General features: G+C 37.8%; 2 protein-coding genes and 1 non-coding gene across 3 annotated transcripts; 1 reads left to right on the top strand and 2 right to left on the bottom strand.

Annotated features, from left to right (window-relative positions):
- The first annotated feature begins 42,135 nt into the window (after window positions 1–42,135).
- LOC104105376 (aquaporin SIP1-2-like) lies at window positions 42,136–46,608 on the top strand. The gene is made up of 3 exons (XM_009613658.4): window positions 42,136–42,771; window positions 43,909–44,181; window positions 46,245–46,608. Exons 1-3 carry the CDS (start codon window positions 42,478–42,480, stop codon window positions 46,404–46,406), a joined length of 729 nt encoding a protein of 242 aa, XP_009611953.1. The 5' UTR covers window positions 42,136–42,477; the 3' UTR covers window positions 46,407–46,608.
- A 747-nt stretch (window positions 46,609–47,355) lies between these two features.
- LOC104105375 (uncharacterized) lies at window positions 47,356–49,750 on the bottom strand. Its single transcript, XM_009613656.4, has 2 exons — window positions 48,144–49,750; window positions 47,356–47,972 (listed from the first exon to the last, which is right to left on the bottom strand). Exons 1-2 carry the CDS (start codon window positions 49,607–49,609, stop codon window positions 47,894–47,896), a joined length of 1,545 nt encoding a protein of 514 aa, XP_009611951.1. The 5' UTR covers window positions 49,610–49,750; the 3' UTR covers window positions 47,356–47,893.
- A 22,114-nt stretch (window positions 49,751–71,864) lies between these two features.
- LOC117279240 (small nucleolar RNA R71) lies at window positions 71,865–71,971 on the bottom strand. Its single transcript, XR_004509647.1, has one exon. It is a non-coding gene; the product is annotated as a small nucleolar RNA R71 (small nucleolar RNA).
- Between the last annotated feature and the right edge of the window lie 118 nt (window positions 71,972–72,089).

The following is a 72,089-nucleotide window of genomic DNA, read 5'->3' as shown; positions in this document are numbered from 1 at the left end:
TTATACACCTAAAATATGGAATTTCAAAGTAAATTTTTGGGCTTTTGGCAAAATATTTCTAAAGAGAAAAATTGAGATTTGAACATCGATTCAGACTCAGATTTGGATGAAACTTATATAGCTGGACTCGTATTCGAATCGGTTGTCGGAATTTGTGAGTTTTGTCAGATTTCGAGATACGGGCCTGGGTTGACTTTGAGTATTTGATTAAAGATTCAACCTTTATCGCTTGGGTTTGATTCCTATGACATTATTTTGATGTTATTGAGTTATTTTTTTGCTAGATTTAAGTCGTTCGGAGGTCGATTCGCACGATAAAGCATTTTTAGAGTATTGATTTGGCTTGTATGAGGTAAGTATCTTGCCTAACCTTGTGTGGGGAATACCCCTTAGGATTTGGCCATAATTGCGCATTTATGTTATGTGAAAAGCAACGTGTACACGAGGTGACGAGCATGTACACGGGTGCTATGTGTGATTTGTGACCAGAATAGACCTTAGGCTATAAATATGCTTTAATTTGAGGATGATTTGTATATGAACCATGATTAATCACTTTGTGGCAATAAGAACATGACCACTACACTTGTTTTTAGTCGTACAATGCTTTATTTGTTAAATACCTATCCGCATTTTACTATTTTTCATGTCCTTGTGCATTTTATTGATAAATTATGAACTCATACACATGATAAAAACTGTGGCATTATTGTTTATGATTTTGTGGCACATGTGGACATGTTGAGCAGATTATTTGGATATTGGCACGAGGTCTTTATCGTGCGAGCACGAGGTCTTTGTCGTGCAAGTGTGATTATATTATGGAACGAGGTACTTGTCGTGCGAGTGTGATTGATATTGGTACGAGGTCTTTGCCGTGCGGGTGTGATTATATTGTGAAACGAGGTCTTTGTCGTACGAGTGTGATTGATATTGGCTCGAGGTATTTGCTATGCGAGCACAAGGTTTTTGTCGTGCGAGTGTGATTGATATTGGCATGAGGTCTTTGCCGTGCGAGTGTGATTGATATTCGCACGAGGTCTTTGCCGTACGAGTGTGATTGGTATTGTAGCGCTGGGTCTTTATTGTGCGAGTGTGACTGATAATGTGGGTACGCTGTGCCATATGTGTGTATTTTTATTTAATGACTTGTTGTTAAAGCTGAGCCGTTTCTTGTATTTAATTGTTATCACTTGTTCCAATGAGGTTAATGTTATTGTTTTGTTATACTTTCTATTACTAGTCTTTGATTTATTAAATAAGTTATTTGACTAGTGAGTATCACATGGCTTGAACCTCGTCACTACTTCACTAAGGTTACTCCTGATACAAAACTATCTCATAGTTTGATAAAAAATCAAAGTATGTTTGTAAAAGTTATTTATAATTTGTCGGTATAATTTAATTTAGTCTAAATTGAAATATTTATTTGTTTATACTGAAGTTTTCGATTTGGTGTATAGCTATTTTCACTAATTATTGGTTATTTTTAGTATTTATAAATATTTTTATTCTATTTTTATTTAAATATCTTAGAGTTAATAATTTTTTGTTAAATTGAATTTCTTGAAGTAAAACTTGATAAATTAAATAGATAAACTGCTAAAATAGAAATAGATACATCTTTTCTACCTTTTAGACTTTAAGATTACTTCGTTTTGAGATTGTATTAAAAAGAAAAAAGGGGATCAAACCCGCTTGTCATTGTAACGATCCGACCGGTCGTTTCGAGTATTACAACCCCATCTTCCCATGTACTGCTCAAATTATGTTTTACAGTTGTTATTTGACTTGCCGGGGTAATTGGTTCGTGTCCAGTGAAATTTTGGAATAATTTAGAACATTTAGTTCCAAGGTTTAGAACTTAAGTTGAAAAGGTTGACCGGATGTTGACTTATGTGTAACGACCCCGGAAAATTTTTGCTAAGGAAATTAAGGTTTTGTGGTGCCGAGGTAGATTAATTAGTACAAAGGTGCTCAGACTTTTTGGGTTGAAGAATGCACTTAAGTGTTGAAATTTTTTTTGATAGAAGAAGGACATTTTGCTGTCTATTTTGCGACCGCATAAACGTTATGCGGACCGTGGATTTACCACAGAACGAAGCGGAAACTCGAGCAAATTTTGGGCCATTATGCGACCGCAGAAGTATTTTGCGGTCCATTATGCGACCACAGAATCAGTATGCAGACCGCAGAATGGTCGCATACTCGGGAAGAATGTGCCCAGTTCTTAGGGTCCATTTCGCGGGTCGCATATGCATTATGCGGTCGCATATGCGACCACAGATCCTGTCCCAAAGCTTCATTTTCTGGTTTTTATAACCTGACCCTATTTTGATAAATAGCCTTTGAGGCTCATTTTGAAGGCAAAAATCTGATATTTTAGAGAGAAGTGAGAGTGTTCTATAGAGAGGAAGAAGCTCAAATACTTTATTCATCAATATCTTGTTCAAGCTTTGAAATCCAACAAGAAATATCACAAGATCTTCACCCAAGAGATAAGGTTCTAACCCTAGTCTTCAATTTCGAGTTTAGGTAAAGATGAGTGATTGAGAGTATGATTCTTGGGTGTGAGAGTATTATTTATACATACACGTACCAATAAGGTTTGTGGAAAGATTGTTGAGTTCAAATGGGTAAAGATTGGGTTGAAAATGGTAGAAATCTTCAAAGACTTTAATTGAGGATTTGAGGGTCGAGTTGATGTCGGAATTTGGTGAAATTTATATGGTTGGACTCGTGGTTGGATGTGCGTTCATATTTTATAACTTTTGTCGGATTCCGAGACGTGGGCCCCAAGGGTAATTTTTGAGTGCAATTTCGGATTTTGTTGGAAAATTTGTATTTTCATATGGTATTAACTCCTATAATTCGTATTGACTGAATCGAATTATTTGTGACTAGATTCGAAGCGTTTGGAGACCGATTCACGAGGCAAAGGCATATCAGAATAAAGAATTTCATGGTTTGAGGTAAGTAACACTTATATATTTTGTCCTAAGGGTATGGAACCCCAGACTATGTGTTATGTGATCGGTTTTGAGTTGACACACATGCTAGGTGACCCGCGTATGGGCGTGCACCATAGAAATTATGACTTGGTCAAATTCCATGAAACTGTGTAGTTGAAAAATCTGTTGTTATCTGTACATTCTCCATGTAGTAGAGAAATTGAACCACAAATCATGTTTAGATTATGTGTTGGCACTGTAGGGACCCATAGGGGTCGTGTACATATTAAATTATCTGCTAAATTATTGTTTTGTTCTTAATCACAGTTTACTTATTAATTTTATCTCAATCTCTATTGTTCATTATTGATGCATCATATCATTGCTGTTTGGGCTGATTTTCATGATTATTAAGAGCCTGAGAGACTGGAGAGATTTATGACCGAGTGAGATATTATTTTATAGCACGTGAGTTGTCCGTGCAACACATGAGTTGTCCATGCAGATCCATATATCATACTATAGCACGTGAGTTGTCCGTGCGGATCCAGTTATTATACTATAGCATGTGAGTTGTCCGTACAACATGTGAGTTGTCCGTGCAGATCCAGATATCGATACTATAGCACATGAGTTGTCCGTATAGTACGTGAGTTGTCCGTGCGAATTATAGCGCTTGGGTTGAAGGAGCCCCTCCGGAGTCTGTACACACCCCCAGTAAGCGCATGTACCTACTGAGTAAGAGTGCTGAGTGCTGAGCTAGTGAAAGGGCTGAGTGACTGTGGTCCTGAGAGGATGCATTTGATTTCATTATTGTTGCACTTTAGCTGTAATATGTCACTGTTTTGAAAATTTCTGAGAGACATTATCTTATGTTTCAGTTGAATATGACATGAAATTACTGTTTTGGCCTTAAATGTTGAACTTGAAAGTATGCCTACCTTATTATGTTGGAAATTACTATAATCGGACTCAGCTATGAAGCTCGTCACTACTTTCAGTTCTTTATTTAGTATTGTTACTTGCTGAGTTGGTTGTACTCATACTACACCCTGCACTTCGTGTGCAGATCCAGGTGTTCCCGGACACAGTAGGTATTGATTTCTTCGCACAGTTGATTATCCGGAGATTCCGAGGTAGCTGTCGGTGTTTCGCAGATCTTGTCTCTCCTTTCTTATCTGCTTGATTACTGTATTTGGTCTCAGGCTATTATAGACCGTGTTTTCCAAACTTGTGATGTATAGATACTCATGTACTCTGTGACACCCCTATAGTTGAGAATTCCGCATTATATTTTGGGATTTCTATCCCGGTTATGAGAATTTTTACTACTAAAACTGATTTAAATTTATTTTTGTTAAAAGTGTTGGAAATACTACCGAGAAAATCGGCTTGCCTAGTACCACGTTAGGCGCCATCACGACAGGTTAAGATTCTGAGTCGTGACCGTCATACACGACACCACTTATACTATTAACTACTGTCATTTTTTTTTAGCTTCAATTGAACCCGCTTGTGCAAACTGTTGCCAAGGCTAGTAATTTAGGCACCTCATTTTGCAAAGAAGATTATGCATGTCAAATTTGAAACTGGGAACCGCATTTTGTGACATAATGAGACTGATTTTCGTGCTTTTATGCCAATTTTACATAATGCCAGAAATTCTAGATATTAGAAAGTACAAAATTTCCCAGCAAATGGTGAGTAGAATTATTAAAAATTACAAAAAAAGATCCAAGCATGAAGATTGAAGTTAAAGGAAACTCGATTACTGATCAATCAATGTGGTGCTTTAACTTTAGGTGGCAAAAATATTCCAATATATCAGCTTGGAAGAGCTTGAAACAACTGAAAGACAAGGTCCATTTTTCAGCTGAAGCATGACATAAAAACATTCTTCTAAATGTATCTTTCCTTGTTAGTAGATCATGAGTTTGTCTTGAAAGCTGAAACGAGGTTCCTATGGATAACAATATATTAAAACTTGGACACTAGTTTCTAAGAGTTGTTGCTATTTTGAACCCAGAAATGGGATCTATAGATCATACGTTTTCTGTACTTTCTTAATGCGTGGTCCAAGGTCTAGTATAGTATATGTAGCAGGCACATTCATGTCTTTTCGAGGTACTGCAATTAAAAAAACATAGCAAAAAGGTCTCCCCTCTCGGTCGATCCACATTCTGCCTCTTATCTCTTTCTTCTGCAAGTTCTCTGGTGTCAAATGAAAAAGGAATTCGAACGGTCTAGTCACATAACTTTTCATGACATGATGCATTATACGAACAAGAGCTTTTACTTTTCAGATCGACAAGTACACCTTCCTTAAAAGGAAACACCAAATTAGCCAAAGATACCGAGAATTAAGATATGTTAATAAAAATAATTTTGATGAATTGGTTCTACAACCTCAATTAACCTGGTCTTCCTTACACTTTTGTTTACCCGAAAAATGGATAGAGTTAAATTTGTATATGGTTCTAAGGATACGTGATATAACTTGGTACAAATCGTAGAGTGAAATAGAAATATATGTGTTCTTGACAAATAGAATGAAATATAAGGCAGACAAAAAAGGAAATATTAATAAATAAGGCAAAGCAAATGAGCCCAAAAAATGTTAATCTCTCTCAAGCTGTCTTTGTTACAATACCCGCTCATGCTTACAAGGATTCCCCTCTTTATAGTAGAGGGATCCTACTTTATCTATAATAATAAAAATATATAGTGGAGAACTCATGATGAATTGTCTTTTCCTCGATTCCCGCCAAGATTCTCTCCCCTAGTGCGATTGCAACGGCTCTTGTCTGTGAGCTCGATACTGGCTCGGAACCCTGTCGGTATTGGATCGAGCCCTCGGCCTTGGTTCGAGCTCGATTCTGACTTGGAGTCTCGATATTCGGGGTGAATGTTGGTCGATTTATGCATCTTCGAAAATCTTCGCTTTGACTCGTAGTTCGATTTGGATATGAGCTCGATATTGATACTGATCTTGTCATTGATCGGTCTTAGAGCTCGAAGCTTGACGTCCTTACTTCGGACCTCGACCTGTCGTCATGCAGATACCCTTTGATCGAAATATTATCATCTCGACCAGTCCGTACGACTGACTTAATCGGTTTTGACCGTACACAACTTTATTTGTCGGCAGATATGAAATTAAAGATGAAAAAAAACTGTAGGTGAAATTGTGAAGATTAATGGATCATGCATGTGGTATTTGTAATGCAATCTAATTGGCTATAATAAACACTTACAAGAAAAATACATATTTGTGATGGAATATGTATGCCTGGCAAAATTGTACAAAATTATGATGTGTTTGTGACAGTACGATGACAGAATTTATCAATGTGGTCAAAACTATTTTCTTTTGAGAATTTTTGACGATTTTATTTTCCGTCACAAATTCTTTCTGATGCCCTTGATATTATATTTAGCGAAAGTTGTTTTAACTATCAACATAATTTGGTCATCCCTTGCCTATAACGTGCTCTTGCCCGACCCTGTAATAATTGTTCGTGGCCAAATATGACAAGTTGACGTACACATTAATATACAACATAAGTGCTTTTATAAAGTCGTCTCATCACCTTTGAATTCCATTTGGTTTATAATGTTAGGCAATTATAATAAAGTTATGTTTTTAATATAAAGTCATATTCTTCATTACAATATTTAACACTTTTTTTTAATATTTATATCATGTCCTAAGCATATCTAATAATGGAGAAGAATGTTATAAAATAAAGACCGTAAAATAAAGACAAGTATAGAGAGAAACTGATATATTATTCTGATTTCAAACTTGTGTACATAATGAACTGAATTTTCCTCTATTTATAGAAGAAAGGAAGCTGCTGTGTAAGCTGCTACTGCAAGCTGCTTGTAAGCTGCTACTGCAAGCTGCTTGTAAGCTGCTGTGTAAGCTGCTGCTGCAAGCTGCTGTGTAAGCTGCTTGTAAGCTGTTGCTCTAAATTGTTGTGCCAGATATAGATAATCTTCTATCATGGGTAATATTTATCCATAACGGAGTACCGAAAGGATAAGCTTTTTCAGGAGGCTTATTTCCAATAGAGTACTAAATAGATAAATGTATTTATGGCGGAGTCTCATATGGATAAACTTCTTCAGGAAGCTTATTTACAACGGAGTACTAAATGAACATCCATAATATAATATATTCATAACACTCCCCCTTGGATGTTCATTAAAAGATAATGTGCCTCGTTAAAACCTTACTAGGAAAAACCCCGTGGAAAAAATCCTAGTGAAGGAAAAAGAGTACACATATTTAGTAATACGCATTGCTAACTGCCTCATTAAAAACCTTATAAGAAAAACCCTGTGGGAAAAAACCTTAATAAGGAAAAAAGAGTACATCGCGTATTTTACTCCCCCTGATAAAAACCTTGTTTCAAATATTTAAGTCTCCGCATTCAAATCTTATATACCATCTTCTCAAAAGTTAAAGTTGGTAAAGATTTGGTGAATAAATCTGCCGGATTGTCACTTGAACGGATTTGTTGCACATCAATGTCACCATTTTTCTGAAGATCGTGTGTGTAGAATAATTTTGGTGAAATGTGCTTCGTTCTATATCCTTTTATAAATCCTCCCTTCAATTGGGCTATGCATGCAGCATTGTCTTCGTATAAAATTGTGGGTTTTTTCTCACATTTCAAACCACATTTTTCTCGAATAAAATGAATTATTGATCTCAACCATACGCTTTCCCTACTTGCTTCATGAATAGCTATTATTTTAGCATGATTTGAAGAAGTAGCAACAATAGATTATTTTGTGGAACGTCATGATATGATAGTACCTCCACATGTAAACACGTACCCGGTTTGAGATCTAGCTTTATGGGGATCAGATAAATAACCTGCATCTGCATAACCAACAAGATCTGCACTATCTTTGTTAGCATAAAACAAACCCATATCAAGAGTTCCCTTTAAATATCGTAATATATGCTTAATTCCGTTCCAATATCTCCGTGTAGGAGAAGAGCTATATCTTGCTAGTAAATTAACAGAAAATGCTATGTCAGGCCTTGTAGCATTAGCAAGATACATAAGTGCACCAATTGCACTGAGATAGGGTGTTTCAGGACCCAGGAGTTCCTCATCCTCTTCTGGAGGTCGGGACGGGTCCTTATTCACTTCAAGTGATCGAACAACCATTGGTGTACTCAATGGGTGCGCTTTGTCCATGTAAAAGCGTTTTAAGACCCTTTCTGTATAGGCAGATTGATGGATAAAGATCCCGTCTGCTAAATGTTCAATTTGCAGACCAAGACAAAATTTTGTCTTCCCAAGATCTTTCATCTCAAATTCTTTCTTAAGATATTCAATTGCCTTTTGGAGCTCTTCTGAAGTTCCAACAAGATTTATGTCATCAACATAAACAGCAAGTATAACAAATTCTGAAGCCATTTTCTTTATAAAAATACATGGACAAATAACATCATTTATGTAACCCTCTTTCAGCAAATATTCACTGAGGCGATTATACCACATGCGCCCAGATTGCTTTAAACCGTACAAAGATCTTTGTAATCTGATTGAGTACATTTCCCGAGATTTTGAATATGCTTCAGGCATTTTAAATCCTTCAGGGATTTTCATGTAAATTTCATTATCAAGTGACCCGTACAGATAAGCTGTAACTACATCCATCATATGTATTTCAAGCCTTTCACGTAAGGCTAAACTGATGAGATATTGAAATGTTATGGCATCCATAACGGGTGAATATGTTTCTTCATAATCGACTCCAGGTCGTTGTGAGAATCCTTGTGCGACAAGGCGAGCCTTGTATCTTTCAACTTCATTTTGCTCATTCTTTTTTCGCACAAAAACCCATTTATGACCAACTGGTTTTATACCAGCAGGTGTTTGGACTACTGGTCCAAAGACCTCTCTTTAGCAAGTGCGTTCAATTCTGATTGAATTGCCCCTTGCCATTTTGGCCAATCAGATCTTTGTTGATATTCTTCAACAGATCAGGGTTCAAAATCCTCACTATCTTGCATAATGTTAAGTGCAACATTATATGCAAAAATATTATCCACCACTATTTCAGATCGATTTAAATTAATCCCATCACCAGTAGAACTTATTAAAAGTTCTTTGCTCACTTGAGTCTCGGGTTTATTGATTTCTTCAGGAATCTCATAACTAATCAGATCTTGGGTCTCTTCAGGAGATCCCTTCATAATATCATTTTGATCATTTGTCGATTTTCTTTTTCTAGGATTTCGATCCTTAGAACCCATAGGCCTACCACGCTTCAGGCGTGCTTTAGGTTCACTAGCTCTCATGCTAATAGATGGTCCTGCTGGGACATCAATTCGGATAAGCACATTCTCTGCAAGGATATGTGACTTAGTTATCCTTTTCAAATCAGTAAATGCGTCTGGCATTTGATTTGCTATATTCTGTAAATGGATGATCTTCTGGGCCTCCTGATTACATATAGGGGTACGTGGATCAAAGTGAGATAATGATGAAACTTTCCACACAATTTCTCTTTTGATTTCCTTTTTCTCTCCCCCTAATTGTGGGAAATTTGTTTTATCAAATCGACAATCTGCAAATCAAGCAGTAAATAAATCTCCCGTCAATGGTTCAAGATAGCGAATAATAGAGGGTGATTCAAACCCAATATATATTCCTAACCTTCTTTGGGGCCCATCTTACTGCGCTGTGGTGGTGCTACTGGCACATATACAGCACATCCAAAAATTCTTAGATGGGCAATATTTGGTTCATGACCAAAAACTAATTGTGACGGAGAATATTTATTATAATGTGTTGGTCTGAGACGGATAAGTGATGTTGCGTGCAAGATAGCATGGCCCCAAACAGTAGTGGGCAATTTTGTTTTCATAAGTAGTGGTCTTGCTATCAATTGCAGTCGTTTAATGAATGACTCTGCAAGGCCATTTTGAGTATGAACATAAGCTACAGGATGTTCAACTTTTATCCCAATCGATAGGCAGTAATCATCAAAAGCTTGAGATGAGAATTCTCCAGCATTATCAAGGCGAATAGCTTTTATAGGATAATCTGGGAATTGTGCCCTTAATCGAATTATTTGGGCTAATAACTTTGTAAACGCCAGATTGCAAGATGATAATAAGCACACATGAGACCATCTTGAAGATGCATCTATTAGGACCATAAAATATCTAAACGACCCACTTGGTGGGTAAATAAGTTCACATATATCCCCATATATACGTTCTAAAAAGGTAGGGGACTCAATGCCAACCTTCATTGGTGATGGTCTAGTGATCATTTTGCCTTGATAACAAGCATCACAAGAAAATTCATTATTTGTAAGAATCTTCAGGTTCTTTAATGGATGCCCACTCGAATTTTCAGTAATTCGTCTCATCATTATTGATCCAGGATGGCCCAAACGGCCATGCCAAAGCACAAAAGTATTTGAATCAGTAAACTTCTGGTTTACGATAAAGTGTGCTTCAACTGTACTAATCTTTGAATAATATAAGCCAGAAGATAAAGTTGGTAACTTTTCTACAATGCATTTCTGGCCAGAAATATTCTTTGTAATACAAAGATATTCCACATTCATTTCATCTATTGTCTCAACATGATACCCATTTCGGCGGATATCTATAAAACTCAACAAGTTTCTTCGGGACTTGGAGGAGTACAATGCATTGTCGATAATAAGTTTTGTTCCCTTAGACAGAAATACAATGGCTCTTCCGGAGCCTTCAATCAAACTTATATTACCAGAAATTGTAGAAACATTTGCTTTTTCCTTATGCAAATAAGAAAAGTATTTCTGATCTTTGAATATGGCATGAATTATTCCACTATCAACTACACAAATATCTTCATGATTGGTCTTTGATCCAAACATAATTTGAGGATTATCCATATTCTTCAAAATGACATAAACAAAATAAATATGATAGTAAACATTATAACTTTTATTTATGTACGACAATTACATAACCATACTATCTACTACAAATAACAAAAATTAAAATATTTACATCTCTACAGATTCACTACCGATCACATGACTTGTTTCTCCTTCTGGGAGTGCAAAATAATTAGCTACATCCAAATGCATGAAGTCTAAATTATCTTCAGAAATAAAATTTTCTTCAGCATTTTTCTCTGTCTTTTTCATGGAGGCTTGATATAGCTCAACCAAGTGCTTTGGCGTACGGCATGTACGTGACCGGTGCCCTTTTCCTCCACATCTATAGCATGCATTTTTTGGCTTTGCTGCTTGCACCGCTTCATGCTTTTGTTCTTCCTTTTCCATTGCTGGTGGTGAGGAGGGTTCTTTGGTGCATTATTATTACCACGATTAGAGTTTCCTCCCCGACCACGTCCATGACCACGACTGAGGCCACGTCCTCTTCCACGTTTAGCTTGGTGGAAGTTCGTCTCATTCACTTCAAGGAATGGACAAGAACCAGTAGGTTGGCTTTCATGGTTTTTTATTAATAGCCCATTATGTTGCTCAGCCACAAGAAGATGTGAGATAAGTTCAAAATACATTTTGAATCCCATCTCTCGATATTGCTGCTGCAGGAGCATATTCGAGGCATGAAAAGTGGTGAAAGTTTTCTCCAACATATCATGATCAGTAATATTATCACCACATAGTTTCAATTGGGAAATAATTCTGAACATAGCAGAATTATACTCACTGATAGATTTAAAATCTTGTAGCCTTAGATGAGTCCAATCATAACGTGCCTGTGGAAGAACGACCATCTTCAGGTGGTCATATCTATCTTTCAAATTACTCCACAGTATGACTGGATCTTTAACAGTAAGATATTCCATTTTCAGGCCCTCATCAAGGTGATGACGTAGGAATATCATTGCTTTGGCACGGTCTTGGTTTGATGCCTGATTTTTATCTTTGATGGTGTCTGCTAGACCCATCGCATCAAGATGAATTTCGGCATCAAGCACCCAAGACATGTAGCTTTTTCCCGATATATCCAGGGCTACAAACTCAAGTTTAGAAAGATTTGACATTATTTAGAAAAAGAAAGTTTGTACCTCTGATACTTTCAAAGTATTTTCTCGAGATGGCAGAGTCTCGTGCTGATAACGTGTTATAAAATAAAGACTGTAAAATAAAAACAAGTATAGAGAGAAACTGATATATTATTCTGACTTCAAACTTGTGTACATAATGAACTGAATTCTCCTCTATTTATAGAAGAAAGGAAGCTGCTGTGTAAGCTGCTACTGCAAGTTGCTTGTAAGCTGCTTGTAAGCTGTTGCTCTAAATTATTGTGTCAGATATAGATAATCTTCTATCATGGGTAATATTTATCCATAACGGAGTACCGAAAGGATAAGCTTCTTCAGGAGGCTTATTTCCAATAGAGTACTAAATAGATAAATGTATTTATGGCGGAGTCTCATATGGATAAACTTCTTCAGGAAGCTTATTTACAACGGAGTACTAAATGAACATCCATAATATAATATATTCATAACAAAGAAGAATAATAAAGCAAGAGGGATATGTATATTCTATAAAGGTGTGCTACACATAAGATGCGTTTAAACAATTCACAAATACATTAGACTGTATTTTCTTGAACTTAAGTGATACCCTAAAAATATTCGATTTTTAAGCAGAGAAATAATATTTTGGAGCTTTTATCCTTCTCATTTTTCTTTTGCATTTGCATGTATTAGGTGAAAGAATAAATGAAAGGTTGAATAAAGTAAAAGAGAAAAAGGAAATATTGGTAAAACGACACATGAAGAAAAAGCTTATAACAAGTGTGTTTACTCGAAAAACGGATAAAGTTGAATTTATGCGTACTTCTAAAGATACATGGTATAATTTGATACAAATGCGAGAAAATTAGATTAACGAAAAAATGAGCAATAAAAAGTTAGATACAATCTTCACAAATTGAGCAAACCTTGAGCCTTATGGGATTGATTTCTCTTTAGCCAATAATAATGAATTCGGAGAGACAAAGAGAAAGGAATGAAAGCTAACAGTATATTGCTTATGAGTCTATTACCATGGCTATCAATAACTTAGTCTCTTCTATTTATAGGGGGAATATCCCCTTTTTGGCATTATTCTATAGAAAAGCATGGGCCTTTCTCATCGTTGACCACCCTTTCCACTAATACCGTGATTTATGCTATAATAATCAGTTAGTGGCAAGAGTTATGGACCCTTGTTAGCCGAGCTGGCGAAGATTTCTCCGAGGCCATTAAGAACGGGACTGGTTACGCCCTCGACAAACTCGAAGGTAGGTCTGATGGTCTTGATGTCTAGCTTCGATAACACTTTTGATTCCGATCTCGGTCGATCATGTCGGATATCTGAACTTCCATATCGAGACCGGTTTCACTCGTGACTTCGATTTCCATTCAATCATCATTCCAGGAGCTCGGTCAAGCCTCGAGCTCGGTTTTACCTGTATACAGATAGTCCCCTCGTATTTTGGAGAGTAAATGACAGGAAACGATATGAGACCTCAATCTTTACTTTTACTCTTATCTTCTAATCCTTCGTCTTCTTCAAAGCTTGTATTTTCTGATCTTCGCGTTTCTTCGCCTGCGAGCTTGAGTGAATCTGAAAGTGAAAAAAAGACCTCGAGGGCGGAGATGCTGCTCCGAAGATGAAGGTGCCCAGGCCCCTTAGGCTTTTAAACAAGTTTTTATTTCTGTTGGGGCCGTTTCGGCCTTTGTAAAGAACTTTCATCGGTCCATGCCGCTCTTGTAAAAAGATTTTGATGAATATATAAAAAAATTTCCCTTCCATGGCTTCTGAATCTGTTGTCTTTTTATTGATTTATACAAAAGCCAAAGCGCCTTAGCATAAAATTATGCAGTTGTATTCGAAGGTCCAAGGTTGAGATGCTAATGATTGATAGTAAGTACTGTCCTCGACCGCTTCTGATCGGTAATCCTTGAGTGAATGTTCGAACTCGAATTAAGGTAGCCTTTAGGCTTGGTACGTAGTCCCAGATTCGGGGTAATAATTCGATCTTGAATCGAGACGGCCCTTGGGCTTGATAGATAGTCCCCGAGTGAGAATGGTTGCTCGAACTCGAGTTAGGGTAGCCCTTAGGCTTTATGGTCGAGTGAGGATTTGATCGGACTCGAAATAAGGTAGCCCTTGGGCTTTTGCAGTCAAGTGAGAATGATTTCTCGAACTCGAAGTAAAAGTATCCCTTAGGCTTAATGGTCGAGTGGATGTTTGCTCAAACTCGAGATACAAAATAGTGTTTGCTCGAACTCGAATTAACGTAGCCTTTAGGCTTTATGGTCGAGTGAGTGTTTGCTCGAACTCGAATTAATGTAGCCCTTAGGCTTTGTAATCGAGTGAGAATGATTTCTCAAACTCGAAATAATGGTATCCCTTGGGCTCGATAGATAGTCCCCGAGTGAGAATGGTTGCTCAAACTCGAGTTAGGGTAGCCCTTAGGCTTTATGGTCGAGTGAAGATTTGCTCGAACTCGAAATAAGGTAGCCCTTGGGCTTTAGGAGTCTAGTGAGAATGATTTCTCGAACTCGAAGTAAAAGTAGCCCTTAGGCTTAATGGTCGAGTGAGTGCTTGCTCGAACTCGAGATAAAAAATAGCCCTTAGGCTTTATGGTCGAGTAAGTATTTGCTTGAACTCGAATTAATGTATCCCTTAGGCTTTGTGGTCGAGTTAGAATGGTTGCTTGAACTCGAATTAATGTAGCCCTTAGGCTTTGTAGTCGAGTGAGAATGATTTCTCGAACTCGAAGTAATGGCATCCCATAGGCTCAATAGATAGTCCCCGAGTGAGAATGGTTGCTCGAACTCGAGTTAGGGTAGCCCTTAGGCTTTATGGTCGAGTGTGGATTTGCTCGAACTAGAAATAAGGTAGCCCTTGGGCTTTAGTAGTTGAGTGAGAATGATTTCTCGAACTCGAAGTAAAAGTAGCCTTTAGGCTTAATGGTCGAGTGAGTGTTTGCTCGAACTCGAATTAATGTAGCCCTTAGGCTTTGTAGTCGAGTGAGAATGATTTATCGAACTCGAAGTAATGGCAACCCTTGGGCTCGATAGATAGTCCCCGAGTGAGAATGGTTGCTCGAACTCAAGTTAGGGTAGCCCTTAAGCTTTATGGTCGAGTGAGGATTTTCTCGAACTCGAAATAAGGTAGCCCTTGGGCTTTAGCAGTCAAGTGAGAACGATTTCTCAAACTTGAAGTAAAAGTAGCCCTTAGGCTTAATGGTCGAGTGCTTGCTTGCTCGAACTCAAGATAAAAAATAACCTTTAGTCTTTATGGTCGAGTGAGTGTTTGCTCGAACTCGAATTAATGTAGCACTTAGGCTTTGTGGTCGAGTGAGTGTTTGCTCGAACTCGAATTAATGTAGTCCTTAGGATTTGTAGTCGAGTGAGAATGATTTCTCAATTGTCATGAAGCCATCGAGCTTCGTTCGTTTAGTCCTTGAGTGAAAGCTTGAATGGACCAATTGCCCGTGACCGGTGGTAGATCCACTCATTCCATTTGGAAACGAGATACGAACTCTCTTAGCATCTCGCTATTTTTTGCCATTACCTTGAAAAGGTCTGACTTCCTAGTTTCGACCTTTATGGCTCTGACATGTGCTTTTACGAAAGAATCTGCAAGCATAGCAAAAGAATCAATATAGTTAGGCAGTAAATTATGATACCATATCATTGCGCCCTTTGATAGGGTTTCCCCGAACTTCTTTAATAATACAGATTTGATCTCGTCGTCTTCTAGATCGTTCCCTTTAATGGCATATGCGTAAGAGGTGACATGTTCGTTGGGGTCGATCGTTCCATTATATTTAGGAGTTTCGGGCATGAGAAACTTCTTGGGGATCGGTTTCGGAGCTGCGTTCGGGGGGAAGGGCTTTTGTACGAATTTTTTGAAATCCAAGCCTTTCAATATTGGTGGTGCCTCCGGGATCTGATCAACCCTGGAGTTATACATTTCCACTTTTTGTCGTTTGCTTCGATCCTCCTTTCTCCTGACTCTATTCATTTTGTCAGTTCCTCGAGTATCTTAGCAATTTCGGGATTAGTCCCTGATTCTTGCTCATTTGGCCTTACTACAGCTGGTCTCTTTTTGTGGGTGACTTCTCGGGGTGGACTGGGCTCCGACCTACCTGTTGAGTTTGCAATATTTCGAAAATCATACGCAAGCTAATTCTATTTTCCTCAATGTTTTGGATATTTCGAGCTGCAGATCGAGTTCCACCATGAATGCTATTTTCACGGTCGGAATGTTGGTTTACCTCGATGGCCACATGTGAATTAACATCTATTGGCTCTTCGATTCGAGTTCCAATGGGACCGACGAGTGGCCTTTCAATCCCGGGCGTCAAGTTCTTGTTCTCATCTTGAAGGCCAACTTCGTTGTCGATAGGTAGGGCCATTAATTGATAATTCATAGTTTTCAGTCTGAAATCAAAAACACTTCCAAGAGCAAGCGTAAAATAGTATGTTTCACATAGATTCGTACCAAATAACCATTATTATCCTTAGCCCCATGGTGGGCGCCAAACTGTTTACCCAAAAAATAGATAGAGTTAAATTTATACGTAGTTCTAAAGATACATGGTATAATTTGATACAAAGGCGAGAAAATTAGATTAACGTAGAAATAAGCAATAAAAAGATAGATACAATCTTCGCAAATTGAGCAAACCTTGAGCCTTATGGGATTGATTTCTCTTTAGCCAATAATAATGAATTTGGAGAGACAAAGAGAAATGAATGAAAGCTAACAATATATTGCTTATGAGTCTGTTACCATGGCTATCAATAACTTAGTCTCTTCTATTTATAGGGAAAATATCCTCCTTTTGGCATTATTCTATAGAAAATCATGGGCCTTTCTGACCGTTGGCCATCTTTTCCACTAATACCGTAATTTATGCTATAATAATTAGTTAGTGGCAAAAGTTATGGACCCTTGTCGGCCGAGCCGGCGAAGCTTTCTCCGAGGCCATTAAGAATGGGACTGGTTACGCCCTCGACAAACTCGAAGGCAGGTCTGATGGTCTTGATGACTGGCTTCGATAGCACTTTTGATTCCGATATCGGTCGATCATGTCAGATATCTAAACTTCGATATCGAGATCGGTTTCACTCGTGACTTCGATTTCCATTCAATCGTCGTTCCAGGAGCTCAGTCAAGCCTCGAGCTTGGTTTTACCTGTAAACAAAGCGTTATATATTCGCACATGTTAATATTGGTACAATATAATAATCATATGATAATGGAGCATTCAGAACGAAAGTTGTGGTATCAATCTTGTCATGTACTTCCATATCTTTCTATTTATTTATGTAATCGTGGTGTTCATGCTATATTATTTTAGGTTACACCTATACATACAAATAGGGTGAATTTTATTTTATCCCATTTTTGCATATTTAAAAACCTGATTCTTTAACGTATTTCATACACAAATCAAAAGTGAAGAACGAAAATTTAAGAGCACAATCGATTTTACGTGGAAAACCTCTTTGCTCAAGGGAGTAAACATCATGACCTACCACGTTAAGATTTGCCTCATAACTTCAACTAACTTCAAAGAGTAGTTTTATGTTATAATTGTTAGGGATATAGTAGATATGCCCTAGATTCAATCTCATATTTGATGATTGAACATATTTTTATGTACGTTATTTGATATATATATATATATATATATATATATATATATATATATATATATATATATATATATATATATATATATATATATATATATATATATATATATATATGGCATCTGATAAGGTCCTTGATTAAATTTTGAGACTTATCATCGTGATGGAGATCATGATAATGAGAGTGAGGTTTCTTTTAATTTAATCTAAATTTATTCCTGATAATAGGATTAATTATTAATTTGGATATTAGTAATCCGGTTAGATCAATATTTATGTGATCGTCTTTATTGGATAAAGATTAGTTGATCTCATTAACTAAATCACATAGATAGATGATGCATATAGAGATATGATCATTGAGCCGACTCATTGGATAATTTCTAATGGTTAGAATTACCATAAACTGTCAATAGGATATTCTCTTGAAGAATGTGAGGTAAGCGTTTCCTTTGACCTGCGATCGTCATAGTAATTGACAAGTTATTTATTGTGCTTTGATACTAGACACCTATGGCCCTAGGACGATAGTTGAAAGGATCTGTCAAGATGGGATCTGTCAACTCTTGGTAATGAGTTTAAGCTCCATGTTGTCATGAATTATAAACGACCAAATTAAGACCTTGGCTAGGACAATTGAATGAAAGAAGAAAAGAGTTTCTTAGGTCATTCAGTGGTCGATTATATTTGACATGAACACATAGTTGATCGCCTATTAGGATTTGACAGTTGTATCATATCCTAGGGTAACCAAGAGCTATAAGGACAGAAGGAATTACTACATTATTCTTCTATGGGTTCTTGAGAGTAAATTGTATACTTCATGCTATCCGATCGTTAAGGAGTGTTGCTAGATGCCACCCTTAATTAGTATATTGTTGTGATCAATTTACTACCGGTTTAATATTGAACCTATGGGGTCGCACACTAACGAGTGTTCTGATCTTTGCTAAAGGATTGATTACTTTATTATTTGATTATTAAAGAATTTAATTAGTCAAATAGATTTAGTTAGTCCAACTGAAATATTATTATATTCTTTGCTAGTACAAATGATATAATTAATATTGTGGACAAATTGAAGTTTTCTATTTGGAATAGAAAATTAAATTATATCTCTTGGTTGAAATATATATGTGATATATATTTGGTACACGTAATTAATATTTATATATAAAGGTTATATATTTAATACTAATTTATTCTTACAATCCAATTTTGAATTGGACATGAAATTCCATAAAGGATTTCCTACGATTTCATTATACATGGAAATTAAAAGTCCATAAAAAGGACGTCTAACAACTCAAACGTGTTTTTCTTGTTTTCAATAGGAAAATTCCAATGTTTGGAATTGGACTTCATGGAAAGTACATGATTCTCGGCAGTCACGTTACCCATTGAGAATGGGATTGCGAATTTTCATACAAAATTCCATAAAGTTATTTGTAATTTTTTTTTATCCTAAGTAAATTATTACCTCAATCAAATAGTAAAATGATTTATAGATAATGCTATAAAGGGATGATGGAGAAAATTTACCGGATCAATTCTTGAGAAGAAAAATACTTTATGAAAGTGAGAGTGCAATACAAAGTCAAGAGAGAAATTAATATTATAAGAAAGATGTTTCTTGTTCTACAACCTTTGAGTTGAGATTTTTGAGAAAAATTTTAACACAATATTTTTATTCAATTTGTTCACGGGTTTCATTGATCAAAGAGTTGATAGCAAGGATCAGTTTCGGTGTGGATACACATAGAGTCTTCGCACTATCGAAATTTTTTTTGAAACGAGATCTCTTCACCAGGTACGTCTTAGATCCGATGTTAGACATGTAAATGAATTTTAAACACGAAAAGTTCTGCCTAGGATTGTTGTTGTCTTTCGCTGCGTGTTACGAATATCTATATGCAATCCTACAATAACTCAGTACTTAAAGGGACTAAATTTAGAAAGTTAAATAAATTTTCAGAATTGTTTACTTACTATTACACTTCTCAACAAGCAAAATAGATTACATTTAAAGAAAAATAAATCTGTCACGACCCGAAATTCCCATCTTCGGACCGTGATGATGCCTAACATTTCACTTGCTAGACAAGCCAACGTTAGAATAATATTATTCATTTTTAAAATAATTTTAAATTTATTAATAACAAGGAAACAAATGAGGAAGCAAAGTTTGAAATATAGTGAAATAATTCATCAAATAACGGTGTCTAAATACCATTCCAGAATTGGTGTCACAAGTGCACGAGCTTCTAGAATAAATATAAATAAAAGTCTGAATAATATAAAGCTGTCTGAAAATAATCACACAGCTAAAGTACAATAGACGGGGACTTCAGAACTGCGGACGCCATGCAGTTATACCTCAAGTCTCCTCTGATAGCTGAAATCCGAGCAAGTCTATGGTACGTCGCTGGGACCAACTCCAAAATCTGCACAAGAAGTGCAGAGTGTAGTATCAGTACAACCTACCCCATGTACCGGTAAGTGCTGAGCCTAACCTCGACGAAGTAGTGACGAGGCTAATGCGGTTCACTTACATTAACTTGTACGCAATATTAGTAACAACAACAATAATAGGAATAAATCAGGTAATTCATTTATAATAATTGAAGGCAACTCAGCAGTCATAACCAATTATCATTTCCATTATTTCTGTTGCAGCGTGCAACCCGCTCTCAACATATATCTACATTCAGTTCTGTTGCGGCGTGCAACCCGATCCTCCAATATTAACTTTTTAACAAGTTTGTTGCGGCGTGCAACCCGATCCTCCAATATTGACTTTTAATAAGTCTGTTGCGGCGTGCAACCCGATCCTCCAATATATTCATTATAATCAATCATGTTGCGGCGTGCAACCCGCTCCTCCAACATTTTTATTTATCAATTCTTATAGAAGAAATTTTTCCCAATAAATGTAACAATTAATATAAAATTACGAGACAACAAGCATACAATAATTATGGTTTAATTATGAAGAAAACAATGACAAATAGCAAATTATTATGGAAATCAGGGAGCAAATAGGCAGTTTAATATTTATTATGCTAAATATCAAATAACAATTAAGGCACATAATTCAAATAGCATGTAACAATTAATGCAGGAATTCAAGAATTTATATTTGCAAAGAATAAGAGAAAAATAATTATTATAATAATTAATTTATGATTAAAAATAATTTATGATTTTTCAAGTAAGCAGGCAAACAATTAATTTGACGACGTATAAACACTCGTCACCTCGCCTATACGTCGTTTACATGCAATTCACATAACAAACAATTTAAGGGTTTTATTCCCTCAAGTCAAGGTTAACCCCGACACTTACCTCGCCTTGCAAATTCCAATCAATTATTCAACCACAATTTTTCCTTTTAAATTTGCCTCCGAAAGCTTCAAATCTATTCACAAACAATTCAATATATTCAATACTAATCATAGGAATTAATTCCATATGAATTTATAATTTTTCCGGATAAAAATCCAAAATTCATTAAAATATTCGGCAGTGGGACCCACGTCTCAAATCCCGAAAAAACTTACGAAGTCCGAACATTCGTTCCGATACGAGTTCAACCATACCAAATTTGTCCAATTCCGATATCAAATGGACCTTCAAATAAAAAAAATTCATTTTTTGGAAACTTTTACAAAAATTCCAATTTCTTCCATCTAAATCCGAAATAAATGATGAATATAGACATGGATTTGTGAAATATAATCACTTTATGATAAAGAACACTTACCCAGTTCAAAGTCGTGAAAATTTCCCTTGAAATCGCCCAAATTCGAGACTTAAAACTCAAAAATGAGTAAAAATGGCTAAGACCCGATTTTATGTATTCTGCCCAGTATTTTCGCATTTGCGGGCTATGTTATCGCACCTGCGGTCTCGCATTTGCGAGACAAAGCTCGCATTTGCGAAGTGGGGCTGCCAGGCGAGGTTCCGCACCTGCGGACGAAATGTCGCACCTGCGACGTTCGCTTCTGCGCAAAAGGGCCGCACCTGCGAAGACCGCATCTCCGATAGAAGTCTCGCTTCTGCGAGCTCGCACCTGCGGTCAAAATTCCGCATGTGCGATTACACTAGAACTCAAAATTTTAGATTTTACTTAAGTCCAATTCTTGTTCCGATTTAAATCCGCTTTACTCTCGGGGTACTCGGGACCCCGCTTGAATATACCAACAAGTCCCATAACATAATACGAACTGACTCGGGGTCTAAAATCACGTCAAACAACACTGAAATTATAATTCACACCCCGATTCGAACTTTCAGTTTTAAACTTTTAATTTGCAAATCTCGTGCCAAAACATATTAAATGAATCCGGAATGACTTCAAATTTGGCATACAAGTCATAAATGACATAATATAGCAGTTCAAATTTCCAGATTTGGATTCCGGCTCCGATATCAAAAAGTCAACCCCGTGGTCAAACTTGGAACATTTAGCCTTTAAATTGCTAGTTCCGTTAAATGGCCATAACTTGAGCTAGGGACCTCTAAATTAAATTCCGGGCATACGCCCAAGTCCCAAATTACAATACAGAGTTATTGGAACTGTCAAAACACTGATCCGTGTCCGTTTGCTAAAAATGTTGACTAAGGTCAACTCACTTGAATTTTAAAGCTCTATTTCCCATTTTAATCCATTTTTCACATAAAAATTTTCCGGAAAATTTTTCGGACTGCGCACGCAAGTCGAGGAATGATAAATGGTGCTTTTCGAGGTCTTAGAATACAGAATTACTTATTAAATTTAAAGATGATATTTTGGGTCATCACATTCTCCACCTCTAAAATAAACGTTCGTCCTCGAACGAAGTTAGAAAAAGTACCTGAGTTGAGAAAATATGTGGATATTTACTTCGCATGTCTGACTCGGACTCCCAGGTAGATGCCTCTACCGGCTGACCTCTCCATTGCACCCGAACTGAAGGATAACTCTTTGACCTCAACTGTCGGACCTGCGGGGTTAGAATAGCCACCGGCTCCTCCTCGTAAGTCAAATCTTTGTCCAATTGGACTGAGTTAAAATCTAACACATGGGACGGATCACCATGATATTTTCGGAGCATAGACACATGGAACACCGGATGAACCGCTGATAAACTAGGTGGTAATGCAAGCCTGTAAGCTACTTCACCCACCCTTTCAAGAATTTCAAAGGGTCCGATATACCTAGGGCTCAACTTGCCCTTCTTTCCGAACCTCATTACACCTTTCATAGGTGAAATCCAGAGCAATATTCGTTCTCCAACCATGAATGAAATATCACGAACTTTACGGTAGGCATAACTCTTTTGCCTAGACTGAGCTGTGCGAAGTCGATCCTGAATAATCTTGACCTTATCCAAGGCATCCTGTACCAAATCGGTACCCAACAACCGAGCCTTTCCTGGTTCAAACCAACCAACTGGCGATCGGCATCGCCTTTCGTATAATGCCTCATATGGAACCATCTGAATGCTCGACTGGTAGCTATTATTATAAGCAAACTCCGCAAGTGATAAGAAATGATCCCAAGAACCTCCAAAGTCTATAACACAAGTGCGAAACATATCTTCTAATATCTGAATAGTGCGCTCTGACTGTCCGTCTATCTGTGGATGAAATGCTGTACTCAACTCCACCCGCGTTCCTAACTCACGTTGTACAGTCCTCCAAAAATGTGAGGTAAACTGTGTATCTCGATCTAAAATCATAGACACGGGCACACCATGAAGGCGGACAATCTCACGAATGTAAATTTTAGCTAACCTCTCTGAAGAATAGGTAACTGCCATCTGAATGGGACACTTTTCTGGGTTAGTCTGGTCAATGCGCTTGCTATAGATGAAAACCCTTCCACGAACTGACGATAATAACCTGCCAAACCCAGGAAACTCTTGATCTCTGTAACCGAAGTAGGTCTAGGCCAATTCTGAACAGCCTCAATCTTCTTAGGATCCACCTTTATGCCTTCTGCCGATACAACATGTCCCAAAAAGGCAACTGAGTTTAACCAAAACTCACATTTTGAAAATTTGGCATATAACTGATTATTCTTCAAGGTGTGAAGCACACTTCGAAGATGCTGCTCATGCTCCTCTCGACTGCTGGAGTAAATCAAGATATCATCAATGAATACAACCACAAAAGAATCCAAATAAGGCTTGAACACCCGATTCATCAAATCCATAAATGCTGCTGGAGCATTTGTCAACCTAAATGACATCACTAGGAACTCGTGATGCCCATACCAAGTCCGAAAAGCTGTCTTAGGGACATCAGACGCCCTAATCTTCAACTAATGGTAACCAGATCTCAAATCAATCTTCGAAAATACCTTGGCACCCTGAAGCTGATCAAATAAGTCATCAATTCTTGGCAGCGGATATTTGTTTTTGATAGTGGTCTTGTTCAACTGCCGATAATATATACACATCCGCATCGAGCCATCCTTCTTCTTTACAAATAATACTGGTGCACCCCATGGCGAGATACTGGGTCTAATGAATCCCTGATCAAGCAAGGCTTGTAACTGCTATTTCAATTCTTTCAACTCTGGCGGGGCCATACGGTATGGTGGAATAGAAATGGGCTGAGTGCCCGGAGCTAAATCAATACAGAAGTCAATATCTCTGTCGGGTGGCATCCCTGGCAGATCTGTAGGAAATACTTCTGAAAATTCACGAACAACTGGTACTGAGTCCATAGAAGGGACATCTGCACTGGGATCGCGAATATAAGCCAAATAGGCTAGACACCCTTTCTTTACCATACACTGAGCTTTCATATAAGTAATAACCCTGCTGGTAGAATGGCCGGGAGTTCCTTTCCACTCTAACCGAGGTAACCCCGGCATAGCTAGGGTCACTGTCTTGGCATGACAGTCCAATATAGCATGATAAGGAGACAGCCAATCCATACCCAAGATGACATCGAAATCTACCATATCAAGAAGTAGAAGATCCATACTAGTTTCAAGATTACCAATAGTAACCACACATGAACTGTAGACATGATCTACTACAACAGAGTCTCCCACCGGTGTCGATACACACACAGAAGCACTCAGAGAATCACAAGGCACAACCAAACATGAAGCAAAATAGGAGGACACATAGGAATAAGTAGATCCTGGAACAAATAGAACTGAAGCATCTCTATGGCAAATTGGAATAGTACCTGTGATCACATCATCAGATGACTCGGCCTCAGGCCTTGCTGGAAAAGCATAAAATCGGGGCTGAGCCCCACCACTCTGAACTGCATCTCTGGGACGGCCTCTAACTGGCTGGCCTCCACCTCTAACGGTCTGACCTCCACCTCTAATGGCCTGACCTCCACCTTTAACTGCCTGACCCCTACCTCTAGCTAGCTGAGCAGGCGGTGAAGCAACCGGTGCCGGTATGATGGCACGAGAATCTTGTCGAGATATGTTACTCGCCAATCTAGGGCAATACCTCCTGATGTGACCAATGTTCCCACACTCATAACATCCATCCTGATGCTGTGGCTGTTGAAGCTGAAGCTAAAGATGACCCAGATGGGCCGGATAACCACTGTAGTAACTTTGGAGTGGTGGTGCACTGATTGGAGCTGAATGTGCACTGAATACTGGCTGCCCAGAGTAAGGCATAATAGGACCGTGACTCCCTGAAGCACCGGGAGATACATGAAGTGCTGAATGAAACGGTCTGGGAGGATGACCCCCACCAAAATTACCCCTGCCTCCAGACGAGGCACCACTGAAACCACCGAACTGACGAGTTCTCTTATCGGACCTCTGCCCTCTCTCTTGTGCAAGAACCATCTCGATCCTCCTGGCGACATTAACAGCCGCCTGAAAAGAAATCTCACTTCCGGTTTCCTTGGCCATTTGAAGTCTGATGGGGTGAGTGAGTCCCTCAATAAACCTCCTCACTCTCCCTCCCTCCGTAGGTAGTAAAAGGAGAGCATGACTGGCCAAATCCACAAAATGAGACTCGTACTGAGTAACAGTCATACTGCCCTGCTGTAGACACTCAAGTTGCTTGCGGAATTCCTCTCTTAGTGTGATAGGGAGGAACTTCTCCAGACACAGAGCCACATGTGCAACTATATCCTTTTTCATTCTCCTCCACCAATAATGTTGCCGCAAATCTTGATACATTTTAGCGGTACCTGGATGAATAGAATACCTAGAACTGTGTGCCTTTTCAAGAATTAATTCACGAAGCCCATCCACATTAGGCAAACAAATACTGCCCTGCATTCGCAGAACTCCATCTTTCCCCACAACAACTTGTTTGGCATCACCGTGCCGCACCGTGTCCTTAAGGACAAGTAAATGAGGATCATCATACTGCCTCTCTCTGATGCGCTCATATAAAGAAGACCGAGCGACTGTACAAGCTAGAACCTAACTGGGTTTTGAAACATCTAACCTCACAAACTGATTAGCCAAAGTCTGAATATCTGCAGCTACTGGCCTCTCACCAACCGGAATATACGCAAGACTGCCCATACTCATAACCTTTCTACTCAAAGCATCGGCCACCACATTGGCCTTTCCGGGGTAATACAAAATGTTGATATCATAGTCTTTCAACAACTCCAACCATCTTCTCTGCCTCAAATTAAGATCCTTTTGTTTGAACAGATACTGAAGGCTACGATGATCAGTAAATACCTCACACGAGACACCGTAGAGGTAATGCCTCCAAATCTTCAGCGCATGAACAATGGCTGCCAATTCTAAGTCATGAACAGGATAATTCTTCTCGTGAACTTTCAACTGCCGCGACGCATATGCAATTACCTTGCCATCTTGCATTAATACTGCACCAAGCCCAATGTGAGATGCGTCACAATATACCGTATACGATCCTGAACCAGTGGGTAATACCAATACTGGCGCCGTAGTCAAAGAGGTCTTGAGCTTCTGAAAGCTCAACTCACACTCGTCTGACCATCTGAATGGAACACTCTTCTGGGTTAGTCTGGTCAAGGTTCTTGCTATAGATGAAAACCCTTCCACGAACCGACGATAATAACCTACCAAACCTAGGAAACTCCGGATCTCTATAACCGAAGTAGGTCTAGGCCAATTCTGAATAGCCTAAATCTTCTTAGGATCCACCTTTATGCCTTCTGCCGATACAACTTGTCCCAAAAAGGTAACAGAGTCTAACCAAAACTCGTATTTTGAAAATTTGGCATATAACTGATTATTCTTCAAGGTGTGAAGCACACTTCGAAGATGCTGCTCATGCTCCTCCCGACTGCTGGAGTAAATCAAGATATAATCAATGAATACAACCACAAAAGAATCCAAATAAGGCTTGAACACCCGATTCATCAAATCCATAAATGCTGCTGGAGCATTTGTCAACCCAAATGACATCACTAGGAACTCGTAATGCCCATACCGAGTACGAAAAGCTGTCTTAGGGACATCAGACGCACTAATCTTCAACTGATGGTAACCAGATCTCAAATCAATCTTCGAAAATCCTGAAGCTGATCAAATAAGTCATCAATTCTTGGCAGCGGATATTTATTTTTGATAGTGGCCTTGTTCAACTGCCGATAATATATACACATCCGCATCGAGCCATCCTTCTTCTTTACAAATAATACTGGTGCACCCTAGGGCGAGACACTAGGTCTAATGAATCCCTGATCAAGCAAGGCTTGTAACTACTCTTTCAATTCTTTCAACTCTGGCGGGGCCATACGGTATGGTGGAATAGAAATGGGCTGAGTGCCCTGAGCTAAATCAATATAGAAGTCAATATCTCTGTCGGGTGGCATCCCTGGTAGATCTGCAGGAAATACTTCTAAAAATTCACGAACAACTGGTACTGAGTCCATAGAAGGGACATCTGCACTGGGATCGCGAATATAAGCCAAATAGGCTAGACACCCTTTCTTTACCATACACCGAGCTTTCATATAAGAAATAACCCTGCTGGTAGAATGGGCGAGAGTTTCTTTCCACTCTAACCGAGGTAACCCCGACATAGCTAGGGTCACTGTCTTGGCATGACAGTCCAATATAGCATGATAAGGAGACAGCCAATCCATACCCAAGATGACATTGAAATCTACCATATCAAGAAGTAGAAGATCCACACTAGTTTCAAGATTACCAATAGTAACCACACACGAACTGTAGACATGATCTACTATAACAGAGTCTCCTACCGGTGTCGATACACACACAAAAACACTCAGAGAATCACAAGGCACAACCAAACATGAAGCAAAATAGGAGGACACATAGGAATAAGTAGATCCTGGATCAAATAGAACTGAAGCATCTCTATGGCAAACTGGAATAATACCTGTGATCACAACATCAAATGACTCGGCCTCAGGCCTAGCTGGAAAAGCATAAAATCGGGGCTGAGCCCCACCACTCTGAACTGCATCTCTGGGATGGCCTCTAACTGGCTGGCCTCCACCTCTAACGGTCTGACCTCCACCTCTAATGGCCTGACTTCCACCTCTAAATGCCTGACCCCTACCTCTAGCTGGCTGAGCAGGCGGTGAAGCAACCGGTACCGGTATGATGGCACGAGAATCTTGCCGAGATCTGTTACTCGCCAATCTAGGGCAATACCTCCTGATGTGACCAATGTTCCCACACTCATAACACCCATCCTGATGCCATGGCTGCTGAAGCTGAAGATGACCCAGATGGGCCGGATAACCACTGTAGTAACTCTGGAGTGGTGGTGCACTGATAGGAGCTGAATGTGCACTGAATACTGGCTGCCCAGAGTAAGGCATAATAGGACCGTGACTCCCTGAAGCACCGGGAGATACATGAAGTGCTGAATTAAATGGTCTGGGAGGATGACCCCTACCAAAATTACCCCTGCCTCCAGATTAGGCACCACTGTAACCACCAAATTAACGAGGCCTCTTATCGGACCTCTGCCCTCTTTCCTGTGCAAGAACCATCTCGATCCTCCTTGCGACATTAGCAGCCGCCTGAAAAGAAATTTCACCTCCGGTCTCCTTGGCCATTTAAAGTCTGATATGGTGTGTGAGTCCCTTAATGAACCTCCTCATTTTCTTTCCCTCCGTAGGTAGTAAAACTGGTCCAACTAGTACATTCTGAATTGGGACTTCCTCCTGAAGGTCTACCTGAAGTTCTACAACAGGTGCAGCTGCAGCTGCTCGAGCTCTGGACTGAGCTCTACCTCGGCCTCTAGCACGACCTCGGCCTCGACCTCTACCCCTGGCCATAGTTGCCACCGGGGGTTCTGGTCCCTGTCCATCGGTAAAAGTATTACGTGTTCTCACCATCTGCGAGAGAATAAGAGTAGAATGGTTCAATCATCAATGATAGATTAAAATCGCACGACAGAATAAGAAAGAAGTGATATTGTTCCTAAACTTCATAGCCTCTGAGATATAAGTACAGACATCTCCGTACCGATCCTTCAGACTCTACTAAGCTTGATCGTGACTCGTGAGACCTATATAACCTAGTGCTATTATACCAATTGTCACGACCCGAAATTCCGACATTCGGACCGTGATGGCGCCTAACATTTTACTTGCTAGGCAAGCCAACGTTAGAATAATATTATCCATTTTTAAAACAATTTTAAATTTATTAATAACAAGAAAACAAATGCGGAAGCAAAGTTTGAAATATAGTGAAATAATCCATCAAACAACGGTGTCTAAATACCATCCCAGAATTGGTGTCACAAGTGCACGAGCTTCTAGAATAAATACAAATAAAGGTCTGAATAATATAAAGCTGTCTGGAAATAATCACACAGCAAAAGTACAATAGACGGGGACATCAGAACTACGGACGCCATGCATTTATACCTCAAGTCTCTATTGATAGCTGAAATCCGAGCAAGTCTATGGTACGCCGCTGGGACCAACTCCAAAATCTGCACAAGAAGTGCAGAGTGTAGTATCAGTACAATCGACCCCATGTACTGGTAAGTGGTGAGCCTAACCTCGACGAAGTAGTGACGAGGCTAAGGCGGTTCACTTACATTAACTTGTATGCAATATTAGTAACAACAACAATAATAGGAATAAATCAGGTAATTCATTTATAATAATTGCAGGCAACTTAACAGTCATAACCAATTATTCTTTTCATTATATCTGTTGCAGCGTGCAACCCGCTCTCACAATATATCCACATTCAGTTCTGTTGCGGCGTGCAACCCGCTCCTCCAACATATTCATTTTAATCAAGTCTGTTGCGGCGTACAAACCGATCCTCCAATATTAACTTTTTAACAAGTCTGTTGCGGCGTGCAACCCGATCCTCCAATATTGACTTTTAATAAGTCTGTTGCGGCGTGCAACCCGATCCTCCAATATTGACTTTTAATAAGTTTGTTGCGGCGTGCAACCCGATCCTCCAATATATTCATTATAATCAATCATGTTGCGGCGTGCAACCTGCTCCTCCAACATTTTCATTTACCAATTCTTATAGAAGAAATTTTTCCCAATAAATGTAATAATTAATATAAAATTACGAGACAACAAGCATACAATAATTATGGTTTAATTATGAAGAAAACAATGACAAATAATAAATTATTATGGAAATCAGGGAGCAAATAGACAGTTTAATATTTATTATGCTAAATGTCAAATAACAATTAAGGCACATAATTCAAATAGCATGTAACAATTAATGCAGAAATTCAAGAATTTATATTTGCAAAGAATAAGAGAGAAATAATTATTATAATAATTAATTTATGATTAAAAATAATTTATGATTCTTCAAGTAAGCAGGCAAACAATTAATTTGACGACGTATAGACACTCGTCACCTCGCGTATACGTCGTTTACATGCAATTCACATAACAAATAATTTAAGGGTTCTATTCCCTCAAGTCAAGGTTAACCCCGACACTTACCTCGCTTTGCAAATTCCAATCAATTATTCAACCATAACTTTTCCTTTTAAATTTGCCTCCGAAAGCTTCAAATCTATTCACAAATAATTCAATATATTCAATACTAATCATAGGAATTAATTCCATATGAATTTATAATTTTTCGGGATAAAAATCCGAAATTTATTAAAATATTCGGCAGTGGGATCCACGTCTCAAATCCCAAAAAAGCTTACGAAGTCCGAACACCCATTCCGATACGAGTTCAACCATACCAAATTTGTCCAATTCCGATATCAAATGGACCTTCAAATAAAAAAATTTCATTTTTTGGAAAGTTTTACAAAAATTCCAATTTCTTCCATCTAAATCCGAAATAAATGATGAATATAGACATGGATTTGTGAAATATAATCACTTTATGATAAAGAACACTTACCCAGTTCAAAGTCGTGAAAATTTCCCTTGAAATCGCCCAAATCCGAGACTTAAAACTCAAAAATGAGTAAAAATGGCTAAGACCCGATTTTATGTATTCTGCCCAGTATTTTCGCATTTGCGGGCTATATTTTCGCACCTGCGGTCTAGCATTTGCGAGACAAAGCTCGTATTTGTGAAGTGGGGCTGCCAGGCGAGGTTCCGCACCTGCGGACGAAATATCGCACCTGCGACGTCCGCTTCTGCGCAAAAGGGCCGCACCTGCGAAGACCACATCTGCGAGCTCGCACCTGCGGTCAAAATTCCGCATGTGCGATTACACTAGAACTCAAAATTTCAGATTTTGCTTAAGTCCAATTCTTGTTCCGATTTCAATCCGTTTTACTCTCGGGGTACTCGGGACCCCGCTCGAATATACCAACAAGTCCCGTAACATAATACGAACTAACTCGGGGTCTAAAATCACGTCAAATAACACTGAAATTATAATTCACACCCCGATTCGAACTTTTAGTTTTAAAATTTTAATTTACAAATCTCGTGCCAAAACATATTAAATGAATCCGGAATGACTTCAAATTTGGCATACAAGTCATAAATGACATAACAGAGCAGTTCAAATTTTCAGAATCGGATTCCGGCTCTGATATCAAAAAGTCAACCCCGTGGTCAAACTTGGAATATTTAGCCTTTAAATTGCTAGTTCCGTTAAATGGTCATAACTTGAGCTAAGGACCTCCAAATTAAACTTCGGGCATACGCCCAAGTCCCAAATCACGATACGGAGTTATCGGAACTTTTAAAATACCGATCCCGGTCCGTTTGCTAAAAATATTGACTAAGGTCAACTCACTTGAATTTTAAAGCTCTATTTCCCATTTAAATCTATTTTTCACATAAAAACTTTCCGAAAATTTTTTTGGACTACGCATGCAAGTCGAAGAATGATAAATGGTGCTTTTCGAGGTCTTAGAACACAGAATTACATATTAAATTTAAAGATGATATTTTGGGTCATCACAAAATCAACCTAAACAGCTAAAAACCTTAAGCCGCTTCCCCTTCAGGAACAAGTTCTTCAGTTGCTTAGCCTGAATTCTTGAAAGAACCTTCTTGCTATGAATTGTTTGTACCATGAGTAATTTTTATTGATTGTGTGAAATATCATTAACCTCAAATAGCAATAACATGATGTTTTATATAAGAGTGAAGTTGGCCAAAATCTTTTTCAATTAATGTTTTAAAACCTAAGATATTTTGGTTAAGGAAAATAATCCTTCTAAGATTCAATTTTCTTATTCGTTTCTAACTCCACATGTCATTCTTCCTTTTTTCATCTGCCTTTTTCTTTTATGCAAGTATAACAATAATGATGAAACCTTATTGATCATAAATTTCTCCATCCGGTACAACACTTGTAGCCCACGAAATAAAACCTTTGAGAAATCCAACTTTTACTAGGAATCAACTTTTAGCTGCTGATCAATGTACTCTAAGAGACCTGATTCTTTTGATATCTGAATTGACATATCTACAATCCAATTAGTAGTACAACAAAGATCTTCAAGAGACCTAGTCCTTTGATAACTATTTGTTAATCATTAAAATCAATATAAACTCAACTCAACAAATTCTTCTTTTTTGATAACGACAAACTCATGTGCAACTTCAACATAAGAACTAGCTTCATTATCAATACTTTTCCTACAAAGAGTCATAAGAGCATGCTTAAATTAATTGTCACAAAAAATTAAACCAGTAGAGTACAAAAGGATAGCAAAAATTAAGACTTGTTTGACCAAAAAAAAAAACAAGACTTGACTCTAGACAGGACTAGGTTTGGACTAGGTTTAAGAAGGGACGAAGGACCAGGTTCACTAGCTAAAGGATAGTAGAGTATGCATAAGCTCCAATAATTTGTTACGGGGAGCAGTGTCAGCTTCTTGATCTTTCTGCATCTTCTCCATCAAGTTCCCATTTTCATCTTGCACAGAGGCAATCTCGTAGTTAAGCTATTTTGTCAAGATCCAAAATTCACTATAAGTCGTGATGGCGCCCAACGTCACCGTTAAGCAAACCAATGGTGAACTACCAACTCATTTATTCATTTCATTAATTTCAAAATCATGAATTTTATTAAATAAAGAAATTTACGCATTTAAAATTATGAATACATACACAATTAGTAAATTATAAAGATGAAAGGTGACAATATTGTGCAATCCCGTAAAATATCAACTAAAATATCCCAAAATTCGGTGTCACAAGTGCATGAGCATCTGCTAAAGAGTGCAATAATAATACAATATTTGTCTGGAATATGAAATAGACAGGATAAAAGAAATAAATAAGATGCAGATTCTGAGGGCTGCGGTACATAACATAGAAAGCAACTCGCCAAAAAGTCCCCTTAGCGGTTGCGCCTACGCGCCAGGATGACCACCAAATTAACCTATTAGATTCTGCATGTGTAGTGCAGAAGTGTAGCATGAGTACGTAAATCAACGCGTACCCAGTAAGTATCTAGCTGTCACGACCCCAAATTTCCTCCGTACGGAAGTCGTGATGGCACCTAGTCTCTAAGACTAGGTAAGCCTATCAATGTGGAATAATCATAAATATCTGAAATAATAAACTATAATTCAAATAATTACAACTCCCAAAAATCGGTAGAAATAAGTCACAAGCTTCTAAGAATTTATCCTCAATGTCTCTATATAACAGAGTCTAAGAAAATAAGGAAGACAACATAGTAAGATAGAAGGGACTCCGGAGTCTGCGGACGCTGACAGATATACCTTGAAGTCTCCTCGTACAGCTAGTTTACTGATGCCTGGTCTGATAAAATGTACCTGGATCTGCACAAAAAGATGTGCAGAAGTGTAGTATGAGTACACCACAGCGGTACTCAGTAAGTGCCAAGCCTAACCTCGGTAGAGTAGTGACGAGGTCAGATCAGGCCCTACTGGAAAATAATAATAAATAGCATGGTAAAAATGTTTAACATTATAATAAGGTAAAATGACAATGAAAATGGATCAAGTAGTATGTCACATTTAATTACACCAAATAATGGCAAATAAATACCTCGTGGAAACAAAACAGAATTCTTTTTAACTTTAAGAAAATCACAACAATAATCAAAGGCAACTACGACCATAATCAATATCAACAAGGGCACTCTCGAGGTACCGCCTCGTAGTCCCAAATCATAAATAAATTCACAATATCTCATTTTTCTTATCTCACCGCGGGAGCCTTCACAATTTATTTTAAAGAAAATATTTTTTCCGAAATAGCATCCCGCGTTTTAGCGTTTTAGGAATAAATAATTCAGCAAAATAATATTTCAAAATCTTTAATACGTTGCTTCAATACCAATTTTAAAAATGTCAAATACTTCATATTAATAATATTTAATTTAAAGAAAATAAACCTGCAAATAATGCACATAATAAAAGAAACCAAGTTCCAATTAAACTGAGGATATATACTCACATGAAATATAGGAAAAACTATTGCACACATCTGGTCTTGGTATTGATAGTATAGTGTCATCTCATTATCCAGTGGTATTAGTGTGCATACATGCTCAATCTGGAGATGAGAAGACACTATATTGCCCTCATGTATCAACTAGGCAGCTCTGTCGCTATTATGCTTTCATCCCAAAGTCATGTTCAACGTATCAACAATTATGATTTCATCCCAAAGTCATGTTCAATGTATCAACAATGATGCTGGAATTTTCAACCTCAAGATCACAATGTCCAAAATACTTTGCTATACAACTACTGGATTTAAACATACCTAATCCTTAGATTGCAACAAATGGCGCCTGGTGAGAGCTTTGTAGGTGCTACAACAAATTATTGGCAACTGGTGTGTACATTCACAGTAGTAGGCAACATTTGGATGCTGCAAATTACTAACCTTGTATTTTCCATCTTTCATTACGCTACTCCTACATTGTTTGTTTGTAGGTTACTTAAACATTCTGTAATTTTACCCAGTTTGGGATTTATTATATATAATAGCTACTACGATAATAGCCTAGTAGTATATTTGCTTAAAAAAAGAAGAAGTTCCAACTAAACAGGTAAAATAATTAGCAGGAAAAAGGTCAAGTAATTTAAAGTATATAAATCGAATCAATGATGGAAAATATAATAAGATTTAATAATTTAATTATTATGCAACAGTGATCTACATAATTTAAAAATATAATCGTTCACATTTAGCCCGTGTACACACTTGTCACCTCGTGTACACGACTTTCATCACATTACAATTAATACCAATCATAGAAAAAATTTCTCCCACACAAGGTTAGACAAGTCACTTACCCCGACTTGCTCCAATTTAACCAAGTAGTACGCCTTTTCCTCGATTTTTCGATTCTCGTCGACTCGTATCTAGTCATAATTAATTCGGTACAGTCAACAAAAGTTATAGAATCAATTCCATAAGAAAATACTATATTTTTTAATAAAAATCCGAAATTAACTCAAAAATGGCATGTGGGGCCCATATCTCGAAACCCGATGAAAGTTACGAAATATAAATGCCCATTCAACCACGAGTCTACCCATACTAATTTTACCAAAATTCGACCTCAACTTGACCTCCAAATCTCAATTTCTCATTTTGAAATCCCTAGGCCCAAATCCTCTAATTTTATCTCAAAAATACGTAATCTATTCGAAATATTCAATGATAATCCAATATTATGGAGTAGAAAGCCTCACAAGGGACTTACCTCAAAATTTTCCGTGATTTCTCGCTCAAAAATCGCTTCACCCGCTTTTGGAAATGTCAAAAATGATAAAAATTTTCGGACCCTTCTGTTTTGTACACTGCCTAGTGTTTTCGCACCTGCGGATAAAATTCTTGCACCTGCGGTCCCGCATCTGCGAAAATTGCTCAGCCCAGCTGTCTTCGCTTCTGCGAGCCTTGGGCAGCATCTGTGCCTTCGCAGGTGCGGAAAATTCCATCGCACCGGCGCCTGCCCACACCTGCGCCCTTCCTCTCGCTTCTACGCAACATGAGCCGCATCTGCGGCATCATACCTGCGGCCAATTTCTCGCAGGTGCGATTACACCAGAAGACATAAATTTTCCTAGATTTATTCTAAGTCCGTATTTGATCCGTTAATCATCCGAAACTCACCCGAGCCCCTCGGGACCTCAACCAAATATACCAACATGTCCTAAAATATTATACGAATTTGCTCGTGCGATCAAATTTCCCAAATAACACCTAAAATTACGAATCGGACACCAAATCAAAGGAAATTTTTAAGAAAATTTTAAAACTTATATTTTCACAACCGAACATCCGAATCACGTCAAATCAACTCCGTTTCTCACCAAATTCGACAGACAAGTCATAAATATTATAGTGGACCTATGTCGGGCTCCAGAACCAAAATACGGACCGGTGTCAATAAATCCAACATCATTAATTTCTTAAAAATTATTAAGCTTTCAAACTTTTAATTTTTCATCAAAATTTTATATCTCGGGCTAGGGACCTCCAACTTTGATTTCGGGTATATGCCCAAGTCCCAAATCACGATACAGACCTACCGAAACTGTCAAAACACTGATCGAGTCCGTTTGCTCAAAATGTTGACCAAAGTCAACTCTGTTGAGTTTTAAAGCTCAAATTCTCATATTGTTTTTCTCCATTTTCACATAAAAACTTTACGAAAAATTTTACGGACTGTGCACGCAAGTCGAGGAATGACAAATAGTATTTTACGAGTTCTTAGAATACAGAATTAATTATTAAATTTAAAGATGATATTTTGGGTCATCAGACTAGCCTAACCTTGGAGAAGTAGTGACGAGGGTTCGACATCAACACTTACTAGAGGACCAATAAATAAAGTGCAGGAATCATAGGCAGACATGAAATACAACAAGATCAATAGCGCAAAGAACAATAGATAACAAAATTGGTTAGCAAAATATCATCAGTTTAAATCCCCAGGTGCCACATGCTATCTCAACAATATAAGAACCATCAATTAAATATCCGATCTCAGGTCATAAAGAAATATCATGAAATTTTCAAGTTCAATAAAGAGGGTAATCTCGTGGGTACTCGGACTCTTAGCAATTTTACCCATGAATTATGCCGAGGTCGTACGGCCCGATCCATGGATGCATCTCATATAAATACATATATGTCGAGGCGTTCAGCCCAATTCGTAGGAAAGGAAGAAACTTAACGAATTACGAGTAACGTGCTTACAACACAGGTACAGGAGCATAAAGTAAACATGACTTTTACCGTTTATTAAATATCTCGCCAAACAACTCAAGGCGATAAAGCTCTGCCTAATATATTCCCAAATCGATTTCAATTATAAATTCACTTAATTAAGCTAGCAAAATGAGTTCAAATAATTTAAATATTACATTACAAAGTTCTAAGTCTACCCGGACATAAACATGTGTTAAACTACGTACGGACTCTCATCACCTCGTGCGTACGTAGCACCCACAACTAGTAGCACATAACAAATCTTAACACCTACGGGGTGGTTTTTCCCTTACAAAGTTAGACGGGAGACTTACCTCGCTCCTAAATTCCAATAATCGGCTCCAATGCCTCTCTAACTCCTCAATTCAAAGCCAAACGATTCGAAACTAGTCAAATAACAAGCAAACCAATGAAAATATACTCCAACACTCATAATTAATTAATTTATAACAATTTTCAACTGTGCTCGAAAAGTCAACAAGTCAGCCCTCAGGTTCACGTGCCCAAATTCTGAAAATTTTTGAAGATAAACTTTACCCATAATGCCACGAACTCAAATATATGATTTATTCTCAATTCTATGTCCAATTTCGTGGTCAAAATTCAAAAATACAATTTGTAGGTTTTTTTCCAAAAATTCCATAATTTCTATTAAATTTCATGTTAAAATCCATATATAACCCATGCATTTAACTCGAAACAAATAGGAATAACTTACCTTATGATATATGGACAAAATGATCTTCAAGAGTCACCCCAAATCGCCCCACATGAGCTCCAAGAACTTAAAAGTGATGAAATGGACTCAAAATCCCGAAATTAGATGTTCGATATACCTTTCAGGCCTCCATCTTCGCGATCGCAGTCATTATCCATGCGATCGCGATTAACAAAAGTTCTCGCATTGTTTCCTTCATAGTGATCGCGGCCATAACCCCGCGATCGCGATGTACAAATTTTCTTTCCTCTTCACATACACCCTTCAGTATAATGTTCATAACTTTTTATACAAAATTACAAATGAAAAATGGTTTAATTTTCGAAAACTATATTCAAACGGCTACAACATTTAGTTTTTTGATCATCTCCAAATTCCTTATAGATTGCAAGATATAAGCTCTCGAAGTCAGACTACTGACAGCAAAAAATCCTTCTACGCGATCGCGACCTTCCCTCCACGATCGCGATTCACAAAGGCTTGTAATGCACTTTGCTCTTTGGGATTGCGACCCAAACCTCCGCGATCGCGAAGAGCACCCCTGGCATAAGATAACAACACTTCAAAATGGTCTAAAAGTGGTCTGAAACCACCCCAAACGCACCCGAGGTCTGAGGAACCCCGTCCAATCATTCTAACAAGTTTATATACCCTATGTAAACTTGTTCAAAGGCTCGGAACATGAATAACAACATCAAAACCAAGAATTAAAGATTAAACTCAATTTCTTAAACTCTCTTAACTTTCAAACCTTAATGCTTCGCCGAACGCGTCCGAATCCTACTTAGACATTCCGGAATGACGCCAAATTTTACGTAGAAGTCACAAATCACAATATGAACCTATTCTAAGGCTCGGAATCCCAAACGGATATCGATAACACCAAAGTCCACTTCAAATCAAACTTAGAAAATTCTAAACCTTCAAAATGCCAACTTTCCACATTAGGCGCCGAAATGTCCCGGACCATCCGATACTCAACCCGAACATACGCCCAAGTCCAAAATCATCATACGAATCTATTGGAACCTTCAAATCTCGATTCCGAGGTCGTTTACTTAAAAGTCAAACCTTGGTCAACTCTTCTAACTTAAAGCTTCCGAATTGAGAATTTTCCATCCAAATCAACTCCGAACTTCCCGAAAATCGAAACCGACCACACGTACAAGTCATAATATATGAAGTGAAACTACTCAAGACCTCAAACCATAGAACGATGCGCTAGAGCACAAAATGACCGGTCGGGTTGTTACATATTTATTCTCCTCCTTTGCAGCCTCCAAATCATTGATCAGTTGAGTGATCAAACTATTACTCTTGGAACCTGGTTGCTTTTCCAGAAGATCACACTCCTGAAGTGTTGCTTTGTCAAACATATCTTGGTCCCCTTTTTTTTCTTCTCTGAAAGCAACCTTAAAGTGAGCATACACTTGCGACAACAAAAACTCATATGGAAGTGCATGCTTTCCTTTTGATGGATTGGTTGTTCTAGCCACATGCTTGATAATCAAAGATGGTAAGTTTAATAATATATTTTGATCAAGCACTTTCATCATCGCCAGATCCATAACAGTAACCTCGTTTCTTCTCTCCATTCTGGGTATCATATACTTGTTCACAAACTCATACAGTAGCTTATGAACCGGGTTCATTTTACTTTGTATACCTTCCGAGCTCAATCACACAATTCTCACCAAATTTTTGTTCGTTTACTAGTTAAAAATAAAATTATAAATAAGTCCCACCAAGATGATAAGATTGTTCATGCCTTCAAGTCAAGGAACAAAAATGTACGATATCAGATAAAATAAAATTCATAGAATATTTAAAACACTAAAAGCAGCTAATAGCCTAATACCATGCTAATGTCCTAATCCTTACCAAACGCTCATCAATATTAGTTAACATAGTGACAGATTCGTTCACTATATTCAAAAAATTCTTCTAAACCTCATAAATTAAAATAATATTCCTCTAATAAATTATCACGTGGAATATCTATTATATATAAGAAGTTTTGATTTGATTTTAAAATATAGCAAAAGTGATTTGACTCCTTTTTGTAAAAGTGTTTAGAGTAATTTACTCTTGTTTTATAATTATAACTTGTTAGATATATGTTTTAATGATAGACAACAACTTAATTCTAACGGCAGGAAATCATTCCCAAAGAAGGAAGCCACAAGAATTGGAAAGATTCTAGTAAAAAATCTGAATGCAAGAATCAAGGAGTCAAACGTGCAAGTCAAGATCCAGAAGCAAGAATCGAGGAGTAAATATGCTATGGTTGCGAGCTTCATGGAAAACAAATATTCGATTCAGCTATTTACGAAAGGCATCAATCAATCACTGTAGAAGATCAATCAATCAGTGTAGAAGATCTACAGAGAATACTCAATCACGCATCACAGAGAATATTCAATCACAACGGCTTGCGGAGAAAAGGAAATCACGGAAGCTACAGTTCAGCAAAGGAAGTTCCATTATATTCTTGGAAGAAAATCATCTTGATTGATTCTGAGAATCAACTCCCTTGGGTTGCTCTCCAGATATGGAACTGTCATGCCGTGAAGAATGGATCCAAATTCTTATATATACAACAGAAGATGCAAAATAAAGATATACTTTGATCGAACCAATATTAATCTTTATTCTACTCCAAACAAGTATTGTAGACTACACTAGATTTACTGTGTAACTGGGGAGAGAAGAAAGAGAAAAAAATCACCGGTGAGGTATTGTATCAAGAAGAGAGGAAAGAACAAATCTAGTGACGAAGTTGTTGGTGTATAACAACACCAACCATCCTGTACCAAGAAATTTCATACTTGAAAGAGAACACCCTTGCAACCCAAGGGGACTGGACGTAGGATTCATTTTGAATCCGAACCAATATAAAACATCGTGAGTCATTTATTTTCTACAGTTTACTTTTCTATATTTAGTTTACATCTCATATCAAAAGTCTAGTCGACTAAAAAATAATTTAGTCGACTACCTTGAAAAGAAAAAATAAAATTACAATTCACCCTCTCTTACACTTTCATACCTTTGAATCACAAGGATACGGTGAGATAGACGTAATCTAGTTACCTTTAATTAGAGGTTTGGCGTTTTGAGCCCGAGCCCTAAAGTTTAGTCGGTTCTGAACACAATTAAAAAAGGGAATCTCACAAAAATGTCTCAAATAAGTTCCAACTTACCAATCTCCAGCCATTAATTATAGATTTACCAAAACAAGCCAAGCACATATAAAAATTGAAAACTCAAATAAATAAGGTTCTTTCTCTCCAAGAATTAATCACACGCAAAAATCTTCTTCCATATTTTAAAGTGTGATCAGCAACATTAGATGCAAGACGGAAAGAAAATATCATGGATGAGGTAACAAATAAGGTGATGAAATACTCTCTCTCTCTCTCTCTCTCTCTCTCTCTATATATATATATATATATATATATATATATAATCTATGCAAAAAAGGATTTTTTTTCCCAATGGATATGGTTGAAATTCATTGAAAACATATAGATGAGTCAATATACAAATTTTGAGGAAGATTGTAGGTGATTTGAACTGATTCAACATTCGTAGTTAAAACCGAGTTCAAAAAATTCTTCTGCGACACATGTATCAAACATATATCACGAATGTATCACGCACACAAGTATACATGGATATACATGTGATACACATTTGATATAAATATGATACATAGGAGTATGTGATACACAAATGACACACACACACACACACACACACACACACACACACACATATATATATATATATATATATATATATATATATATATATATATATATATATATATATATATATATATTTTCATGTTTCATCTTCTACTTCGAATTTTCAATTCAAATCACCTCAAAACTCCACCAAATCATCCCATAACTGAGATTCAAACTCCTTAAGATGTACCCAATCTATTGTAATACACCTACTCAAAAGAAAGCAAAAATTTAACTTTTTTGGCTACAAATAGCTAATTGGCTAATACTAGTAATATTTTATGAATTGACCAATTTTTGTTAGAAGTTACTTATAAATGGACATAGTTGATAGTTTCCCTTAAATAAAATAAAAAAGGGCAAAAAATATCCCTATTATTTGGTAAATAGTTTAAATTTACTCTTAACGGAATAATATGCGAGTCCTTTTTATTTTAATATGTTGGCATTATTCTTTTGGAGCACGTAGTACACCAAATCTGAAATAGTCATAGTGAATTCCACGGACTATATGGTTAATGAAAAAATACTTTTGGTCCGTAGTTTATTCCATCGAAACTCTAGCGGACAAATCATTATCGAATAGAACAAGATAAACCCAAAATAGAATATGAGTAATTATTAAATAAAGAACCATAACAAACCAAATTCCCTACCAAATATACTTCTAATGAATCAATCCCTCTCTTTAAAATTATGCGTCCTTATCCCCATTAGCTGAATATTAGGTGGATCATCATCTCAGTATTCAGTACCTTAGTATAATTGACGAAATTCTACAGTCGATTGATTCATTAAAAATGGGTGCTGTAAAAGCAGCTGTGGCTGATTTTGTGTTAACATCGATGTGGGTATTTTGTTCATCAACACTTGGGGTTTTCACTTACCTAATTGCTTCTGCTTTTGGAATTGCTCAAGGAATTACTACTCTGTTTATTACTACTGTGCTTCTCTTTATTCTGTTTTTTGTGTTTGGGATTATTGGTGATGCTTTGGGTGGTGCCGCTTTTAATCCTGCTGGTACGGCCGCCTTTTATGCTGCCGGTGTTGGAACGGACTCTCTCTTCTCTGTTGCCGCTCGATTTCCTGCTCAGGTTTTTTCTTTTTTCTTTTTTACTTTTCAATACTTGTAATTTCCACTTGTTACGTACTTGAATTTTGAATAATAATCAAAGTAGAGTTTTAATTTCCTCAATAATCAATCAATCAATCCCTAAGCCCTGTCACGGAGCAAGGAATTTTTTTTTACTAGAATGTCATGGTTGGAATTTGATATTGACTTTTGAACCCTCTTTACCACTAGGCTAGAATTTTCCCTGATGGCAAGGGGATTCAACAACTTATATATAATTAAAAAAATATTTATACAATATGATTTTTCGAAGGGGATTCAATTGAACCCCCTCCCCTCTTACTAGCTCCGCCCCTGCCTAAGCATCAGTTTGAACTCGTTGGGGTTGGCTATATGAAGCCCTAAAAAGATTTACTTCCCTCTTTATAAGGAATAGGCTATATATATTTTCTTTTATAAGGAATAGGCAATATGAACGGCTTCATGGTTGTAGCCTTACCTGAGTGAAAAGTTTATTTTAATAGGAGAATATTCTCAACCAAGCATTCCAGTGAAACTATACTTTTACAATGGGCTGTGCCCGAGAACGGGGTTACTTGACTTTATACAGAGAAAGGAATATCAGCAAAAAAGAAGCTCTTTCTAAACCTGCTATCCGATAGGCTAAGCTAGGTGTAGCCTGCTGTCTATATGGTTTTGCTTAACTTTGTCAGCCTGGGTGCCTATAATTATGGCAGGCAGCTATTGTACTGATGGATGATGGAAAGAAATCCATTTATTCAGAAAGTTCATCATGTCGTAATTGTTTAAAGTTGGCCGTTAACCTACCTCTTCCCTCCTTTTAATCTATGCATGAGACTGCTGATGCTAAACTCACATTAGCGGTGTTTGATTTTCCTTAAGAACATAAATTATTAGTGGTAGAGTTCAATAAGATAGAGCACATAAAGTTGCTTAATTTCATAGTTCGTTTAACACAGTTTCATTAAAAGTTGAAGAATTCCGTGAAAGAACTGCTAAAACTTTCAGTTCAAGAATGCATCTGGTTCAAATTGACACCACAGAAAAATTAGAAAGGAGCAAAAATTTACCTGTAAGAATGACCATCCGATTCTTGATATTTCGAAAATATTTCTTAACCGTCTGGGTACTGTTACAGGCAGCTGGCGCAGTTGCTGGTGCATTGGCGATATTGGAGGTTATTCCTACGCAGTACAAGCACATGCTAGGTGGGCCTTCATTGAAAGTTGACTTGCATAACGGAGCCATTGCTGAGGGCATCTTGACTTTCACAATGACCTTTCTGGTCTTTCTTATTGTACTGAGGGGTCCTAGAAATGCACTTCTAAAGAATTGGTTACTTGCAATGTCAACTGTTACCATGGTAGTTACAGGTTCAAAATACACTGGACCGTCTATGAATCCAGCCAATGTAAGTACTAGCTCTTGTTTTCCAGTCTTAAATCTTGGAGCTTATTGCATTATTTTACCTTTGAACTGTACTAGCTCTTGTTTTCCAGTCTTAAATCTTGGAGCTTATTGCATTATTTTATCTTTGAACTTCTCTGCTACTCTAGGCTGACGTTGTACCATTTGTTTGTCCGTAATGTATACACAGAATGTATAACTTTTTGATAGTTTCTCTTGTGCATTTGTGTTTGACTGTCTTTATTCATGAATCCTACTTGTTATCTCGCTTCTTCTCGATTGGAAAGTTACATCATCTTTTGACATTAGTGAGCCAGAATTAGTTCCTGTGGTTTGAGGTAAAATTGGTGGCATGACTTGTAATAGAAGGGGAGAGAAGTTCAATCTAATTCTTTTAAATCAAGAGATGCCTAAGACTGAAAGTTGTTAATTTATCGCTATTGTTTCAATACCTATAAGCTAACTTCTCTTGGAAACAAGACCCTTTCAACTCTCAAATTAGTGCCTTGGAACCATAATAGATCTTCAGTCCCATCTTAAATCTCATCCTTTACCTGCCTCCAAAGTTTCCTTGGCTTGGACCTATTTCATTTGTCTGGAAGAGGACCAATTAAATTTGAGTCATTTCTTGGTGATTTTTCCATGTTGAACCTGTTTTTTATTTGCTTGTTATCTGAAGTACACATCATTATAGCATCTATATTTGGTATTGTAACATTGGGAATGTGAGTTATGGTAAAAATTGGATGATCTTATGGATATGTGCTCCATTTGGTTTAGTAATGGTTTGTTGGTTGGACCATTGGAGCGTGAATGCTAGATTCTTCTGAAATTGATTTGCCTAGGCTGTTAATAAAAGGAGCTCTCTATGGTCACCAAGGTGTATCTCTTGCTATTTGGTTGAATAACTTTCTATATGAGCAGAAACTTTGTCTGGTAGATGCTATATTTTATTTTCTCGATAAGCTCTTTTCATTTTACTCATTATTTTCATATCTTTACATTGCAACGAATGAATTCTTTGGTCATAGTCCCAAAGAACAAAATTTTAGGAACATATGCCTTTCAATCTGAACTGTTTTAATTTAGGGAACATTAACTATTTGAACCTTGTGTATGCATGTATTTGCCTCATCCTCATGGAATAATATAATGATGGAAAATGGATTTAGACAAACATTACGTACCATTTGTCCTCTAACCTAAACTGTGATATCCGTCGATCTAAGCAATCATATTTCTTTGCTGTATTGGGCTGCGATTTACTGTTGCCTTTTTTAGGTAGCTTTGTCACACAAATCATAGATCTCTATTTGCATTGATTCTACTGGCTAACGACTGGTTGCAATCATTTCTGCCATTGCAAATCTCAAATGCTACTTCTTTTTTGTGGGATGGGAATGAGTCCAATCCAAGAATCTAGTAAAGATGACCAACCAAGCTAACCACATGACCCTGCATTTTCTGTAACAACCGTTAGTTTCCTAGTTGGGTATCTTATGCCTTACCTTGAACTTAAATAGTTCTCCTTGCATATAAGTATTACCTTTTGCATGTTAATTTGTGTAGCTTGACGACTAGCTGTAGGACACTGAATTAGGAGATATTAGCTTTTGCAGGGAAGGAAGTTTTTCTTTTCTTCAATATCAATTTCATATGCAAGTAATCATCAAATTATCCTTTTCTGTACTATTTTTGGTACTCCAAAGTGATAGCAACTGGTGGCTGTTAGATGAGATATTGTTAGCTCTACTCTTTGATAAACTGAACGCTATCCATATTTGTACACTATTTAGTTTCACTGACGCTCCCCCTATATCAATTTTTGAACCTTTTCTCTTGTAATTACAAATATGTAAAATTGAATTTTTAGAGAGTAACTCAAAGTGTCAAATCTTTTGGAATGTTCCGAAATGGAGACTCTTTCATGTCTAGTCCAAGGGTAGTAAATGTTTTATTGAACACATGCTGCTTTACATATAGACACTGCTGTAGCAATTTATGCTCTTTTCATTTTTTGCCTGCATAATTTATTAATCGGTTCGTAACTGAGCTGATTGTTTGCAGGCATTTGGTTGGGCGTACATAAACAATTGGCACAACACATGGGAGCAATTTTACGTCTACTGGATCTGTCCCTTCGTAGGGGCAATAATGGCTGCATGGACTTTTCGTGCTCTGTTTCCACCTCCAGTAAAGCAGAAGCCTCAGAAGGCAAAGAAAAATTGAGAAGAACCTTCTGCTTCAATTACTTCATTAAACTAGGTTGCAATGTGGTTGAAGTATGCCCTTAAAGCTGAAAGCCATTTTTAACTTCTAATGTGGAATCATAATGGATTCCTTTTGGATTTGTTGGAATTGTTAATAAACCCCCTTTTTTCACATTGTCCAAATTCAAGCAACTATTATTGCAAAAACTGAGTTGTCCAAAGTTGGATTCCCCTGATTATGTTCTTGTGCTTCTTTAGATATTTCCTTCGTGCTGTTTGAATGGTATGCTTGTGAGTTAAATTGGATAATTCTTTCAATAGTACTTTGCATATTTTATCAAGTCTAACAAGGATCATCTCTGGACTTTGCCCTTGGACCAAGTTCAATCAGGTGAAAGTTGGAACAAGTATTTCTACTCAGCAAGGTGGCATACTTTTGGATCAATGATATTAGCACTAGTAGTTTCCGCTTTTATTAATAAAAAAATTTGAATCATTTTCCTGGTCCAGTTGTGTATTTTCCTGGGTTTTGTTTAAATACTGACTAATATTGAAAGTAGAGTTATAGTTTTCCATGTGAACAGTAAAACAATACATCAGTAGTTGCGATTGGCTTATGGAAGCAATAAAAAGACCACTTTCTATCTTTTCCAGAACAAAAATCAAAACCTAACATTGCTATTCTAATCACCACTTGCGTCATTATTCCTATATGTGTTATCTACTTTCTGTGTTGGTATATCAGTGTATTTTACTTATAATATTATTATTGTTATTAGTAGTAGTACTAGTGGTAAGCACTGATGCTTTGTTTATAATTAAATAAAAAAAAAAGAGGCAAAATTTCAATGACTGGCCGGAGAGTACTGATTGACGACACAGCTGCTCCATGTAATTAAATTTTGCTGCATTAAATGTTGTTTGTGAATAATCTAGTGAGTGTTGTTAATTTGAGTTTTTCTTTTCCCTTCTGGTAATCAAGATATTTTATTAATCACCAAGTAAATAGTTACAAATCCACAGCTAGATAGACACAACTAGCTGTCTCAAAACAATACCAGTAGAACAAAAAGCAATGCTAATCTACTACTAAGAGAATATGAAGCACACGGGAGAGTTTCTTCAATTCCCTAGAGTGAAAAACAAAGGTCCTAACAACTCAAAGATTAACCAACTAAAATAACAAAGACTGCATCAATCTTCTAATACCAACAGAAGCCAGTTTCTGCTTGTCCCCAAAAGCAATGGTTCCCCAAAAATACATAACGTAGATCCGCCATTGCCAAATGCTGCTCCAACATAGTAGCTGTGTGGTGCTGCCACTTAAGCCATACAAGTATTCTAGCCCTCACATTCCACAAACAGGTGAACCCTTGACTCATCTGTTTCCCGTGCAAAAGTAACCACATAGTAAGTCCAGATTTTGGTCTAGAACCATTGAACCTTCAAGAAACGGGAAAATTGGGTGAACAAGTATAGCACAGAAGTAGTTGCATACTTAGCCACCTAATGCCAAATGGCTAGAGTAACAGCAATGGCTAAAAGTAGTAGTAGCACACCATCCCCTCCTGGTAGGATGCCTAACCTGTTGAAAAGTTAACACCACATAAAATGTCAGTAAAATTTCATGCTATTGTTTTTGCTGTGTATTAGACAACTTATAATGAGTTGAAATCATAATTGGTTTCTTATTTCTATAGCATAGTCTCTTCCTTTTATCGATTCTCGTATCTTTCTATAATTAGTAGTGGCATACCTGAGCTTTTTCCTGGACTGATAAATGTATGTCATCACCGGAGGAAGGATGCCAAACAGAAAGCAGTTTGCATAAATCCCGGCAAAATCAAGAGCTCTTGAAAATGTAGAGGGAAAGAAAGAGCCAATGAGAACTGGCAAAGCTAGAATAAAAGGCATCACAATGCTTTGCAAAGATTTAAAACCATGTTTCCCTCTAATTTCCGAACCATTATCACTCTTGATTCCACTATAAGAAACTTCCCCTGCATTTCCAAGATTTTGCCCCAACTTGAAAGTGGCTGATCCAACTTTGCCTACTTCACCTTGAGTTGTTACTCCTCTAGAATTATTGAAGATCAAATTCAAGGTATCAACAACCTGTTTCGGGAAGCTAACTGCATATCCTATCAAGCTAGTAGCCAATGCTGAAAATGCAAAACCTTGAACTGCTGGTAGAGCAGAGGAATTAACAGAGAGCAAGAGTGAGATCGGATCGCTCGAGACATATGAAGCATTGTTCCCAGAAAGTCCCAAAACAATCAAATTCCATGATACAACCATGACTAAGGGAATAGTCCCACCTAGAATTATTGCTTTTCTAGCATCATTTACAGTATTCCCAGCAATTTTACAAATGAAAGGTGTGATTACATGGAACCCCATTGTAAGCACAGCCACAGGAATAGCAGGCAAGATTGAGGAAAATCTCCAAGAAGCAAATCCAAAAGAATTTACAATATTCATTCTCCCAACAAACAGTCCAATTACTACAAGTGATGTAATGGAGAAAAGCATCATAATGCATAGGCACCTATTGGCTACATCAATAACCTTAAAAGGTAACAAACATAAAACTAGTCCAGAGAGTGATGGAAACAGTCCATTGGCAATAACAGGATTAATTTTGCAAAACCACTGAGAAATAATTGAACCAATCCCTGAAACACAAGCTACTAACAAAGCAAAAGTTAGTGAAGCATAGACCAAAGCAACAAAAGAACCAATTTTACTTCCTAATGTCTTGGTTGCAAGACTAGTGAAGCTAACTTCATCAACCCCGTCTTCCTCCATTGCAGCAAAACTAAGTTCAGCTACAAGAATGATAGAGGAAATGACATATACCCAAGTCAATAATAGTGCTATAGTTGATGGAAGTGGACCAGATTTTACAGTTAATGCAGGTAATCCCAACATTCCAGGCCCTACAGCAGTACCTACAACCAAACTTACAGCACCCCAAAAGCTTTTTTCCTGAGCCACTTCAATCTTTTCTTCAACATTACATTGTTCATCTGAAAAATTAGCTTCATTTGCATTCAAAGAGACAGCTAAAGGTTTGTGCTTTACACACCTAACTGTAAATACTTCCAGAGTGGGGTTATTGAGTACTTGCTTAAAATTTGGAACTTTTGAGCTTTTGCAATGAGTTATATGAGAAGTATGGTGGCTAAAAAATTGAAACTTGAACTGCTGTGAAAGAAGCATTGCTTAGATACCCAAAAAAGAAATTTCAAGATCCCTACACCTTACCACCTTTGATTCAGCTCTTAGTCATCTGCATTGGGTTAAAAGGAACAATCCTATCCCTTATCTATCAGAGTAAAAGTGAGAGAATTATTGCTTGCATTTGACAAGTACCATAGAAAGTACTTAGAAGAATTTTCTATGGATTTTTTTAAGCATTGGGATTATGAGAGAGAAGGGAAAAGAATTACGTAGTAAGTTGTATGCAGAAAATGAAAAGGGTTGGAACTGAGTACTGACTGACTAGTCTACAGCTTCCAGAAAGCAGGGCCCTTACAGTTGAATATTCAGGCGGCGGTGACAAATGGATGTGAGGGTTCCCTTCCTGCCTAAAGCACGTGTTTTCAAGAATCAGTTTTATGGAGTAGTACTCTAGCTTTTTAAGGAGAATCTTATATTATATGATGATTCCTAGACCCTAGCATTAAGGCTAAATCAATGTTTGACCCAACTTGTAAAATTTATTTGTTTTAAAATATAGAAATTTTTAGAAATCACTATTGTTTAGTGGTTATTAACTTTCTATAGCTATCATTTACATAATTACTTCCTATAACTACTATTTAATTGTTACGGTAGTGTATTCGCGCTGCTGTATTCATGAATACAACAACAATAAACGCCTAAAATCAGGGCAGTCCAGTTGTACGCGCATGTATTCGCGCTGCTGTATTCATGAATACAGCAGCAAAAAGCGCCTAAAATGAGGGTAGTCCAGCTGTACGTGCAGCAAAAAACGCCTAAATTCAAGGCAGTCCAGTTGTACGCGCATGTATTCACATGTATTCGCGTTGTTGTATTCATGAATACAGTAACGACAATCACCTTAAAAATAGGTATGTCCAGTTGTCTAATAACGGAAATAATATCAATTAGCGTGATACACTCCTAATATAACTCAACAAAATCAATTCTAACATGCATCATTATCAACCCAATTAATTAGAATAATTTTTCAATTGTATATAACTGTTGTATTTATTGTGTTTCAATATATTTTTTTACTGTTGCATTCATTAGATTCAATGTTTGTATTTACTGTATTCGCTATTTTATATTCAGTGTATTCAAATAAATTTGTATTAATAGTATGGTAGTTATTCCTAATACATGTTATTACTGTTGTATTCAGTATATTTTATTGGTTGTATTCATTGTATTTCTATTTATATTCAGTATATTTTACTGTATTTCACTGTATTTTAAAATTAAATGTATTCACTGTTTATATTATGTTTTATTTTAATGTTTGTATTCGGTGTATTTAATGTTTATATATTGTATTCATGCATGAATACATATGTATTCAGCTATATTAAAAAAATACAAACCTTCAAAATACATAAATAGAGGTAAAAATAATATATTTATATAGAATACAGTGTATTTGAGTGAATTTGTACATAATACAATGTGTTTGTATCATTGTATGTGACTAAATAACAAAGAAGTGAAGAAAATTCGCCGTAGATGGCGTTTTCCGGCCAAGCAAAATATTGTATACATTGTATTAAAACTAAAAATGAAAACGAACAAAAAACCCGGCCCTCAAAATCTTCTCCGGCGTAAAAAATATTGCAGTATCCATGTAGAGAAATCCATTGCAATATCCGGCGTAGAAGAAAGCCGCAGTCTCTTTCTTTCTAATATTGCAATACAAATCCATTGCAAATATCCAACGTAGAAACTAAGTAGTACAAATCGATTGCAATATCTAGCGTATAAACTAAGCAGGTATTTTGCTCGAAGAGAGAGAGAAAGAAGAAAAATTTTGTTGGAATTTTGAGAGAGAATCGTGTGTTAATTGAAAGAAAGAGAGAGAGAAAGAAGAAAAAATCTGAGAGGGAATCTTGTATTAATTGAAAGAAAGAGAGAGGAAAAACATAAATAGCGTATTTCATACCTTAATGGTAGTATATACCATAAATACCTATTTTGCTATAAAATATAAAAGGTAACTATAGAAAATAATATTTTAAAATAATTTTGGTTTATAATAAATATGGTGTATACCTTTGCTATAGGAGGTAAAATTTCCTTTAAAACACACACACACACACACACACACACACACACACACACACGCACACACACACACATATATATATATATATATATATATATATATATATATATATATATATATATATATATATATGGTTAGGGGTGTACGAACTCAACATTCCACTATTGCACCAATGGATATATAAATGAGGCAATTTCACTTTTAGCCACTCGGCTGAAACTTTTGACAAGTTCTAGCCCACAAATCTATTATGCAATTTGAAGCAAAAAATAAATTATAACAGCTAGTCAGTGAAATAAAAATCCCAGTAGTCGCATTCTAAGCCCATGTCAATATTTCAAGTGATTTTTTATCTTAGAAATCTCATTTATAGTAATAAAAAATATATCTGCAGTCCAAAGCAATGTAAAGTATAAAACTATTTCAGTCAAACAAGTTTTCAATTACACAAATAGAACAATTAAGTCAAAAGTCCAAACAGCTGGTGAATTCAAAAAAATAAAATATTTTTCAAAAGAGAAAAACTTACTTAAAAACTCAACTCAAGAAGAAACAATACACACACATAACGAGATTATATGTGTGTGTGTGAGAGAGAGATGTACATTTCACAATGTATACAAGATATACTTTAGATACACAAACACACTCGGATACACTCAATATACACAAATGACACACTGCCAAACTTAGTATACATTGCATATATAGTTTTAATATTGTATAACAATGTCTTTACAACTTCTATATAAAATTAATATACAAGTACCATGTATATACAACTTTATATGAGTGTATGTATAATTTTTATACAAAACTACAACTTTATACAACTTTTAAGAATTAACTAAAAGAGAAAAAAGTGAAATATTGAGAATTCATACAAAACATTTATTACAAAAAAGAAGAAGAAAATCAATTGTCTTCTCCACAACCACCAAACTACTTCTTATTATACACAAATTACAATCCCATTTTTATCTTTTACAAAAAAAGAATTAAATTTTTAGTAATCCAATCTAGAAAAATATAATATTGCATAAACAAAAATATCCATGATATAAGAAGAAGAGGAAGAAGGTGATGTATAGATTGTACACGTACTATACATATTATACACTAGTATAGTGTGTATAGACACTTTTATATACATTGTTGAACAATATATATATATATATATATATATATATATATATATATATATATATATATATATATATATATTATACACTTAAAATATACAATACGCTCGGAATACACTAAGAATACATTATCAAACTCAAAATAATTTGTATATACTATACTATATACATATTGTGTAGTATATATACACTATATAATCATGTATAAAAAAATTCAATATACGCCTTGGATACACAAACACGTTCGGAATACACTCAATATACACAAAGTACATTGCCAAACTTAGGATACAATGTATATACAACTTTTATACATAGCATAATAATATACATATAACTTTTATATAAAACTATAATACAAATTATCGTATATATGTACAACTCTATATATGTGTATATAAAATATTTAATACATTGTGTGTGTGTATATATATATATATATATATAGTACTTCTACCCGGAACTATGAGCTGGATCCCTCTAGGCGAAAAGGTTCTACTTGGGTTAAGTTACGTAAAACAACCTGGACGAAGAGTACTTCTACCCGAAACTATGAGCTTAGGAATGGGTTCCTAAGTGAGTTTTTAAGAGTGAAAACACCCGAAGGCTAAGCGTTAGTATATATATATAACCTACAAAAATAATATAAGCCACAAACAATCAATATATACTTAAGTATTCTTGTTCCTCCTCACCTCAGTAAGCAAATTATTGAGATTTTTATTTCTTTATTCTACCTGTCTAGCGAGGCCACTGAGGTGATTTTAGGACAACGGACTACACAAATGTAGGTGGCATATGCATTATGTCAATTGTGTCATTCATAAGTTGCATTGCAAGAGGTTCACATGTAACTTTTATTGTTTTCTATTGCAGGTTTGTGATAAGTGGAGATTTTGACTACTTATTTGCGCCTTTTGGCTTTCGTTTTAGTTCAAAAATATTTAAAGGTATTCCCGAAAACTAATAAAATATGCTTACTTGCAGGAGTATTGGAAAATGAGTCATTACGATAAAATCCAACTCAAGAAGGAGTGCTTTTGAACAAGGACAATAATCAAGCGCACAGGCCCAAGTGCGGACCGCAGAATTCTATTTGCGGCCGCAGAATATGAAGAAGAATCAACAGTTTTAGTGTAAAGTGCGATCGCAAAAGTCAAAGTTCAGAGAGTTTCAAATTTAAGCCCAACAAGAACCGCGGACCGCACTATAATTGTGAGGCCGCAGAAATCAAATGTGCGGCCGCACCCAAAATTATGCGGACCGCAGAACTCAAGAGATGCGGCCACAATCCAGAATTGTGCGGCCGCAGAATCCACTCCTGTCAAGAGCTGAAGAAAAGTGCGGACCGCACACAGAATTGTGCGGCCGCAGAACCTCCAAAAGGGTAATTTTGTCCGAAAATTTCAGCTTTGTATAAATAGACTACTTTCACGAAATTAGGTCAAGTTTTAAATATCAGAAAGTCTGTAGCCGTTTTTCTTTACTCTTTTAGGAAACTTTAGTTTATATTGTTGATTTTACATTGGATTTTCATCTATTAATCATTCAATATGAGTTTTATCATTTTTTCTTCTTTATTTTTTTCAATATCCACTATGAGTAGCTAAATTTCTAGCTAGGGTTGTGACCCAACCCTAGTGTGGGAACCTAATGGGTATTTGATTTAGGGCTTGTTTATGGTTGGGTATGTATTATTTAGCCTAGTTCTTGCTATAATTGTAGAATTAATGGTTGCAAATATTGGTTCAAGCCTATTTAACTTGGTCTCTACTTGAGAAAGAGAGACTTAGTCTAGGAAAACTTGGCTAACAAGAGTTTGGGATGAAATCAAGAGATTGATAGTCCCAATTAAAGGGTTGAACCTAGAGATAGTAAAACCCGACTTGAGCAATTTATCGATTGTATAGTTCAATACCCATTTGGAATTGAGAAAGCCAAATTGGAAAAAATCACTCTCTTACCGAGATGTATTGAGTGGGTATTTGAGTGTTCATTGCTATAATACACCCCGACCAACGAAACTCTCTCTAAAGCGCACAACCCGTTAGGCAAACACCCAGGTGGAAGTCACAACCCTAGACCTTTTATATATTTGAAAAACAACAACAAAAACATTCTTCTCTAGTTTCATATTTTCTATTGCAATCCCTAGTATAATTTTAGAAGTAAAATCAAAACAAATTTTATGGAAGTGCAACTTAGACAATTCACGTGCTTAGACCAAATACATCCCACTAATTCTATCTACGCTCCCTGTGGATTCGATCCCGACTCCTAGTTGGGTATTATTATTGCAATCGACCGCTTCACAACCCCAATTTGAGGTGTGACTTGGGCGAGATCAATTTTGGCGCCATTGCCGGGGAGCATAAAAATAGATTTAGCTATATATTTGGTTTTGTGTGTGAATTATCTTCTTTTCCCTCCGTGTTACTAATCTTTTTGGTGAAAAAATTGTAAGTGATACAATGGCTCTCAAAAACAATGATCCTCTCGGAAACATGCCTTTGGGGGATGTGGACGTGGAAGATGACCAAGTGGAAGAGGTTCCTCTTGAACCTCAAGCAAATAGACGAGGCCGACCGCCTCAAGACAGCGTTCCCGTTCCACCCCCACCTCCACCAAGAGCGGCTCCACACCGGGTGTTGCCAAACGAAGGATATGCAAGTGCCATAGTCCCGCCCTAGGGCGGGTAACTTTCAAATCGCAAATGTTATGCTCACATTGCTAGAGCAACAAGGATTCTTCACCGGGGCTCCGAATCAAAATGCGTACAAACACTTGAAAGGGTTTGTGGACACTTGCTGGAGGAGTAAATAGGCAAATGTCTCCGAGGATGCTTTAAGGTTGAGGCTATTCCCTTTCTCTCTACGGGGGAAAGCCTTGAATTGGTTAGAAAGATTTCCAAACCATTCCATCCATACATGGGATGAATTGGCGGAGAAATTTATTTCCAAGTTTGTTTCTCCCGGGCATATGGCTACTCTTAGAGACGAGATTCTAGCATTCAAATAAGAACCCAATGAGCCTTTGCATGAGATATGGGAGAGGTACCGAGCTATAGTGAAAGAGTGCCCGAATAATGACATGACGGAGGCTATGATTCAACAAACTTTCTATAGGGGGATCAACACTACCAATAAATGCGTGGTCAACCGACTTGCCGGTGGAAATTTCATGAAAACACCATATGACGAAGCTTGTGAGATCTTATATGAGATGGCGGATACTTCATCGGCATGGCAAAGTAGAGCAAATGTTCCTCAAGGTGATCCAAATGTGATTTACCTACATAAATAATTGCATGATCATGGGCAAGCAATTGTCGAGTTGACCACTACAATGAATCAATTAGCCAAAGCTCAACTTCAACAAGTTGAAGGTCCTAAGCAAGTAAATGCAATGGAGGGTGTCAATATGATGGTAAACAAGAGAAGGCAAAAGGGTCAACAAGTGCAAAACCGTGCGGAATAATATGTGCAAGAAGATAGTGGGTTTGACCAAGATGAATCTTACAATGAACAAGAGGAGGAAGTACAATATGTGAACAACTTCCAATGGTAAAGAAACAACTCTCAAGGCCTGAATCAACAAAAATGGAGATCTCAAGGTAATCAAGGGAATTGGAACTCAAACAACCAAGGCAATTGGAGTGGTGGTAACAACCAAGGTAATTGGATCAATCAAGGAAATTGGAATGGTCAAAACAACCAAAGCAATTAGGGTGGCAATAGTCAATGATATTGGGGAGGCAACAACCAAGGGGGATGGAATAATAACCAAGGGAATTGGGGGTCAGGCTTTCAAAGGCCCCCTATGTATCAACAACCAAGCAACCCGCATCCTTATCCTTACCATGGTCCTAGCTCTTCCAACATTGAGATGGGGCGAATTGAGAACATGTTCAAACAAATGATGGAGAAGAATGCCGACTCCGATGCTCAACTAGCCTCTCACAACACTTCAATTCGTAATTTGGAAGTTCAATTGGGGCAAATATCGCAAGCTTTGAACACTCTTCCTAAGGGGGCACTACCATGTGATACGGTGGTGAACCCAAAGGGTGGGAATAACACGGGACATGACATGAACGTGACTACAATGATGGAAAAGGTAGGGATGTGACTACCTCAAATCAAAGGAAAAATTGTGGATGATGAACAAGTGATTCAAGAAGATGAGATTCCAAACAATTTGGTGCAAGCCAATGAGGAGGTAAGAATTGGTATTGATGACAATGTGGAGGAGACTTAAGAGGAAGTGAACATGTCTAGGGAGCACATTATAGACATACCGGAACCGGTAGTGCCAAAGGCTAAGGCACCAATGCCAAGGCCTCCTCCTCCATACCCTCAAAGGCCTGCCAAGTAAAATGGCGAGAACCAATTCAAAAAGTTCATTGACATGATGAAAAACCTATCTATTAATGTGCCATTGGTTGAGGCTTTGGAGCAAATGCCCGGTTATGCAAAGTTCATAAAGGATTTGGTGACAAAGAAGAGGTCGATGAATTGTGAGACTATAAAGATGACACATCAAGTGAGTGCAATTGTGCACTCAATGTCTCCTAAATTGGAAAATCCCGGCGCTTTCACAATCCCTTGTACTATTGGAAACGCCGACTTTGCAAAAGCTCTTTGTGATCTTGGGGCAAGTATCAATTTGTTGCCCTATTCGGTTTTTAAGACTTTGGGAATTGGGCAACCAAGACCCATATCTATGAGGTTACAAATGGCAGATCGTACTATGAAGAGACCATTGGGTATTATTGATGATGTGTTGGTTCTTGTTGATAAATTTATCCTCCCGACGGACTTTGTGATTCTTGATTGTGAAGTAGACTATGAGGTGCCTATTATCCTAGGGAGACCTTTCCTTGCTATGGGGAAAGCTCTTATTGATGTGGAAGCCGGTGAGCTCACTTTATGGGTGGGTGATGAAAAGGTGGTTTTCCATGTGTGCAAATCTATGAGGCAACCGAATAGCAATGAAGTTTGTTCATTTGTGGACTTGGTGACCGATGTGATTATTTATGATACTAGTGCCATGATGAATGTGGATGATACTTTGGAGGCCGGGTTGCTCAACCTTGATGATGATGCTAAGGATGGCTATGTGGAATGTGTGAATGCATTGCAAGCAATGGGGTCTTACACTTATGAACCCCGCAAATTATCCTTAGATCTTGAAAATCGGAAGTCTCCTCCAACAAAGCCCTCAATCGAGAAGCCTCCCACTTTGGAGTTAAATTCATTGCCTCCACATCTCAGGTATGAATTGCTTGGACCTTGTACTACTTTACTGGTTATTCTTTCCTCTTGTTTGACTAACGTGCAGGTAGACTCCACATTGGCGGTGCTACAAAAGAGGAAAAAAGCTATCGGATGGACATTGGCGGATATCCGGGGTATAATCCCCGCCTTTTGCATGCACAAGATTATTTTGGAGGATGATGCCAAACCCTCCGTTGAATATCAAAGAAGACTAAATGAAGCAATGCAAGAGGTGGTAAAAAAGGAGATTATAAAGTGGTTGGATGCCGGGGTTATTTACCCCATTTTCGATAGTTCGTGGACCTATCTGGTGCAATGTGTCCCAAAGAAAGGGGACATGATGGTGGTTACCAATGACAAGAACGAGTTGATTCCTACAAGAACGGTGACTAGGTGGAGAGTGTGTATGGACTATCGCAAGCTCAACAAAGTCACAAGGAAGGATCATTTCCCACTTCCCTTCCCTGACCAAATGCTTGATAGATTGGCCGGCCGTGCTTTTTATTGTTTCCTTGATGGGTATTCCGGCTACAATCAAATTCTTGTTGCTCCGGAGGATCAAGAGAAGACTACTTTCACATGTCCCTATGGTACTTTCATATTCTCGCGGATGCCATTTGGTTTATGCAATGCACCGACGACTTTTCAACGGTGTATGATGGCTATCTTCACGGACATGGTGGAGGATTTCCTTGAGGTTTTCATGGATGACTTTTCAGTTGTCGGGAATTCTTTTGATGATTTCTTGACAAATTTGATTAAGGTCTTGGCAAGATGCGAAGAGACAAACTTGGTACTCAATTGGAAGAAATGTCATTTCATGGTTGAGGAAGGCATTGTCCTTGGCCACAAAATTTCAAAGAATGGCATTGAGGTCGACAAGGCAAAAATAGAGGTGATTTCTAAACTTCCACCTTCAACATCCGTAAAGGGAGTGAGGAGTGTCTTGGGTCATGCGGGGTTCTACCGGCATTTCATAGATTTTTCTAAAGTGGTGAACCCCTTGTGTAAGCTTTTGGAGAAAGATGCCAAATTCCATTTCAATGAGGATTGCATGAAGGCATTTGAATTGCTCAAGTTCAAATTGACAATTACTCCTATCATCACCGCCCCGAATTGGAGCTTGCCTTTTGAGCTCATGTGTGACGCTAGTGATGTGGCGGTTGGAGCAATTTTGGGGCAACGTGTCAACAAAATCTTTCATCCAGTATACTATGCTAGTAAGACCATGAATGATGCCCAAGTCAATTACAATATGACAAAAAAAGAGCTCATTACTATTGTTTTTGCTATGGATAAGTCTCGCCCGTACTTGATGGGTACAAAGGTGATTGTCCACACGGATCATGGGGCACTTCAGTACCTTATGAGCAAGAAAAATTCAAATGCTCGGTTAATGAGATGGGTGCTTTTATTGAAAGAGTTCGATCTAGACATCCAAGACCGCAAAGGCAGTGAAAACCAAGTGGCGGACCACTTGTCTCGCTTGGAGGAGGAAGGGAGGCCACATGACGGCCTTGAAATCAATGACTCCTTCCCTAATGAGTAACTTCTAGCCATTTCAATAACCAAGATGCCATGGTTCGCCGAATTAGCATATTATCTTGTGAGTGGTATTGTACCGAATGAGTTCTCTTCAAACCAAAGGAAGAAACTCAAATGGGATTGCCTTGACTACTATTGGGATGAACTGTACCTCTTCCGAATTTGTACCGATGGTGTGATTCGAAGGTGTGTGCCAGAGGAGGAACAAGTGGAAATTCTTGATGCTTGCCACTTTTCACCATATGGTGGTCACCATGGTGGAGCGAGAACGGCGGCGAAAGTTTTGAGTTGTGGATTCTATTGATCTACTCTCTACAAGGACGTAAATGATCTAGTCAAGCGTTGTGATGAATGTCAAAGGGCCGGTGGGATTTCAAAGAAAAATGAGATGCACCTCACCACCATCTTGGAAATTGATATTTTTGATGTGTGGGGTATTGATTTCATGGGACAGTTTGTAAGCTCTTGTGGGAACACCTACATTTTGGTAGCTGTGGATTATGTATCAAAATGGGTTGAGGCCATTACTCTACCAAACAACGAAGCTAGAAGTGTGGTGGCATTTTTGAAAAAAACATCTTCACAAGGTTTGGCACTCCCAGGGCCATTATAAGTGATGGGGGATCTCAATTTTGCAACAAAGCTTTTGATATCTTGCTTAACATGTATGGTGTCACTCACAAAGTCACGACCCCCCATTACCCTCAAGCAAGCGGACAAGTGGAAGTCTTCAACCGGGATATCAAGAGTATTTTGTCAAAGGCAGTGAATGCCAACCGGACGGATTGGTCGAAGAAACTTGATGATGCTCTATTGGCCTATAGGACGGCTTACAAAACACCGATTGGGATGTCTCCATACCGGTTGGTGTTTGGGAAAGCTTGTCACCTTCCGGTGGAACTTGAGCACAAGGCTATGTAGGCATTGAAGAAGCTAAATCTTGAGTGGGATGTCGCCGCCAACTTAAGGGTGGAACAATTAAATGAACTTGATGAATTTCAGTACCATGCATATACAAGTTCTTCCTTATACAAGGAGAAGATGAAGTACCTCCATGACAAGTACATTAGGAACAAGGAGTTCAAAGAAGGTGATCTTGTGTTATTGTTCAATTCTCGGTTACGGATATTTTCGGGAAAGTTGAAGTCTAAATGGAGTGGCCCGTTTGAGGTTGTGGGTGTGACACCCTTTGGTGCATTAGACTTGAAGAATAAAAATGATGAAGTGTTTAGAGTCAATGGTCACCGGGTGAAGCGTTATTTGGGAAAAGTTGATGATGGCCACGTCGTGGCATTGATTCATTTCTGTCACGACCCGAAATTCCCACCTTCGGACCATGATGGCGCCTAATATTTCACTTGCTAGGCAAGCCAATGTTAGAATAATATTAACCAATTTTTAAACAATCTTTACATTATTAATAATCAAGGAACCAAAAGCGGAAGCAAAGTTTGAAATATAGTAAAATAATCCATAAAAACAACGGTGTCTAAATACCATCCCAGAATTGGTGTCGCAAGTGCATGAGCTTCTAGAATAAATACAAATAAAGGTCTGAATAATATAAAGCTGCTTGGAAATAAACACACAACTAAAGTAAAATAGACGGGGACTTCAGAACTACGGACGCCATGCAGTTATACCTCAAGTCTCCTCTGGTAGCTGGAATCCGAGCAAGTCTATGGTACGCCGCTGAGACCAACTCCAAAATCTGCACAAGAAGTGCAGAGTGTGGTATCAATACAACCGACCCCATGTACTGGTAAGTGCTGAGCCTAACCTCGACGAAGTAGTGACGAGGCTAAGGCGGTTCACTTACATTAACCTGTACGCAATATTAATAACAACAACAAATAATAGAAATAAATCAGGTAACTCATTTATAATAATTGAAGCCAACTCAGCAGTCATAATCCATTATTATTTGAACCAATTCTGTTGCAGCGTGCAACCCGCTCTCACAATATATTCACATTCAATTCTGTTGCAGCGTGCAACCCGCTCTCCCAATATATTCTTTTTAATCAAGTCTGTCATAAATTTATTTCAATCAAGTATATATATAAACTTTTAAATAAGTCTGTTGCGGCATGCAATCCGATCCACCAATATTGACTTTTAAATAAGTCTATTGCGGCGTGCAATCCAATCCCCCAATAGTGACTTTTAAATAAGTTTATTGCGGCGTGCAATCCGATCCCCCAGTATTGACTTTTTAATAAGTCTGTTGCGGCGTGCAACCCGATCCTCCAATATGAACTTTTTAATAAGTTTGTTGTGGCGTGCAGCCCGATCCTCCAATATGAACTTTTTAATAAGTCTGTTGTGGCGTGCAACCCGATCCTCCAATATATCCATTTCAATCAATTCTTATAGAAGAAATTTCCCCAATAAATACAATAATTAATATAAAATTATAAGACAACAAGCATTCAATAATTATGATTTAATTATGAAACAAACAATGACAAATAATAAATTATTATGGAAATCGGGGAGAAAATAGGCAGTTTAATATTTAATATGCTAAATGTCAAATAACAATTAAAACACATAATTCAAATAGCATGTAACAATTAATGCATGAATTCAAGAATTAATATATGACAAAGAATAGGAGAGAAATAATTATTATAATAATTAATTTATGATTTAAAATAATTTATGATTTTTCAAGTAAGCAGGCAAACAATTAATTTTACGGCGTATAGACACTCGTCACCTCGCCTATACATCGTTCACATTCTTTCACATAACATATAATTTAAGGGTTCTGTTCCCTCAAGTCAAGGTTAACCACGACACTTACCTCGCTTTGCAAATTCCAATCAATTACTCGACCACAGCTTTTCCTTTTAAATTTGTCTTCAAACTCTTCAAATCCTATTCACAAACAATTTGATATACTGAATACGAATCATAGGAATTAATTCCATATGAATTTATAAATTTTCCGGATAAAAATCCAAAATTCAATAAAATATTCGACAGTGGGACCCACATTTCAAATCTCAGAAAAATTTACAAAATCCGAACACTCATTCCGAGACGAGTCCAACCATATAAAAATTATCCAATTCCGATGTCAAATGGACCTTCAAATCTTAAATTTTCATTTTTGGAAGATTTTATAAAAATATGATTTTTCTTTCATAAATTCACGGATTCATGATATAAATGAGTATGAAATCATGAAACATAATAAATATAGGATAAGGAACACTTACCCCAATGTTTTTCCGTGAAAATGGCCCAAAAATCGCCTTACTCGAGCTCAAAAATGGAAAAGGGTTGAAAATGGGACGAATCCCATTTTTCAAGAACTTAAGTTTTGTTTTCGGGACTTTACCCTTCGCGAACACGGTCAGTACCTCGCGTTTGCGAAGCACAAATTTGTGATGTCCCATTTTACACTTCGCGAACGCGAGGGCTACTTCACGAACGCGAAGCTTGCCTAGCTTGGCCTTCGCGAACGCGAAGGCAATTATCCTGGCCAGCCTCTTTCCCTTCGCGAACGTGAAGCTTTGAACCTCAAGCCTTCGCGAACACGGTCACTCTGTCGCGAACGCGAAGCACAAAATGTGCCAGCCCCAATTTGCTCTTCGCGTTCGGGAGAGTACCTTCGCGAACGCGAAGAAGAACACACCAGAAGCCTGAAGTCTGCAGAAAACCAGATTTCCTAAGTCCGAAATCATCCTGTAGCCCATCCGAAAATCACCCGAGCCCTCGGGTCTCCAAACCAAACATGTACCCAAGTCCTAAAATATCATACGAACTTGCTCGCGCGATCAAATCGCCAAACTAACACCTAGAACTACGAATCGGACAACAAATCAAAGGAAATTTTCAAGAAAATTTTAAAACCTTTATTTTTACAACCGGACGTCCGAATCATGTAAAATCAACTCTGTTTCTCATCAAATTCGGCAGACAAGTCTTAAATATTATAGTAGACCTATGTCTGGCTCCGAAACCAAAATACGGACCCGAGGTCAATAAATCCAACATCAGTAATTTCTTAGAAATCATTAAGCTTTCAAGCTTTTATTTTTTTATTAAAATTCCATATCTCGGGCTAGGGACCTCGGAATTCGATTCCGGGCATACGCCCAGGTCCCAAATCACGATACGGACCTACCAAAATTATCAAAATACTGATCCAAGTCTGTTTGCTCAAAATGTTAACCAAAGTCAACTTAGTTGAGTTTTAAAGCTCTATTTCCCATTTTAATCCATTTTTCACATAAAAACTTTCCGAAAAATTGTACGGACTGTGCACGCAAGTGCAGGAATGATAAATGGTACTTTTTGAGGTCTTAGAACACCAAATTACTTATTAAATTTAAAGATGACGTTTTGGGTCATCACAATTTTAAGTGATTGATAGTAATCTGCGTAGTGTCGCGACGTTAAATCAGGCGGTTCTTGGGAGGCAACCCACGTTTCTTTTTATTTTTATTTTTAATTTTTTAGATAGGTCTTGTTTTGTGCTAACTGATTTTGAAGTATATTGCAGGAACTGTGCTTAGGAAAAATGCTAAGTGTGGAAAAAAGTGCGTATCACACATTTATTGTGCGAACCGCACAATCTTGATGGCCACATCAGAAAGGAGTCTGCGGCCGCACAATTCATTGTGCGACCATACAACTGGAGATCACAAAATTGCAAACTCACTGAAGTTTGAATTGCAGATAAATGGTTGATCTGCGGCCGCACAAAAAGTTTCGGCCGCACTCAGAAATATGCCGACCGCAGTCATCAAAAAGGGTAATTGATAAAAGGTAAGGATTGCGGACCACACATAAAATTGTGCGGCCTCACTCAGCTTAGCATTTTTCCCTAGTCGATCAAGCTATAAATAGTGACCCTCTACCACTGTTCAAAACTTTACACACTCTGACTAGTTGACACCAAAGCAAGCACAGTGCACTCAAATTGATTCAATCGTCTCGCATTAACTTCATCACCCTAGATTCTTCCCTGCATCATTCATTACTGCTATGTTCAATTCATGTTTAGATTCTTTCAAATTTCTTAATTTTTGTTCTTTATTAGTTTAGTTATTTTTAGGCCTAAATGGCAAAATGAATCATCATGTGTGCTTAAAATAGTGTGGGTAACTTCATACTTGTTAATTGGGGGATGGGTAAACTGTGCATCATGTTTAATTTGCCAATACCATGTCTAAATTGTGCTAAATTAAAAAATCCCTAAGTTCAGTGCCGTATAATTTTGAATTGTGCGGTCCGCAGATCCTTAGGCGAGGGAAAGGTCTGTGCATTGATTGTGCGGACCACACTCAAAATTGTACGGTCTGCAGAAATTGAACTGCGGCTGCAGAAAAATGTTTGCGGTCGCAGATCAAAACTTCAGAGAATTGGTATTTCTGGGCCTTGAATTGTGCGGCCGCACTTAGAATTGTGCGGACCGCACTTCAATTGTGCGACCGCACTTCCAAAATTGTGCGGTTTGCACAAACCATTCTGCGGCCGCACTCAGAATTGTGCGGACCGCACTTCCCCCTCCTGCCCACTATTTTGTCTGCAACTATTTTATAGTCTGTGTTTGAACTTTAACTTACTCATGTTGCTATGTATTGCAGATAATGGTTAGATCACGGGTACGAGGTGATACACCCAAGGGGAGGGGTGAACCCCTCTTGAGGCCGAGGCAGGGGTGCCCTACCACTCTCCGTGCAAAAAATGATTAGTAAGAAGGAAACAATAGGCCGATGTAGACAACCGGAGCCCTCCAAATCATGTTCATATGCCCCGTCTAGGGAAGCATCGGAGGGCGACTCAGTGCAAAGGCAGCCTGCTGTGCCATCACAGCCACAACTACCCCAGGATAGATACCAACTGAGAGATGAGACTACCTCTTCTGAGAGTACTTACGAGGGATCGGAAGGGAACAACCAGGCTTCGGAGCCCTCATCTACTCATGCCCCATCGCACCAGTCACAGTTGATGATGATGATGATATTTTAGATGACGGTCGGGGGGCTGATACCAGAGTTGCAGGCCTGGAAAGGTCAAAGAAGAAGGAAGTTTGGGAAGATAGGTTTGTGAGCCTGACTGCATTCAACAGGTTTCGAGAGTGGTGGCCCCAGAGAACCCTCACACTTGAGCATCAGTTCCTGTTGAAAGACTTGGATAGGCACAATCCAAATGAGTTAAGACAATTTCGGGAAAGCAAATGGTGGAAGTGGTTCGCGAAAATCGTATTGGATGCAAAAGAGAACGTAGTCCGTGAGTTTTACGCCAATGTGGCACATATCAAGAAGGGTACTAAGGTGACTAAGGTGCGGAACTTGAAAGTACGATTTGATCAGAGCACCCTGAACACTTATTTGGGGCTCGAGGATATAGAGCCGGTGCAGTATTTAGAGAAGTTCGCAAAGGGTGATGCATCTCGCCCTTGGCTAGCTGAGATACTAGCAGCTCCAGGACCACCACCACCATGGATCACAACAGGGGTTCCCATTCTGCGGAACACCTTTAACTTTGAAGCAAAAGGGTGGCAAACATTTGTATGCAGTCTCATAGACCCAAGCCGGAATAAAAACAATCTTCCAATCCCTCGGGCAGTCTTAGTTGCATCTATCATGGTCGGGTACCCAATTAATTTGGGTGTTATCATGTCGGCCAACATGTCTCTGGTTGTCAGGCAGGGTGAAAGCTCACATCCGTATCCCAACACTATCACGGAGTATCTCACGGATGCAGGGGTAGAGCCCAAGAGCTTTGATACGAAGGTTAGGGCTAAGCAGCCCTTCTCCTAGTACTCTCTGAAGGACCCAAGGAACTCAAAGAACAAGGGTAAGTCGACTTCTACCATAGGCCAATTTGATGAGTCATCGGTGGTAGTTGCAGATTCTACTGTTATGCCTTTTACAGCTTCTATGCCTTCCACAACAGCCAGGCCTTCCACCGAGACAACTGCCATGCCACCACCTCTATCTTTAGGGCCATCAGCATCAGTATCACTGCCTTCCTCCTCCACTTATCCACTCACTGCGCTGCGAGTCTCCTAGACACTGGCAAGTCTCAACAACTAGATGCAGACAGCTACTGCAAAGTTGTCTGACCTATCTAGTGCTATTGCAGCACAGTCTTCTGCCCCAGCACCCTAGGTTCCTCCGTCAGTGGAGGAAACATTGGAGAAGATATTGGATAATTAGAAGACCATCATGGATACCTTGGTGGCACATGGGGGAGAAATTGAGGAGCTAGGTAAACAGGTGAAAAAGATGAGAAAATCCCAGGCTTCGAGAAAATCAGTGGACAAGTTGAGACGTGAAGTGACCAAGATAGCAGCAGTTGGTGATCTTCCCTTTGACTTACTGATGGAGACAGATCCATCAGTACCAGCAGACCCAGCATCACCATCAGTACCAGTGGAACCAGCTGGCCAGTCTGAGGAGCCAGACCTCGCTATCCATACGGCTGAGGCGGTGCTACAGATGTTCACCAACCCAGCTACTCCCCGAGCAGTGGATGATGAGATCCAGTTGGAGGAGCCTGAGGGAGGTGATGCTACTATGGACACTGAGACCACATAGGGAGTCCTCTCTACTCTTTCAAATTTCCTTATTTTTATTTTTGTTAAGTATTGAGGATAATGCTTATTCTTATTCAGGGGGTGGTCTATTTTGATTTGATATGACATTTGACTTAGGCATGTAATAACTGATAATATTCTCTTTTTATTTTTACTTTCATTATGTACATATTCTTCTCTCTATTGATTTATATATTCTCTTTCCCTTTCTCAGTTTGTATATTCATTTATGCTTTCAGCAGTTTACTTCATAGCTTCTTTATTTTATTTTCTCAGTAGTCAATGTTTAGTCTAATAGCTTCTTATTTACGTTAATAGCTTCTTTTTAATTTAGTAGTTTTTTTTCATGTTTAAGTGATCAATAAGCCTTTGGTTTTCTTAATACCATGGTTCTTTCCAAAGGTGATTTTTGTGTGAACCGGGTGACCCTTCCTACGATGGATGGCGTGACAACTTTCTTAAGGGATTGAGTCCGTTTTTGATGTTTAGGTAAGAATAATAGTAATAATGAATAAGAGGACCTAATTGAGTCGAAATAAAAGAGTCAAGCACGCTTCACTTGGTACCAACACACTTAACTACATGCTTATGATTAAAAACAAATTCTTGGAAAGAAATAGCTCTAATTAGTGACCTTGTGACTCTTGTGTTGACTTAAGAAATCATCGAGTGATTTAATTAAACCATTAGTGATTTTCAATCTTGAATACAGTTGTTGTGGGCCCTAGACTCTATCATATTTAATAATCCAGCTGTGTGAGAGGTGAGATGTTCTATTTCAAGTCCAAGTACCTGTGCGAATGGTCTGGAACTTGCCCCGAATGTGTTTCTAGATGAAATTTTAAGTTTTGCTTGGTTTGAGAAGTGGTTGTAGGATTTCCTTGACCCATTTTGAAATTTTCCATGGCCCACCAATGATGTTATCCTTAGTCAACCCTTTTGAGCCTAAAGCATTTCTCATTTGATAACCATATTACAAGCCTTTACCCGTTTTGTAGTGACCTTCTCTTGGCACCCGAGCTTTCCTTAACACTCATGAGAAGCAATTGGCGAAAACATAAGTTTGGGGGAGAGACGAGGAGTTTGAAAGTGGTATCAAGGTACAAAAAGAGAAACGAAATGAAGAAAAGGCAAGGCAAAGAAAAAGAAAGAAAGAATAAAAGAAAAATGCAAAAAGAAAGTGAATAAATTGAAGAGTTGAAGGGATTCAAAGAAAAGCAAAAATGCAAAGCATGGATAAAACAAAGAATGATAAAATGAATATCATGACCAAGAAAGAGTGATATCAAGTCTCTCTAGTTCCCCTAAGGAAAAAGAAAATGCCTCAAAAAGTCGGCAAAGCATGAGCTAAAAAGAGAAAATGGAGTGCTTAAGGAAAGATGAACCCGTTCTATTCCAACATTTCCTATCTTAGTCCAAAAGCCTACATTACATCCCGAAAAAGCCCTACGTAATTTCAAGCCGAGTGAACTTACATTAGTGGTGATATACATGAGGGGCAAGCATATTATACTTAGATTCGTACTTGTGATATTCTTTTGAGAGAGATGAGCGATCTTTTTACAAATCCTTGAATTGAGTGCTACATTCTTAAGTGAGATAAGCTAACGGAGAGTAGAGGAGGAGGAGTTTGGGATTCACAGTGACCTACATGAAAGAGCAAACTTCCTTGATGAGTAAAGTCAACTCTTGATGATCAAGTGTCGCATTAGAACTATTTGTGCTTAAAATTTCAAATTATTGCCTTGTTGATAATTCATGAGTGTATGGGTAATTGTTGGTCCCAATTGATGTGTGTTTGATTCACCATAGATTAGCTGGAATAGCTCTTATTTTGTGGAGGTGGGAATTGCCTTATTTGCTTGAGGAAAAGCAAAAGCTTAAGTTTGGGGGAGTTGATAAGTGGGGATTTTGACTACTTATTTGCGCCTTTTGACTTTTGTTTTAGTTCAAAATTGGTTAAAGGTATTCCCGAAAATTGCTGAAATATGCTTACTTGTAGGAGTATTGGAAAATGAGCCATTACGATGAAATCCAACTCAAGAAGGAGTGATTTTGAACAAGGACAATAATTAAGCACACAGGCTCAAGTGCATACCGCAAAATTCTATCTGCGGCCGCAGAATATGAAGAGGAATCAACAGAGCTTCAGTGTACAGTGCGGACCGCACAATAATTATGCGGCCGCAAAAGTCAAAGTTCAGAGATTATCAAATTCAAGCCCAACAAGAACTGCGGACCGCACTATAATTGTGCGGCCGCAGAAATCAAATGTGCGGCCGCACCCAGAATTATGCGGACCGCAGAACTCAAGAGATGCGGCCGCAATCCAGAATTGTGCGGCCGCAGAATCCACTCCTGTCAAGAGCTGAAGAAAAGTGTGGACCGCACACAGAATTATGCGGGCGCAGAAACTCCGAAAGAGTAATTTTGTCCGAAAATTCTAGCTTTGTATAAATAGACTACTTTCACGAAATTAGGTCAAGTTTTGAATACCAGAAACTCTGTAGCTGTTTTTCTTTACTCTTTTAAGAAACTTTAGTTTATATTGTTGATTTTACATTGGATTTTCATCTATTAATTATTCAATATGAGTTTTATCATCTTTTCTTCTTTATTTTCTTCAATATCCACTATGAGTAGCTAAATTTCTAGCTAGGGCTATGATAGTAGGCTATAATTATGTAGTTTAGCTACTATTTGTACTCTAACTTAGCTGCACTTTATTGATATTTGAATGTTAAATGATAACAAATTGCTCTAATTAAGATCTTTATGCTTTGCAAGAGCAATTCCGGGCTATGAGGACGTTAAAGAGTGTTTTGGAGCTAATATGGAGCATTGAAGGCCAATTGGAGGTTAGCACGCTTAAAAAGAAGAAAGAAAAAATGCTACAGAAAATCCTCCAGGTGCGCGGTCTATGCGCGGCCGCGCATGTCATGCAAAAACTGGCCAAAGTGAGCAGCCGCGCACGTGCTTCCGAGAAAAATCGTCCAAGGTCAATTTTGTAATTTGAGAGACGACTAACCTTGACCTATATGAAGCCCAGCTCGCCCAAAAGAGGGTATCTCTATTTTTAGAAGAACTTTGGAGGCAAGAACACAAAAGGAGCAAGACGGAGAATTTTCCTACGAGTTTTTCATCATCTTCTTCTTCTTAATTTCATTTTTGGTTATGACTTTTGATATTGTAATCGTGCATAGTAGCATGAGTAGCTAAACCCGTCATCTAGGGTTGATGGAACTAAATGTTGGATGAAGTCTTGATTACGTATTGATATAATTGAGCCGTTTTTACTCTATAATTGTTCAACTATGTGTTTCTTGTGATTAATTGAAAGGGCCCTTGATTAATCGTGTCTAGTTGTCTAGTGTTGCTTGAGAAAGAACAATTGATTAGATTGTTGTTGAACAATGCTACTTTCGAGTAAGTTAAGAGATTAATTACTTAAATTTAAAAGCGAGATTAGAGATAACGAAACTTTGGTGTGATATTAATGAGTTGTACAAATTGTCAACTAGAGTAGTTCGAGAGAATGCTTCTAGTAAATTATCATAATTGATCGAGAGATAAGTACGGTAAGCAATAACTCATCATCTTTATAGAGTGTTACGACGAGATTATAGCTAACGTGTCAGGAATTAATCTGATAATTGGGGAAATCAATAACCCTAGATTCTTTTACCCTTGAATTCAGCTTCATTCTTGCTTATTGATAGTTTTTATTGTCATTTTTCCTTAGTTAAATAACTTCTGTTAATTATCAAATAAAATCTTGAACTCTGAAAATTATCTGAGCTTATCATTAGCGATACTAAAAGTTGTAGCAAATAGGTTAGTTCCCTGTGGGATTCGACTCCGGACTCTTGAACCGGATTATTTTTGCAGCGACCCCTTAGTCCTTTTTATAAGGCATAGTTGGGCGTAATCAAATTTTGGCGCCGTTGCCGGGAAACTAACGGTGTTATTTATTACAACTTGGAAGAATTGCTAGAATTTTTAGTTTATATCAATTTTCTGTGGTGTTAAAAATATTTCCATTGAAATTCTCATGTTTGAACTCTTCTGTGACTTAGGTGCATGCCTAGAAGCTCCTTGAGAACTGGTGAACTTTTTTGAAGGACTCTCAGATCCCGAGAAAGCATTCAGGGCATTGAATCAGGCTAACAAGAAGGGCAAACAACTAAATTAAGGCGAACAATTCGGAATTGAAATGGACGACGTCGAGAATGTCAATGAGAAAAATAGGAATGATCAAGTTGACCCAAACATCGGAGTGGTAGCACCTCTTGTGCCGAAAACTGCTCTATATGATTCGGCGCAACCAACTGCTGATAACCTAGCCACCGCAATTGCAGTCCCTCTGATACAAGCGGAGACATTTCAGATTACCAACAACATGCTGCACTTGCTGCAAAATAAAGGGTTGTTCTTCTGGTCGTACATCGAAGGCCCACAACAACATATGAAGAACTTTCTATCAATTTGTGTCACTCAAAGACAGCCGAATGTGACTCCTGAAGCAATCAAATTATTACTGTTCCCATTATTAGTGACTGGGGAGGCTCAAACTTGGCTGAATTCGCTCCCAATAAACTCCATTGCTACTTGGGAGGAACTAATCAAGCAATTCTTAAACAAGTTCTATCTACCCAACAAAACTACGAGGCAAATTAATGAGATATTGCAATTCAGGCAGAAACTGACTGAAACTTTGCAGGAAACCTGGGAGAGGTTTAAGGGTATGCTAGTGAAGTGTCCACACCATGACATTCTAGATCAGATGCTAGGACGGAGATTCTATATGGGTTTGGCTGATAGTCTGAAGGCCAATGTAGATGCTTCAGCTGGGGGTGCATGGCATTCTTGAACAAAATATTCACAGAGTGCA

This window comes from Nicotiana tomentosiformis, chromosome 12 (assembly GCF_000390325.3).
Source record: "Nicotiana tomentosiformis chromosome 12, ASM39032v3, whole genome shotgun sequence".
NCBI classification, from domain to species: Eukaryota; Viridiplantae; Streptophyta; class Magnoliopsida; order Solanales; family Solanaceae; genus Nicotiana; species Nicotiana tomentosiformis.
The sequence above is the reverse complement of the archived record's forward strand: the minus strand, read 5'-3'. Positions and strand labels throughout refer to the sequence as shown.

What these genes read in the sequence shown, in the direction of transcription:
- LOC104105376 (XM_009613658.4), top strand. Translation starts at nt 42,478, where the DNA reads ATGGGTGCTGTAAAAGCAGCTGTGGCTGATTTTGTGTTAACATCGATG. An exon ending in CCGCTCGATTTCCTGCTCAG is followed by an intron (nt 42,772 to 43,908) that starts GTTTTTTCTTTT and finishes GTACTGTTACAG; the next exon opens with GCAGCTGGCGCAGTTGCTGG. An exon ending in CGTCTATGAATCCAGCCAAT is followed by an intron (nt 44,182 to 46,244) that starts GTAAGTACTAGC and finishes GATTGTTTGCAG; the next exon opens with GCATTTGGTTGGGCGTACAT.
- LOC104105375 (XM_009613656.4), bottom strand. Translation starts at nt 49,609, where the DNA reads ATGCTTCTTTCACAGCAGTTCAAGTTTCAATTTTTTAGCCACCATACT. An exon ending in CAGTCCAGGAAAAAGCTCAG is followed by an intron (nt 47,973 to 48,143) that starts GTATGCCACTAC and finishes ACTTTTCAACAG; the next exon opens with GTTAGGCATCCTACCAGGAG.